The sequence below is a fragment of the Alnus glutinosa genome, chromosome 2, assembly GCF_958979055.1.
Source record: "Alnus glutinosa chromosome 2, dhAlnGlut1.1, whole genome shotgun sequence".
In the NCBI taxonomy this organism is placed as follows: Eukaryota; Viridiplantae; Streptophyta; class Magnoliopsida; order Fagales; family Betulaceae; genus Alnus; species Alnus glutinosa.
The window spans coordinates 30,828,451-30,897,354 of NC_084887.1; the positions used below are offsets into that span (position 1 = coordinate 30,828,451).

The following is a 68,904-nucleotide window of genomic DNA, read 5'->3' on the forward strand; positions in this document are numbered from 1 at the left end:
GAAATGTATGTGCGTGTGTATATACATGGAGTCACATGATATATGGAAAAATGCAAAGGAAAATATAAGAGGATTCTTATTGTATTTATAAATACCCCTAAGTGCCTATTCTATCTGCTATGATTTTACACGATAAATTTAGATTCCTCAAGAGCTAAATTAATGAGTTGAATTTGTATTATTTAATAATTAAACGTAATTTTGTGTTCACGAATAACACATTAAATAAATGAACCGAACGAGAGCAGAGCCTAAGCAATTTTTTTTTTCTATTTAGAATACTAGTAGTAGTTTCCTTAAAAAGTATTAAAATCCCTAAATGTATGGAAAACTTTGAAAAATCCCCTTAAACAGAATTTTTTATTGTTACCTAAAGTAAAGGAACACCAATAAAGTAAAAGTGGTTATCTTAACATTATTTTAATATAAAAAAAATTTATATTTACTCTATTATTTATTTGAAATAATATTTAAATAGTTTATATTTGTTCTAACATTTAGTTTAAATAGTATAAGAAAAAAATAAGAAAAGCTTTTGTTACGTTGATTTGAATAAAGAAGCAATATTTAGGGGGGGAAAAAAAAATCGTTTGGTTCCGTACTCCTATCCATAAGCATACCATTTATTTTTAGTTTTTTAAGTTTTTTTTTTTCTTTTGTTTTTGGTATAAACTATAAAGCATATCCAACGCATGGGGCTGATTTCACACGTGACAACAATCGAACACGGTCACGCTAACTCAGGCCACACATCCGTATGCCCCGAAACGAAAAGCCCCTCAAGTAAGGAAAGGAAAAGCGCGTTTTCCCACAGCACCTCCTTTTTCCAGGAACCCAAGACACGTCGATAAAGCTCTCACATCTCCGAAAGAAACCCTAAAACCCCACAAAAGAATATCACACCTCTCTCTCCTGACATCATTTACATGGATCTTTCTTCTTCGCCCCCTTCGTAAAAATCTCCTCCGAATCTCACAAGGCGTTCCCCCCATCACCTCAACTCTCTCTCGCTCAGAAACCCTAATTGCTCCACCTGCTCTTTGCGATAATCTCAAGGTAGTTTGTTCACTCTCTCCTCGCGTTTACTTGTTACTGTGAAGTTTTGAGGGCTCTGGATTTGTGTGTTGATGTTGATCTGTTAGGCAGAGAGATTTCGTGTGTTATTGACCTCTGGATTTAAGTTTGAGAGCAGGAATTCAATGTCAAAGTCTCCCTTTTTCTTTCTTTGCTTTTGGAAGAATTTTTTTGTCCAATTTTAACTTTATATATCAAGGGTTTTTTTTTTTCTCGCTTGTAAATTAAACGCGAGGCGGTGTTTTGATGTTTACATGCTCGATCTGATTGTCTCTCTATCATGTAATATATACGTGTATACATACATACATTGTACGTACATACATACGTAGATATGCACTTGGATACATATATGTGTTTGTGGTCTTTAGTTTTTTATTACTGCATAACCGTACAATTGTAAATACCAGTTTAGATCTCTTAATTGTTTTTTTAAACGTTTGCCTTATTGTTGGGTACCGATAAATGAGTGGAAAGACAAGATGTAAATGATTTCGATCATATAGGCTTTGTGTCATTTTAATTCCCAAAACTTGGAAACAAATTGGGGTCAACTGAGCCAAAGTTGTATTGGACCAGTTTTGGGCTATGATTTTGCTTTGCTCTTATAATTATTTCTAAAATCTGTTCGGGGGTAATAGTTCATGACTTCGTTTGGTTTGTGTAGAATGGCTGCAAGAATTGAATGCTATTATATGGAATCCTGTTTGAGTTCTCAGTTGAGTTAGTTGACCTGGAATTAGGCCTGGAATCACTAAGAAGCTGGAATACTTTTCCTTAAAAGGATGGAATCTCATTTCCAGACTAGGAGGCGAATGGGATTTCTGTCTGGATTTCATTCCATGTAAATCAAACAACCAACAGAGTAAAGATTAGGAAGTACTTACCTTCTTAATGCTGATCATGGGATGGATCCAAGGGACAGGCTCATTGACCAATCCATCTATACCGTCTAACTTCCTTGCTGTCATTTTCTTTTTGGTTGGGAAGTTAATCACGCAACCAAGGGGACTTGAACCCATGACCTCACCCTCCATCTTGCTACAAAGGAAGTACCATTTGAGCTAAAGCTCATTGGTAACTTCTTCGCTGTCATTAACTGCATTTTGTTTCAGATATCATTGTATTTATCTGTTTACTTGCATTTTCTATTTACTTATAAAATAAATCATCATATTTACACAAGCGCACACACTTGTAATACTAAGTGGATCATAAAGTTTAACAATGCATAGTTAGTTTTTAAGAGGCACATGAATTAATCAGGCAATTGGTCTGTCCCATTCATGCTGATCTGGTGCTTTGATGATACCCATTGTGCCTTCAATGTTCATGCTGTGCAATTGATTTTGTCCTGTCAGCGTATACACACAAAAATAACCATAGATATATCAAAGTTCTATCTTCAGCAAGCATGTGCCTAATTTTTTATGGTAGTCATTATTAATTGATATTCTCAATTTTTTACTTGGGTTCAGCCCTTTTGCGATTTAATGAAATTTGATTACTTATCAATTTTTTTTCTTAGTTAATTGCAGGTACTTCCAGTGCAGATATTATGGCTACTGCTTTGGATATGTCACTTGATGATCTTATAAAGAACAGAGGCTCCCGTGAGAGAGGTAGAGGACGAGGTAGGGCCCGCCGTGGCCGTGGACCAGGCAGGGCATCTGGTGGTGGAAGATTGCCCAGGGCAGTTCATAGAGGTCCTCTTGCAGTAAATACTCGGCCATCATCTTATACCATTGCCAAGGCAAGCTCAAAACTGTGGATGCCTATACATATGCTTGAGAATCTGATATGCTTAAACAACCCAAATACAAGAGGTTCTCTAATTCAGAATTAGAGACTTGAACACGAGGATCTATAATGTTATATTTATTTATGGAGAAGCTCATTATGACTCAGCCACTAAAGTCCTCATGCTGCGGTTGCGTTTGTACCATTATCGCTGGAATTTAGATGTACTTGTGGGTTGTTGTGATTATGCTTTGGGGGCTTTGCTACAGAGCACATTGATTATGTATGGAAGCTCTCTGGTGGTGTCAATAAGTTATAATGCTACTTCCTAGCTTTGCATGCAAAGAAGCTTCATTAGGTGAATTTTTGAAATGGAGCTCTCACCGGTAGCATTAAATTACTTAAGAATTTTTGGGGTTGAGTTCTCTAGACTCATATTTGACTCGTATAATATAGTTCCAATCACTTTAGTGTTTGATGACTGCTTCTTTTGACCGGGAGTTTGTGATGGATCCTCCTGCTATATGGGGAATTTCTTCAGTGCAAGATTTCAGTCCATATCCTAGTTCATGGTGTGTTTGCAAAGGAGCTTCCTTCACTTAGCTTCAGAACTGGAGCTCTCAATCTTATCATAGCACCGGTTTATGTGCAGTGGGTCAAATCCTTACTCCCATCTACAATCCATTAGCTTAATTTACCGATTTCTGACTATTGGGTTGTTTGAGTATGTTAATTAAAACTCCATTCTACTCTGTTATCAGTTTCTTTACTGTTTATGGGAATTTTGCTGATCTCCTATTGATCTTGAAGAATGGTGAATTGCATATTATCTGGTCATAAGCTCATGTGTCCTTTTTCCCATCTGGATTCTTTTTCTGTGTGCTTTCATCAGTCTATCCGCAGAACCAGGAGTTTCCCATGGCAGAATGATTTGTTTGAAGAGAGCCTTAGAGCTGCAGGGATATCAGGGATAGAAATTGGCACAAGGTTATATGTTTCCAATTTGGATTATGGAGTGACTAATGAAGATATAAGGGTACAACTCAAGCCATACGTTTTCATCTTAAGTGCTTTTTGTAGAGGATTTTTCTTGAAGTTCACTTGAAACTTGATATGCAACTCAGGAACTTTTCTCGGAGATTGGTGAACTGAAACGATATGCAGTTCATTATGACAAAAATGGTCGCCCAACTGTAAGAATTTATGTTTAGTACCTGTAATTTCTACTACGGTAGTTATAGTCCACTTGTTAAAATGTAATTTTTATACTTGGTTATAGGGCTCGGCTGAAGTTGTGTATACCAGAAGAAGTGATGCATTTGCAGCTCTTAAGCGGTATAATAATGTTCTCTTGGATGGAAAGCCCATGAGGATTGAAATTGTAGGTGCGAATCCAGGAATGCCTGTGTCAGCTCGTGTGAATGTCTCTGGATTAAACGGAACAAGGAAGAGGACAGTTGTTATGACGTACGCTATTTTTTTTATCCCTCTCTCACACTCTTCGTCTCTTTCTCTCTCAGAATACTTGAATATAAATGACAAAAGTTTGATGAGTTCATATTGTTGTTGCAGCAAAAGGAAAATGATTGAAATTACATATGATGTTTATCAGTTTTGAATTTGTTGGCATGTTCTTGTTGAAGGATTTCTGGGGTTTATCCAATGATGTTTTGTTTCAACCACGTTTCTTTAATGCCTGGACTTAAGTTATTTGATCTCAAATTTAGATATTCTTTTTAATCTTTCTTATAGTAGTTGTAATTTGGCAGAATTATCAAAGATTTGTTGATTTCTTAAATATGTTATCATTCAAGATATTGTAGTGCTTGCTGTCTGAAGATCATTTTGTCTCTAAAACTTTGATATTGTGTTGCAATTTTATCTTCCACTCATGGATGCTTTGTATGAGGTGCTATTCTTGTTAAGTCAGCCATGATGGATAAATTTTTCAAAGGCTTTATAAATAAAAGCTCTACAAATTTATGCTCTCCATTTAAATAAAATTTCTACAAAATAAAAGATCATTTTTGTGTCTCTAAAACTTTGATATTTTGTTGCAATTTTATCTCCCACTCATGGATGCTTTGTATGAGGTGCTATTCTTGTTAAGTCAGACATGATGGATAAATTTTTCCAAGGCTTTATAAATAAAAGCTCTACAAATTTATGATTCTCCATTTATTTATTGATTTCTAACTCTGTTGCTAGTACTCTACTGATGCTTGAAGTTATGCAGGCCTGGAGCAGGTCCAAGTGGAGGAGGCTTTGCTACTGGTCAGCAAGGCTCCAGGTAAATCTTTCGCATGCGAATATTATTGTGGTCTTATTATATACATGCTGGCTGTTAATATAATTGCATTATGATATCAAGATCACTTATGAATAATTTGCTGTTCTTTCATATTTTTTGATCCTCTAGTGTACCTTTTATTTAATAAGGCCGCTTTGTGTGCCTTGTGCAAATTGGATGAAGTATCATGGGCTATGTTCCTTGTTGGTTGAGACTTCCTTTATCTGAGACACTTGTCTGGGAATAAAATGAGCCTATCTAAGCTTGGGTATTGTGGTGTTTTAGGCTTGGCTTGCTGGTTGAAGCTGGATCAATTGTGACTAAACTTGAGTTTGAGTCTAACTTGGTTTGCCCAGTCTAGCTGGCCTTATGCATGTTCGAAGGATATATCATAGGCTGTTTGTCTGTGTGTTTGAGAACTTATCAACCAAGATGTGTGGAGAAGATGAGCTTAGCTGAACTTGAGTGTGTGGCCTCTAAGCTTTGCTTGGTTGAAGTTGGATTAAGCTTGACCTGGGCTTGAGCTTGACTCAAACCAAGTCAGCAATTTTTTTTCACATATGCTTGACTGAGCTTAACTGGTTCTTGAACCTGATTTAATCTTCCTATTGTTGAAACGGTTCATGTAATTTAGGATGAGACCTTACTCAGCAATTAGGTGGGTCCTAGTCTCCATTGGTGCATGGCAGATGTTCACTGGAACAGTTTTTATTATGTGCTTTTGTGGGTATATGTAATCAAAATGCCTGTCAAAAGGAGAATCTTAAAGCTGTTCAACTGGAATTTTGAATGTCATTTTCTAGTTGGACTTGGTCTTCCTGCTGGTATTTGAGGGCTTGATTATTCTAAGATTCTATTTTTGTGACATAAATGGAAGTTCTGTCAAGCGTAACTGCTGCATGATAGGTATAATGCAAATGTTGTAACTGCGATTAAGCATCTGGCATAGATATTTGCCAACTAATTTATATGTTGCTGGATCTTCTTGTAGTCGGGGCCGTCGTGGTGGTATGAGTGGCCGTGCCCGAGGTCGAGGCCGAGGCCGAGGCGGGGGCGGAGGCAGAGGTGGAGGCGTAGGCGTAGGCCGTGGTGGTGGCCGCGGCCGCGGCCGCGGCCGTGAAAAGAATCAAGCTGTTGAGATGTCCGTTGATGATCTTAATCTGGACCTGGATAACTATCATGCTGAAGCCAAGCACCCTTGATTTTCAAGCTGTGGAACTGCTCTGGCTCTGGAATTAAACCTGTTAGTAGTCAACATTAGCCATGTCAGCTGTACAAATTGGTTATTTCTTTGGTGGCTTGTATCTGTTTTCTTGTTTAATGCTTAGATTGCAAGCTTGCATCAGCGCTAATGAAGCTTTTGGATGATTCTCTAAACGTAGTTTTCGTTGCAAATTTTTATTTTTTATGCTTCCATCTATGTTATTAATTACTTGTGCATCGCCTATTTGTTGCAAGTACAGGAATTTTGGCATTTTATTTGCCAATGGTCTTTAGACCAATTGACATTGCCTCCCTTGCTATAGCTTGGAGGTGAAGTCATGAATTCGTTCCCATGGGAGTCGCATGTGATGTGGTAATAGAGTTGTGTAATTAGAAATGAGAAAAGAAAGAGAAGAAAAGCATCCCCATCTGTTGGATCTAAGCAAATGGCAAGGATCTTTGCTTTGATGGGTGTTTTTAAATAGACTCCCTCACTTGAGGATCTTTCTCCAAGATTGGTTGCAATCATTTTGTTTGGACCACAAAATGATATGTATGCCGGCAGACGAGGCGCCCAGTCACTCGAACCCACAAAGTACTTACACATAGCAGAAATGTTTGAATTTCTTACCTGTTTGACGTCCAACCCATAAAAAGTTTGCTATTGGTTCCCCTTCCCTGTTAACCTCTCCAAGAAGGAAAATTGCTGTCCCACTTTTTACATAATAGTTGTAGGGAGAAATAGTTCCAATATGAGTTATGGCTGTTCCAATATAAACAATGGTGCATTGATGCTGTTTTTTTTTTTTTTTTTTTTTTTTTTTTTTTTTTTTTTTTTTTTTAACACAAGAACCTTCGTTACTGGAAATGAGCCCTAGAGGAGATTTTACTTAACCAAAGGCCAACACAAATACAAGAGCACAGATGGCTAGTACAATGTCCGAAGGTGAAATCATTGCCCGTAGGCCAACATAATGACTAGAGATGAAGAATTTTCACCCACTAAGCCAGGAAAAATTCCGACTTAAAGTAGCTACCAACGATAGACTGTGACAAAGGTCAAGAATATACAAAAATACAGGAAAAACCAAATAGGGTTGCCATCCATAGGAAAACTGTCACCCGTGACGCTACACGCGCCGCCTCTGGAAGAATCCTTGCAGCTAACGATCTCTAGTAACCCCCGGGCACCACTGCAAACGGTGAAAAAGACGGAGTGTGGTCATCATGCGCAGCCCAATGTGTGAAAACACCCTGGCGCGTGATGGCCATGCACTGGTCACAGAGCTTCAAAACAGTCATATCAGGTGGCTGCAAAACTAGAAGGCAACGGTGACCACAGCTGGAAGGCATGTGTCGGGCAGAAGACGACGGACACTTCAGCTCGAGCCTCGAGTATACTACGTGGTGTTCATGTTTGTGTGAGCTCAAGTGAAGCTCCATATATATATATATATATATATATATATATATATATATATATATATATATATATATATATATATATATATATATATATATATATATATATATATATATTCTTGTCGCTGCCCTATTAACATGGCGTTACGTACTCCACTAGCAAAGCTCTGCCGTGGTCGCAAATGACAGCATGGCGTCGTGGGTTTCCTCATTTTCTGGTTGGTACGTGAGGCTGCAGGTGAGTGGGCCTGATTATTTCTTGGACCGTGAGTATTCACCCATATATTTAATGGCATCGGAGCCACTATTTGTGAACAATATTTCTAGGCCCAAATGTGCTCCCATGCCATTGCTTATGAACTCCCATGCAATCATCTTATTCCAATCTTGTTGATGCTGGATTGTTGAGGTAAACTACATAGGACTCTTGATTCAGGGTCGAGATCATTTAAAATTAAAAATAGGAAAAATAGTATATATATGAGTTGAGCTGATTGAGTACTTGATAAGGGCTTGAATGGGTACCCTAGCCGAGTTTAAGCTCAAGCTCAACCTTGGTTAGGGATTTTGTGAGCCAAGTTTGAACATGTGTGTTCTCATCCGAGTCGAGTCAAAAAATTCATTACTCAGCTCAACTCGACTCGATTATAGCCTGGAGTGCAGCCCATTTGGAGAGTCAGGTTGGTTGGCTGCTTGTTCGGGACAACTCCATGAAATGTGGTCCAGAGTCCCACAATAGTAAGACATAAATTTAGTAACCTGTCGAGAATACTTGAGTTAAACTACAGTCTAGATTGCCCCTTCTATTGATCTTAAACTTAAGAGGGAGGGGTTGGTTGGAATCAAATTTTGCTAGGATTTAAGGGGATGATAGCTAGTCCTCTCGGTAGGTGAAATCTCTACAGAGTAGCACTTTATTTAGAATTCTATATATTACAAATGCACCATGGAGCATCACTTTTTCCTAGATGAATTCTAAATAAAGTGCCGTAGTATCACTTGCGAAGGAAAGGGATAAAGAGGAGAGAAAAAAGGAGGGGAAGAAAGGAGACACCACTAGGGTTGTGGGAGCATCTGGAGACTGACTTGGTTGTTGATTGATTTGACAACTTTTAGCTTCTCATTTAATTGCTGAATCCTCTGAAAAATAATTTCCCTATGCATCGCGAAGTTTTGGCTGTGTCAAGATTCATGAACAGCTCCCCCCTCAGAAAACTTGGTTGAAATAAGAGAGACTTTCCATAAGTTCCCATTTTTACCAAGAGTACTCTAGTAATGTGGTGAGGACTTGCCCGCTAGTGGAAAACTTTCTGCAGAACCAAATAAATCTAAAAATAATGACAAAAGAAAAAAATTGAAATAAAGCTTGATGTTTAATATTGCTTCTGGAAAAATAAGGTATCAATCCAATACTTTATACACCTTTAAACCAATAGATCCAATCAAGGCAAGAGGCCCACAAAAAGATTTGAGGACTTTTACAATAGATAAGGGTACCCCTTTTCTTGCCCTTTTTTTTTTTCCTTCCTATATTGGTATTTCCCCTAATGGCAGGTGGAAGGTAATCATGATAATTCTTTGTACAAAAGAGATGTACAATGGGCAAAAAACCCAAGAATAAAAAAGGACACCTAACCTCAAACTTGCGACAAAGGAAAAGAAAAATGCGGAGAAAGAGTAATTGCTGTTATTGTGGAGCATTTGCATCGCTTTTTAGATGTAGTTCTCCAGACTCATCCTTCTTGAAAAGCTTTTTAACCACTTCATTCCAGTTTGTCCTTCCACTAGTGGACTTCGACTTAGTTTCCGAGGCATCTTCGCCCCCACTCTCTGAAGGCTCTGCACTGTGGGCCTGAGAGGATACCTCCTCTGGGGTGGTCACTGCATGAGGGACATTCAAACTGACAGCTCTTTCCAATGCATCTTTGTGTTCTTTTTCAATAGTCTGCAACCTCGTGAGTTTTTGTACTTTAGGAGCGGTTGTTACAGTCTTGGAACTGCTTTCCTTTATTCTCTAAGGGAAGAATGCTATATGGTATTAGTAACTTAGTAACTTATTCAACAGACATTTAAAACACTACAAGTCCACTCCCAAAAAAAAAAAGGACAAGAAACACTAGAAGTCCAATAGTTAGCAGGACAGTCTTATATAAGAAAACAATAGTAGCAATAGTTTATCATCTGGGAGATATTCAACACGTCCTGCAGAAGTTGCTTACATACAGTTTGACATGCATATATATGGTGGACATGTATCAGAGAATCTCTAAGATTTAACTGCATTTTCTACACAATCAATTAGAAAGTTATTCCACATTTTTAATAATATCTTAAATTTGCTGATAATTTCTATTGGATGCACAAGACAGACATTTGATTGACAGTTTGATCAACTGATGATATTTGCTGCAATGTACTTAGTTACTCCCGAGGCCAAAGTTGATGCAATGCATATGGAGAACCCCATCAACCCAAATCTTGAGTACTTCTAATCATACACAGTTGATCAGCTTGTTAATCTGTCATATGGGCAGAGTACAGTTGAATGAATAATTCAAGACATATTTTTTTTTTTATTGTTCAGAAAAAATAGACGGATATTTTGGTGCCAGACATGGTATGTAAATAAGTATGAGATATGTCTTAGACATGCCTATCTATTGATTTTTATAAACAAAATAATTTTTTTTGGATTGGTAAGAGATAACATACGCTAAAACGGGAGAGAATTAGGTTGGGTTTGGGTGGGGGAGGGGGGGCGATTCGAGCTAGAGTAATGTGTACAGTTTCCCCTAGAGCTCAAGTTCAAAACCCATCTTCAAGCTAACCTACTAACATCTAATCATTAAGTAGGAAAAAGAACCATCCGAAACACATGAACAAAATAACTTGTTTGGATTGGTAACATAATGTGTACCCATGAACAATAGCCGTATGAACTTTTTTAGGGAGACCCCACAAGAGCACATCTAACCCCAAGATGTAAAAGAACCTCTCTCCCTCCCCCCCCCCCCCAAAAAAAAAAAAAAACCCTAGCCTTGAGATACTTGATACCACACCTGTACCCTTGCACTATCAAACATTAAATCCCTTCTAATATGAACTTCTGAACATATTGGCTCCTTGTTTTATGTATTGTCAGTTAATCTATGGATTATGCTAGGATTAACAGGAAGAATAAGAGGATATTCCATATCATTTCATTCCAAAGAGAATGTCAGAAAACTTTCATTGACCTAGATATATAGGGAGAATATGTTTTGACCAACTGTAAAACTGCTTACCAGAGCATATTATCATAGATTTTACTGTTTTTTTTTTTTTTTTCCTGGCACTGATAGAAATTTCATTATCATAGAAAGAAATGGAACATGAAGCCATGAAATTTAACCTCTTGGCAAGAAGGATGAAGAAAAAGATAAGCAAAGTGTTAAAGAATCTCAATGGCTACTTCCTACTTACTTCTAGCGCCTTTTCTGCTTCTCTCTCTATCCAAATAATTCCATGATCGGATGTCGCATTACAAGACAAAACAATATGTTCAAATCTCCCATCAACAGGAATGGCCGTTCTGACCTCTGGAGGAAACCTCCCGCATCTGCAATATACCAAGTGGTTAGGAACTCAGTCCTAGGACAAGAGCAACAGCATTTCCAGAAATAACTTCTACAGTCCTCTATGAAGAGAAGATTTTACAATAGTTTAATATGATGCTTTCGAGATATGAATTTGGTGCTAATTTACTAAACTCTATACATAAATAGGAAGGTTTTTCTTGACACAAAAGTTAAGGTTTAGAAACTAGTTGGGTAAGCTCAATGTTAGAATTGGATTTACATTGGAACCACAATAAATATAAATAGCTTGAACAGTTTATCTCATTCATCAGACCCTAACTACAAACAGCAGAAACATGACTGGCATCATGAATAGAGTGCTTTTGAAGTGGGGTTTTTGAGGGTTGGGGGTGGGGGGGATAGAGATATATAGCTTTATAGCACAAGAACAATCGCATTGATACCCATTCAATCATCGAGAAGAGTCAAAGATTCAATGCTGCCAACCACCCTCCCCCATCTCTTGTAGGGGGGGAAAACCCCACCTTAAGAAAAAGAAAAAAAGTTTATTAACGAGACATAATAAAATGATCTATGAGAACACAGAAGAAATAAATTATTCAGAATGGTTTCCAACTTTCCATTATGATATGATACACGAGCTGATTATGTGCTATATTTACAATTCTTGATGATAATGAGGGAGGATGAGGTTTTCATTTTCAAATTAGTTTTGGAAGACTTTTGAAATTTTGACATGTGCTTTATATAGGGCATGATAGAGCACAAAACATATTTGTGCTTAACATATAATTCAGCAATAGTTTGAATTCACTGGTACCTGCAAAATTTTCTCTCTACAATATGATACATTCGTCCAGGCGCATAAAGTCTCCTCGGATCTCTAAGCTTTCTACCTTCTGGTATGAAGGTATCCCTCAAGCACACCATAAATAATAAGCAGGGCAAGCTGTCAAAAGCATCAAGGCCTGGATTAAGAGATGAACACTCCACTAAATCTAAAAAGTGGATAATTTGCATGGTAAAAAGATTCGAGGACTGATGTGGCCATCAAAATATCGAGAGACGAATACTAACCAGAAGATTGACCTGAATATATCTTCCAAGGGGGTGGGTGTTCTTGGCAAGAAATCATCCTGGACAACAATAATTTAAGGTGGCACTCTCAGTGCAATTGAATGGAGCGATTTAAGCTAAATCAAGTTGAAGAGAAACATGCAGCTTCAGGTAAAATAACCAAAAAGAATATCAAAATTCTCGAACCAACGGTAACCAGAAATTTTCAAACCAAAACTAGTAGGAATCATTTACCCAAACTTTGCATATGGAAGAAGAGAAACATTTTCTACTAATGATTCCACAAATGACGAAAGCCTTGTATAGAAAATAAAAGGCAAATAACCCAATATCAACCATATAAGCTTAGCAACAAATACTCAAGCCACAAAATTTCACCAACAACATCCAGAACCAACCAGAGCTTCACAATCAACCAGACCAACACAACAGCAAGAAAATAGCATTCCTCAGTTGCGACACAGCAATATGTAATCCCCGACATCTACACTATCATAAGCTACGAACAACTTCATTCAGTCAATTTACAAAGCACCCAATAGGCATCCGCATAGAAAGTCTCATACCTGCAAAACGATCGAATATATCACATCCGCATACTTAACCGCCAGATTGAGCGACATACACCTGGCGGGCGCAACCGCGAAGCACCGGATCTTCTCCCTGGGGATTCCGCCCAGGAGGTCCCGGTGGTTCACCGCCACCACCGTCAGCAGCGCGGCGACTCCGGCCCCGAGCGAGTGCCCCGCGAACACCATCTCGTAGCACGACCCGTTCTCCACCCAGAGGCGGCTCAGCGTCTCCGACTCCTGTTCCAGCAGCCAGACCGCCGACTTCAACAGCCCGTGGTGCACGTACCCGCCGTCGAACATCTGCATGCCCAAACGGTTGTCAAGCAAGAGCTTGTAGTCGCTCTCTTTGATCAGATTCAGTCCGCGGATGGCCAGCACGATCTGACGGTGGTCGCGGTCGCAGTAGATGAGGTAGGGCGGCGCCTGCCCCAGCGTCTGCTCGTACGTCACGCGCTTGACGACCCAGTCCGGGTTGAGTCCGTACCCGCCGGACGGCGCGAACTCCGGGTTCCGTAGATCGCTCTCGTAGACGGCCAGGATTATCCGGCAGACACGTGGGACCGCCTCGAACTCGTCGGGCGTGGCCAATGGCCACGCTGCGCTGTCGTCGGAGCCGATGTAGGTGCACCGCTTCCACGCCCAGCGCATGCACCCCAGCACCACCACGCACTCCATCCCGCAGGAGACGGACATTTGGGACTCAGATTCACACAGACACAGAGATTAGAGAATGCGAATTAGTTTGATACGACGTAGTTCAGTTCAGGGTGTGCGAATTGCATTTGCGCTCGCTTTGCATTACTGTGGGGGAGTAATAGCAGATTAGCAGGTGTTTATTTGGACATGTTGATCGATCGACCCGTCATCTCATCTGTTTGTTCGTTTACAACCTTTGACAGCTGTATATTGGCATAAATATTTTCCTTCAGGTCAAAAGATTTTTATGATAAAGACTATTGAGTATTGAGAGAGAGGCCAATGCTTTTTTTTATTCCCATTTTATTTTGCTTGGGGAAGTTGGCTGTTAAAGGCGTGTAAAGGGAACCAGACAAAACAGGGCGTTATATTCCAGAACATAACATACGGCCATGTGTCGAGGGTAGGATTTGTCAAAACCATCGCTTCCATCTTTGACGGACAAGTTTTTTAGCACGCGGTTGAGGTTGAGGGTAGGAAGAAAAGGAAAAGGCTTACTCGTATTCTACGTTCTAGATATATACATCGATCACACGTCAACGGCCTTTTTCTTTTTTTCAAAGTTTGATAAAGAGTCCTATTAAAGAAATCAATCCAACGCATGGCCGTATTGCTTCTCCTCTAAGGAAACAATATGAAAGAGACGATCAATTTTTTTTTTTTTTTTGTTGAATTATATATAATTAACAAAGCAACCTCAACCACTACATATCTACATCGTTTTCAAAATTTAAATAAACAAGTTGGTTTTAAACCAAAATAACGGTAAATCAAATATGTGTTAAATCTTTCTATGCTGCATCCCGGGGTCTACTGACTGTGAACGATGTTATATTAAGAAGTTATTGAAGTGCGAAATTCCCAACAGTAAAAAATGCATTGTTAATACTATATATCCGAATACTGAGGGGGCTGTTTGAGAGAAGATGGAAGGGAAGGCTCAGCGAGAGAACTTTACAGCACTTGCTTTGGCAGTTGGATGTAATTTAATGGAGCATTGTTAATAATACAACCACTCAGACTAAGCGTTTTGTGAACGGTTGTTGTTATATAAGAGATAACTTTAAGTGCTAAATGCAACTTCACATTTCATTGATAACAAGATGGCGGCAGGTAGATATTTCAAACTAACAATCTGGTTAATTTTAATTTTGAGTGTTGAATTCAAATACGTCGGCAGATATAAAAGAAGCCTGATAATTTCCTTTCTGTCAAGAAAGCTAGATATTTTACCATACACCTTTTTTCTCTTCAATGTATAGATGATTTTATTTGGCAAATCAGTGACGGAAAGCACTGATTCCTTACTTTTGAAAGTCTAAAGATTCTAGTCCTTTTGTAAAGTACTTGACAGTTAACATTGTAGAATCTATTAGTTGGCTAAAAGATTGATTTTCACGTTTCTTGGGATCAAGACCTATCTGTCTCTGATCTTATTCTCCTGCAAGCAATGCTGCATGAGTGTAGGGGAAAGAAGTTCTAATCTCTCTCTTCAAGCTTTTGCAGGCAAATAATAATGCTGCCAATGCTGTCACAGCATAAATCTATAATGGTACCAATGGGGTAGAGAATGATACTGGGTTTTACTCTTTTTACCAACCTAAAAGGAGAGAAAATAGAAAAAGAAAAGGTGGGATATAAAACTCGATCAGAATTGTTGTATCAAGGGAACAGCCAATGTTGGGACATCAACAAATCCAAATCGAAATTTTCAATCCTGTTCACTTTCTAGACAATCAAGTCCTATTGACATCATTCATTTTTCTTTCCCTCACCACCTGTTTTTATGCCTCATGAAAGATGCATCTGCTAGAACTCTTATCAGCAATTTTTACATTCATCTAAGAAGTCATATGCATGCTTCCACTACTTTCCATGAGTAGACAATTAGGAAATACATTCTCAATATATTAGATACAAAGAACTGATGACAAAAAGAAACCCCACAGGGAATATATAATGTCTAAAAATCTTAAGATTACTGTAGTAAAGGATACAACATTTTAGCAAATCTCAGGGGTGCATATTTGTTCCTTTTATACAAGTATAATGCAAGCAAACATCATAGCCTTGATGTGACAACTATTTGGCCGACGGCCCAACGGGTAGAGAAGCTTCATGGATTGTTTCCGTTATAACTAATCTCATTAGCATCACCTTGAGATAATCTGTTTTTAGAGAAACAGATACGCCACATGACTCCATGAACCTGCTTAACATTCAAGTTTCTACAATGAATACTTGAAAAGAAAACTTCAAACAGCTTCTTCAGTTCCTTTTTCTTTCCTCTCTTTTTTTTTTTTAGTTAATATTTCCACGTTTGTTCAATTAAAGAAAAACCATGTCCGATCACATTTTTAGCACATTCTTGAAAATGAGAGATCACAAAAAATACTTTCTGCATTATTTATTTTCAGAGACAATGTCGCTAATTATGTGTGTGTATATATATTTTGATAAGTAATTGCAACTCAATTCATTGAAAGTGCAGAGGGGCGCAACCTTTATACACGGGAAGTATACAAGAGAGCTCTTAAAAGGGACAAGAAGAGAATAGATTTAAAAATTCTACATAAGAAAAACCATTCAAGTAATGATGGGATGCTATCCAAAGATATAACATATTAAGCAAGTGCTTCCGTAGTTCCACCATTGATGTCTCTACATCTTCAAAGAGTTGTGCATTCCGCTCCTGCCAAATACACCACAATAAACACAATGGAGCTAACCGCCAAGCTTCTTTAGCACAACCATACCCAACCAACGCGCCCCAACTAATCAACAACTCCAACACCGTTCATGGCATAACCCACTCTATCCCAAATAAACTAAAAATGTAACTCCAAAGATCACGGGCGACTTCACAGTGAAGCAATAGATGATCCATAGACTCCTATTCTTCTTACACATACAACACCACTCAATCACTACGACATTCCTCTTACGCAAGTTATCATGCATCAAAATTTTACCCAATATATATATATATATATACTATTTCAAAGAGTGGTATATGAAGAATCATTATCCAGATATACATTTTCAAAGATGAATGATCTTTCATCTTGCCAAATGGGGTGAACCTCCCTCTGCTGAAAGGAAGAATTCTTTTCCTTTCAACAGGGACCAGGATTTTACATGTATTTTCAACAAGATGAAAAATAAAATATAAACATCTGAGTTGAAAATGACAATAACAGTCAGTATAATGATGTCATTAAATTTTTCCAAACTTTGTAATTCAGGGTATTTTATTCAAGGCAAGACAAGCAGTAAATCCTCTAAACTTCTTAGAGATAGAGCTCAAACAAGTGCCCTTCAAAATCAAATAGCAAACGGTGTTCTACTTCCTAGTGATAGAACTCAGACAAGTGCCCTAAGCAAGCAAATTAGTTTTTCAAACTTGAAAATCAAACAGCAAACAATGTTCTATTTCTTAATGCGAGCAAAGAAAGATGGCTAAATGGCTAAACCTGCTTCACATATCAGTGTCTGAACAATTTGGACCTAAATCTCAGGAGGTTGAATCCAAATTCTTTCAGTCCCGCGTTTAGTATCCCATGGATAAAATGTACATCGATCACTCTGCTTAGTCTCCATTGAGTAGTAGTGACTGTAAAGTTCACAATGATAATAAATCCTCTCTGCAAAACCTAAAGTATCTCCTTCTGCTGAAACTGAGAATGAGGTACAGCCAAGAAATAATGCTTGACATCCCAATGTATTTATCTTCAGCCAAGTCTTTGCTAAGCAATCAAATTTGAAAACTTCGAAGAACTTGGATGGACAAACCAACAAAAGCTGCCCCTTAGACTCAACCATATGAGCCCTCGAATGAAACAAGTCCCTGGAAATCAGTTCCCTATTCGTTAGCAAGCTCCAATGACGGTCTGCAACACAAAAGGCCCCCAGCGCTCCTCCAGAAAAGACACAATAAAAAGTTCCATTACTGTAAACCACATCAACAACTGCCCTTCTAAAACCATCTAACTTGAGTGTACTCCATTGGCAGTCACCGGGACGACACATACTTAAGTAAATCTTATCATTGCTTTTGGAACTTTGTATGACACAGCAAAAACAATCAGGAGAGGTTGGAACTGAGGAGAATGTAGTTCGATTGAAGCTGAGGTCAAGATCAGGTAGTTTGATTATACTTTTGGTATAAGGATTGTAGAAGAATGACAAGCTAGATTTCTGTAAAAGCAACCAACCATATTTTGAAGCACATATGGCTGCACCACGTAAAACCTTAAACTCTTCTCTCTCGAATATGTTGTAGTAAGTGATGTAACTCTGGTTGGCAGAAGGGCGGTAGAAGCTACATACACTGTAGACATTTTCATCGAATGCCCAACTGAGTCCCATTAGCCATGGAAGTTTCTTATTAGGTCGAACAATCTGAATTTGTCGCCAATTCTTACAAACAGCCCGAAAGTATATTTGGTCAACAACATCAAGTTGTTCAGCAATTATGTTTAAAACATCAAGGGGAATATCAGACCATTGTCTACCTTCTGTTCCACTTCCCTCCAAACCAATCATGTTTTGCCTCCGTCGATTGACCATTATTGCCGTATCTCTCGAACTATCCTTCAAAAAGTTCACTCAATCCAACTCGTCTGACTAATCACCACTCCAAAATTCACTTCCTCCACTCAATCAAATTCCAAGTACCTGCATGGGAATGAGAAGTGCAGTGTTGTCTTAAGTCTTGGACAAAGAAGAAAATCCAACTGTTGACTGTGATCAGAATATATTCATGGAGTATTTCACGGTCAAATTAAATTAGAAAATAATTACAGCAGCTAGGGCACAAATTAAAAATTCACACTCAAAACCATAACTATTGACTTGAAGCACATCCAAATTCAAAAACCATAGCAAACCCTAAGGAAAGCAATAACAAAACCTTGCCCCTAAACCAAGAGAATTCTCATACAAATTTAGAATGCTAAACTTAATTAAGAGAACCTTTTGCATAGAGATTATCAAAAGCATCAATTTTTTTTTTTTTTTGGAAAAAATCAAAAGCATCAATTATATAGACAGAAGAAGAAGAGAAACGAAATCTAAATTCACAATTACATAATTGAAATTAAACCTGTCCTCCAGAGATCGCTAAACTTAGCATCGAAGTTTGGGGAGAGCGAGCTCGTCGAGTGTGAAATGGCACAATTGATATCTGTTTATTCTTGATTGCTTGTGCCGTAAGGCTTGATTTGAACGGTGCAAATTTAACGAATGACGCGCTTTTATAGTACTCTTCATGGTTTGTGAGACGGGCCCTGTGAGATTAGCGTGATCCTGTCCTCGTTTTAGCCCTTGCTTATTTTCTATCACGTGCTACGCACGCATAGGTAGTACTTTCTGAGGAAAGCGTTTGCAACCGGTTCTCACGCTTTTAAAATTTAAGTGGGATAAAAAACACATTGCTCATGGCGATGGAGTAATGTTTTGTTTTATTTTATTGTATATTTTTGTTCATTTTTAATGTGCAAATTTATTATTAAATTTGTGAGATGATGTTTAGTTTTATTTTATTGTGTATTTTTAATGTACACATTTATTATTAAATTTGTGAAACTTATATTTCATGTATAAAATATATGCTAACAAACACAATTCTCGTGACTAAATGCTCCGCGAAGAAAACAAAAAAGAGTTACACAAAAAAAAAAAAAACCCGAAAGGGTGGTTCTTCCCTCTCTACCACCCGGATGAGATCCATCCTTTATGGCACGGAAAATGATAGTTGGGGGACAAACAATCATCCCCATTACCCTCTTTTAGTTTTTTTAAATAAAAAAAATATATAAATTTGTTCTTTGATGGTCACAAATTTATATTTTTTTTTATTTAAAAATTAAAAAGGGGGTGATGGAGACGAAAAATCGTTCTCCATGTATCACTGCTCTTATGAAACTCTTAGTTGCTTTTTTAAAGCTTTTTCTCTTTTCTAAATGTAGGAAAATTTTATAAAAATTTCCAAAAAGTCAAATGTAGCATGTAATCTGCATTTTCTAAACATTTGCATTGTAGCTTCTTTATCTATTATTTTAATGTAAGAATTTTTTTGAGAGTATTCGGACGTGGCAGAATGCAAAGACGAATGTGAGCGGGGCCTAATTTTCTTTTAATTTTGCCCCTTTTCATTGGACTTTTTGGCTCTGTCCCTACACGGATTGGGGGGGGGGGGGGGGGGGGGGGGGTAGCATTGATTTTTACGCGCTTAAATGTTACATGTTTTTTATCAAGCTTACGCAAAAAAGTTGACATTTGACGCTTTTGTGGTTAAGTTGGGCCGAAAATATGATGGAAAGAATCTATGACAAAGGGCCAAAATATTGTAAAAATTAATGGGCTTGTTTGGAAACGCTCTGCCGTGTGCAGAGTAGTGGGAGAGAGAGATTTTAATTTTTTTTATTTAATTTTTACATTTTTTAATAATATCGTCAAAATATTTTAACTTTTTTAACTTTTTATATCATATTAATAATTTTTTAATTACTATTCAAATAAAAAATTCACTACAATACAAATTTTTTTTACTTTTTTATACAAACACTTTTTACTTTATATTAAATTTATCATTTTTTATAATTTTAAAATTAACAACCTACTAATAACCCATTACTATGTACATGTCTGTCATTTATCAAACAAGGCCAATAATTGAAGTCCTGAGTCGTCGCAACACAAAACCTTTAGAGTAGTTTCCCAACAAAACCCCATGCCCCCACTGCCCATTGCCCCACTCTCACGGATTGACCTGTGTGTCAATGTGCCAACAAACGTTCATGGTAGTATAGTTCATGAATTGACTCATTATGTGATAATTTTGAATGGAATATTATTACGAAGAAGTTGAGATAATTGCGTATATGATGTATTGGATAAAGTTGAAAGAATAATTGGGCAAAACTTATAATGCGGTTATAATTTTATGCTCTGTTTGTTTTGATGTAAAATACTTTATAAAAAATGTTTTTGGCATTTTTTAGTATTTAATTGGAGCAAAAATAATGGTCAAAGGAAATCATTTTCAGTTTGACTGTAAAAACTTTTATAATTTTTAAAAAATGATTTACGGTTTTGAGGGATTTAAACTCTTCATTATTGCACGAACGTTTGTAGAAATCCGCTACCACCTGGCTGGAATCTGGAAATTTCTGTCAAAATCCAGTTAGTTTGGCCGAAATCTGAAAATTTCTGCCAGAATCTGACGACTTTGCAGGATTCTGGCGACGGTTGCCAAATTCCATTTTACACCGTTCGTGATTTTTTCATGCGAGCCAAATACCGAAAAATATTTTCAGAAAAATCATTTTTTCTAAAAACTAATTTCGTCGAAAATATTTTACGACGAAACAAACGGAATATTATTTACTTTTGCTCATACTGTAAGAATTCTCAATTTTAGACATGATACTCTAGCATTTTGTGGATTCTGGTATTATTTTATTAGTCTGGCACCCTAATACGAAAATCCTGAGTACTCACATTTTCGTCTTCTCATGTTCTCTTAATTAAATCCCAAGCTTTGTTAAAAAAATTTCTTTTTTTCCTTTTTCACGTTTTATTTTTTAAAATTATTTCTAGACCTTTTCTAATAACTCCCATGGTAGATCTTGATTAGTCCATATGTCATGTGTCGAAAACGAGATGCGTTTTGGTTAACTGTAATTGGAGGAACGGAGTGTGATCAAATCAATTGCAGAACATAGCGCTAGGGTGACAACCAAAAATTCCAGAAGCTTTTCACAAGCAGTTGGAATTACTTGTCAGCTAATCTAGCAAGTAGCAAAGCATGGCGCAAGTGAATCAAGAAAAAAACAAAGCAGAGGAACTGAATAAAGGAAAACATGCAAGTTCTTCATTAAAAGGACAGTTTTGCCTTTGGAGAGCAGCAGCCATTAGTTGCCATTCTCCCTTTTGCAACTAATCTCTTATCTTACGAAATGAAGAATAATCTTTCATCTTACCGAATGGGGTGCACCTCCCTTTGCTGATATAAAGATGAAAACAATTTTGAATTCTTTTCCTTTCAACAGGGACCAGGATTTTGCATGTATTTACAGTATTTTCAAAAAGATGAAAGAAATAATAATAAACATTGAAGGCGTTGAAAATAACAATTAACAAAGTCACAGTATAATATGCCATTAAAATTAGCAAACAATGTAATTCAGGGGCTTGGTATTCAAGGCAAGACGAGCAGTAAATCCTCTAAACTTCACAGCGATAGAGCTCAAACAAGTGCTAGTTTTTCAAACTTCAAATTCTAAAAGCAAACAACGTTCTACTTCATAGTGATAGAATTCAAACAAGTTCCCTAAGTAGTACTTAGTAAGTTTTTCAAACTTCAAAATCAAAGAGCAAATTATGTTCTATTTCACAATGCCATCAAAGAAAGATGGCTATGTGGCTACACGGCTAAAGTCAAACCTGTTTCATAGATTGGGGTCTAAACAATTTGGACCTAAATCTCAGGAGGTTGGATCCAAACTCTTTCAGTCCCGCCATTAGCATCCCGCGGATATAATGTACATCGACAACGCTGCTTAGTCTCCATCGAATAGCAGTAACTGTAAATGCCATAACGGTAATAAATCCTCTCCGCAAAACCTGAAGTTTCTCCTTCAGCTGAAACTGACAGCGAGGTACAGCCGAGAAATAATGCTTGACTTCCCAATGTATTTGCCTGCACCCAGGTCATGACTGACCAATCAAATCTGAATACTTCGAAGCCCTTAGAAGGACAAACCAACCAGAGCTCCCCATTAGAGGCAACCATATGAGCCCTCGACTGGAACAAGGCCCTGGCAATCGGTTTCCTATTCGTCAGCAAACTCCAATGTTGGTCTGCAACACGAAAGGCCCCCAACGCTCCTCTGGTAAAGACACAATAAAAAGTTCCATTACTGTAAACCACATCCTCAACTGCCCTTCTAAAACCATCTAATATGAGTGTGCTCCATTCACGGTCACCAGGATGACATATGCTTAGGTAAATCCTGTGGTCGTTTTTGGAACTTTGTATGGCAAAACAGAAACAATCTGGAGAAGTTGGAACCGAGGAGAATGTAGTTCGATTGAAGCTGAGGTTGAGATCAGGTAGTTTGATTATACTCTTGGTGTAGGGATTGTAGAAAAACGACAAGCTAGATTTCTGTAAAAGCAACCAACCAAATTTCGAAGCACAGATGGCTGCGCCATGTAAAACCTTGAACTCTTCTCTCTCGATTTTGCTGTAAGGGACGTGACTAGGGTTGGCAGATGGGCGATGGAAGCTACATACACTATAGACATTCTCATCAAAACCCCAACAGTGTTCCAATAGCCATGGAAGTGTCTTATTAACTGGAAAGCGCCGAGTTTGTCCCCAATTCTTACAAACAGCACGAAAGTATATTTGGTCAAGAGCATCAAGTCTTGCAGCAATTACATCTAAAACATTGACGGGAAGATCAGACCATTCTCTACATTCTGTTCCATTTCCCTCGAAACCACTTATGTTGTGCCTCTGTCGATTGATCATTATCGCCGTATCTCTTGAGCTACCCTTCAACTCTTCAAGCACCTAATCCAATTCATTTGACTAATCACTACCCCAAAATTCACTTAATCCACAAATCAAATTCCAAGTGCCTGTATGGGTATGAGAAGTGCAGCCAGTGCAGTGTTCACTTAAGTATATATGGCAATCAAAATTCATGGTCAAATTGAAGTAACAAATACTTGTAGCAGCTATTAATTGGAACCATACCCAAATTCAAAAACCTAAAAACTAATATGTCTGTTCTAAATGGCAAACCCTATGGAAAGTAACAACAAAAGAGAATTCTCATACAAAATTAGAATGCTAAACTAAATTAAAAGAAGCTTTTTTGCATATAGATCATGATCAAAAGCATCAACTACCGCACAGATCATCATGTGAATTTTCTGGACAGAAGAGGAGAAATGAAATATAAATTCATAATCACAAAATTCAAAGTCAACCTGTCCTCTAAAACATCACTGAACTTACCATCGGAGTCTGTGGAAAGCGAGCTCGTCGACCGTAAATGCGACAATTGGTATTCGCTTCGTCGTTGATCACTTATGTCGTCAGCTGTTCTCTCTCTCTCTCTCTCGAATTATTATTCTTGATTACTTAGGCTTGAATGATGCTATTTTGACAGGCTTCGTAGGTACGCTTATTCGTTCATGGGTTGTGAGATGGGACCTGTGAGAATAGTGTTGTTCTGTTCTATATGCTCCTTTGGTTTTTGTCATCACGTGCTATGTACGGATAGGTACTCTGGAAACAAATAAGCCGTAAAATTAATGTTATTCTTTTAATTAAATTAGCCGGATTATAATTTTTTTATAAAAAAAATGTTAAAATTCTTTCTAGCATTTTTTTGATATTCTTCTGAATGACGTAAATTTATTTTTTTTACTTAAAAAATTGCATTTCATAGATGATCTTTTGAGGTTTTTTTTATTAAATTTATATTATCCAGAATGACGCTAGAAGGAGCTATAACATTTCTCTTATTTATATAGTCTTATAGTATGCTTTGACATAATCTAAATCTGACACGTGACGTTTATGGTTGATAATTTTTGGATTAAACACTTTTTTGATACTTGTAGTTTAAAGTTTTTATCTTTTGCCCCTTGTATTTTAATTCGTATTACATATGGTATTTGAGTTTTGGAAAAAGACTGAATTAGTACATCCGTTAGTTTTTTCGTCCAAAAACTAACGGTGGTCCATGTGTCAACTCTTAGGAGTTGACACATGTCATAATGTAAAAAAATTAAAAAAAAAAACATAAAACAAAAAGCTTTAAAAATTAATACAAAATTGAAAACTTAAAAAAAAAAACAAAAACAAAAAAAAACAAACAAACAAAAAATTAAGAAGGTTTGGCCCTTGGGCGTAGGCCAAACCAACGTCGTGGCCCATGGGAGTGGGAGTGGTTCAGTCACCCCCAAGGCCAAAGAGCATATATATATATATATATATATATGAAGGTGTTTTTGGCTCTTGGGGTGGTTCGGCCACCCCCAAACCGGCCATTGGAGTGATTTAGCCACCCCTCTTCTTTTTTTCTTTTTTTTTTTATCAAAATTTTAAAGTTTTTAATACTTTAATTTTTTAAAAAGTTCTATTATTTTTATTATTTTTTATTAATTTTTAAAGCTTTTTATTTTCTGTTTTTTAATCTTTTTTTTATTATGACACATATTATTCTCAAGAGTTGACACGTGAATAACAGTTAGTTTTTTAACGAAAAAACTAATAGAAATATCAATTTGGTTTATTCCCTTTAAACCACAAGTATCAATACCCTATTTAACCCTATTTTTTTACACAACTCGCGAATTCAACACAAACCAAATGAAATTAATGAGTTAAGGTTGAAGAATGTGACCCGCTTTATTAAATGGATCAAATTAGAGTTGACATATATAATCTTATACCAATTTCTTGACACGACCTGAACCTGATATGTGAATACAAATTGTCACTCATAAAATTAAATAGCTTTTTCTACTTCAATAACATTTATTAAACAATGCAGTTATTTAAAGGCAATATACAAAACATTTTTATTAAAAAAATATAAAATACGACCGCTTCTGACAAAAGAGAGAGTGGGCACGCAAGTCATCTTTGTTGGACGGAAGTGGGTGTGCCACTACTCTAACTAAATAAGGGAGCTAGGTTGCACAATCACTTTGGTTCTTATTATAGGTGGTTGCGCAACCACTACAATAAAAGAGTTATGTAGTCACTCTAATCGGCCAAGAATAATTGTACGACCAGTCTTTATTCGATTGGAGTGGTGAACACGGCTACCCTTCTTCTCGGTTGAGAACAGCCACATAGCTACTTTCTTTTTTTCCTTAATAATTAAGAGTTAACTCAAAAAAAAAAAAAAAAATTGTGTGTGTTTTTTGAAGAAAAAAATGTGTATTACATGTTTATTTATTTGAAAATATAAAATACTTTCTATTGGGAAATATTTTTCCCCACAATTAATTAATGAGCCTATTGAGTTACATAGGCTCATGAAGACGCAAGGCCAATAAGACTTGATAGTTAAAGCTGAACTTATAAAGACCCAATTCTACAGACGTTGCTAGTGCGGTGCTCACTGAGGATATCTTGGAGGAGATACTGAGAAAGATACTCATGTCATGTTATTTTATTATTATTATTTTTTGATATGTCCACACAAGAGGGGGGAAGGGGGATTCGAACTAGTGACCTCCACTTCATGAGGCGTGGTCTCCAACCGATTGAGCTACCCCTTGGGGACTCGTGCCATGTTATTCGAGAGGCAAGTATGCCCTGAAAGATCATATCCGATAGGGGTTACAAACGGAGCGGTTATAACCGCTAACCGCTAACCGTTTAAAACCGTTAACCGCTTTTAAAAGCGGTTATAGGGTTTAGGAAAAGCAGTTAGTAACCGCTAACCGCTTATATATATATATATAACAAATTAAAAACCTAGGAGGCTGAGAGAGGGGCGTCGTTTTGGGCATTGCTGAATGCCCAAAACGACACCGTTTTTTAGAACATATATAAGCATCTTTTAGGTTTAGGGTTTCATTTACTCATTTAGATTCATTTCCTCCAAAAATCAGTCTAGTCTGCCGCTCGCCCAAGACGCCCAGCCTCTGCCTTTTGTCTCCCCTCCACTCTCCAGCGCCGTTCAGACCTCTCCGCCCATCTCGTCTCTGCCGCTGCTACATTGTAAGCTTCTCCACTCTTTCTCAGTTTCTCTCGCTTTTGTCTTGGCTTTTTTAGGGTGTACTGTGTGCAGTTTTGCTTTATCTAAGGCTTTTGTCTAGGCTTTTTTAGTGTGTGTCACTGTGTGTGATTTTCGTTTGTTTTAGGATTTCGGTTTTTCATTTTGGGTTGATTTTAAACTTTGTGTATATACTATATAATGTTCTGTTTGTTCTTTGTTTAGTGTTTACTAGATGTTGGAAGATATTATTTCTTCATTCTAGGGTTTCAGTTTTTCATTTTGGGTTGTTGTTTGCTGGAGAATGACCTGATTAAGACTTTGAGGCAAAACTACAAACTACAAACCAAGTAACTAATTGTATAAGGAGTATTCCAATTGGCATTCGAGAGCTTGAGGAATTTGTGGAAAGCTTTGATGAAGAAGGTAAATGATTGTAAATTAGTTGAAACTTTTCATTTGTGCAATTATTATTTTTGAAACTTACTTTTCAATTAACTAAACCTTATTCTTTTGTAGATGGCGCTCAATCAATGACCAAATCATCCTTGGACTTCTAGAGACTTTATATCTAGAAGAATATATGCAATGAAGGGTTATTGTAATGTTTTGGTTTTAGTTATTTGGATATTTGTATTTTGATTTGTGATGTTTTGGTTTTGGATTTGGAAGTATTTGGTTATTTGGATTTGTAATGTTTTGGAGTATTTGGTTATTTGGATTTGTTTGGTTTTGGAGTTTTTTTTTTTTTTTTTTGAATAATGGTTTTGGAGTATTTGGATTTGTATTTTGTAATGTTTTGGAGTATGTGGTTATTTACTTATTTGGATTTGTATTTGGATTTGTAATGATTTGGATTTGGTTATGTGGTTATTTGTTTGTATTTTGGATTTGTATTTTTTTTAATAAATATTTTGGATTTGTATTTTGATTTGTTAATTTTGTACCAAAAGGCAAAATGTCAAAAAATTATGCACAAAACCGACCCAAAATTGATCCAAAACATAAATTGAAAAGTGGTTTTAAAACCGCCGATTATTAAAACAATAACAGCTAACCGACGGTTATAAAAATAACCGCCTCCGCCTAGGCGTTTAGCGGTTTTAGCTAATAATCTCCGGTTATAACTGTTTGTACACCCCTAATTATCCAATGAGTTTTTCACAGGATACGCCAAATCTGGTATCGATTGGCCAAGAGAGAGTTTTGGGAAGAGTCAATCCTAAAACTCTCGGAATATTGTTCACAGGCTTAAATCCCGAAATCAGCCCTCGTCTTGGATCTTTTGGGATGGGCCTCCACCAGATCAGCCAATCAGGGACTCGAGCTGGAAAGTTGACGGGACTCCCCGCCTATAAATGAGCTTATACCATCAGGTATGAAATTATTTGATTTTTATACTCCATACAAATCAGGGTTGACAGTTTTTTGCACGACTTGTAAATTCGACACGAACACAACACGAAGTTATAGGGTTTGAGTTTAGGCTAAATGAGTTCGGGTCAAACAAGTCAACCCATTTATGACACATTTATTTATTTTATTATTATTATTTTTAAAGAAAAAAACCGAAATAGAAGAAGGAAAGTTAGACTTATAAAACCCTAGCCGCAATTTATGTTTTTCACCTTTTTTTTTTTTTTTTATTCATTAACAGATTCACTCCATGCACTGTCGTCGCCCATCGACTCCACTCGTCCATAGAGACAAGGAGACCAAAAGCCCTTTCTTCTTCGTGTATGGAGACCAAAAGCCCTTCTTTACAAATAGAGTTATATAAAAACGTTGCCGTGGCCGATCGGCTGTAACCAGTGAAACCATCTTCCATATTTTCAAACAACAAAACCACCATTACAACCTTCTTCTTCTCAAAACCTTTGAAAGAGAGAAAAAGAACTTTCATGCTTTTTGAGAAAGACAAGGAACTCCTTTTGGATTTGGTTTGAATCGGAGACCAATTCGACTCGTTCGTTCTCGACTTGGTCTCTCTAGGGTCTTCTTCTCCCAAATCAGGTATGTTCCTCATTTTTTTCATCGTTTTTTATCTGGTTTTGTAGTTGTTTTTTATTTAGTTGCTGAGAAAATCGAGGAAAAGAAAAGGAAATGTGGGATCTTGCAACTTCTGCTGGAGTTTGTTTGAATTGCGTGGTGTTAGGCTTTACTTAAGGTTTAGAGAAATGCTACAGGTACTTACACTTTCTCAAAGAGAGGCTTACAAATTGGCGTGACATCTTATATAAAGATGATAATGCCCTTCACCAGCCCCAACAAAAATCTACAGCTCTAAGAAAAATGTCTCCAGATCCAGACCTCGACCACCGGCGAGCTCCCGACACTGTTGAAAACCGACGAGATCTCTCGGATCTCTCTTTGTTCGGAAACCCACGCACACTGGCGTGGGTTTAGTGGAAGTCGAAAAACTCCCACCCCGACCATGGGCTACCTGCACGCCCTAGAGCCCCAACGATGTTGGAAACTCCTGTGGTTGAGGTCTAGAGTTTCCGGCTTGCTCTAGTCGCGTTGTGCATCCTTTGAGAGATCCAGCTGGAAACCCATGCACACCGGCGTGGGTTTGGTGGGTCGGGGTGCGTGGGTATGGTGGGTTGAGGTGTTCGGGTTTTTGGCAGTGTCGGGATCGTGCTCGGCCGGCGTGCTGGGTTCAACCGGAGATGAGAATGACATTTTTGTCTCTATGTACTGAGATTCGTTTTGACTTATTTTGTATCTATGTGGCATGCGAGGGTCGTGGCCAGTAGTTACTGTGTAGCATTTGCTAAAGTTAAACGCCTAGGACAGTAGTTTCACCACCCAGCCAATTCCGCCCGAATCCGATATTTTCGGTAATAAAAAGGATTAGGACGGGTTGAGACATTTGTAAGAAACGTAATAGTTTTGTGGTTGTTTACCTACCGCCATAATAAACGAAGGTGTTATGATGGCTAGAAATTAATCATCCTAATTTGCTAATATTATTGTTTTTTTTTTTTTTGTTGTTTTTTTGGTTGGGAATAATCTCACTACAGACAGGCCGATCTGAAAAATTATGGGTATTACATGTGACTGATTATATGTTTCCTAACAAGGTTTGTTTTCCATTGATGTGATAACATGATTCCTTCATCGCAGTGATCTCTCTTTCATTCTTCTGTGTGATTGATTGACCGGAGATTAGAGATTGATATGCAGTGATATTTCCTTATAGGTTTTGGTCATGTCTTTCAATTCCCATTCATATTGTGATGTCGTCCATCTGGCAGGATCTCCTCTTTATGACTATAACATGATTCGTGGGAATTTGTCTCCATTTGAGTATGGAAGTGATCGATGTCAATGGTGAAAATTGTAAATGTAGAAGATAGAATTGAAATGGTGAATGAGTTAACGAAGTAGATTGAATATGAAAATGTTGGGAATTTGAGAATGACCCAACAAGCCCAATTACAGTAACTAAACTCGCCAAGTTTGTTAGGCCAGCCCACTTGCACCTCCAGCTAAGTCCAATTAGTTATCCTTCTTCCATACGTGCTAAATAATAATCTCAGCCTGCTCTGATCTTAGCCGTTACTTATTTGACACGTAGCCCTTAAGATACACAATCTCGAGCCTTCTCTCCTGCTTCATGCCTCCCACTTTCCCAGGACACGTGATTTGTGCCCACTTTCATGACTTTTCTGGTGAAAAAATGATAAATTTACAACACCATCATAACAAGTGCACAACATTCTCTTATATTGGGTGGGGCCCAGTGTGTGAGGCCCACCTCATATGAAGGGGTGTTATGCGCTTGTTGTGATGGTGGTGTTATGCGCTTGTTGTGATAGTGGTGTTATACGCTTATTGTGATGGTGGTGTGTAAGAATCAAATTCTTTTCTTAGGACTCTCTCTATGTGGTTCTCGTGACCACAGCAAGATAAATACGGTTAACAATCTCTGCGCAAGCCACAAGCCATCTAAACAAAATCCATCTCATCCTACATTTCTACTCCGAAAAGGCAAAATCATCCAACCCAGAGAATAGGCGGTTTTGGAATGTAGCCACGGTGGTAAGTTTTTTTCAAAATAGCTTAATAAAAATTTTTTTTTTTTTTTTTTTTTTTTTTTTTTTTTTTTTTTTTTTTTTTAAAGTAGAATCTTCAGATCATTTTATCACACCCTATTGGCATGCCAAACATAGCGAACACGAAGGCTTCTGCTCAACTGAAGTTGCGAGAAAACTCGAAGCTCTGACAGAGAGAGGCGAATTGCGATTGCAGAAGAGAAGCAGCGATGACGGGATTTGGAAGATTGATAGGGCGAGCCCTTTGGTATTCATCTCAACAACAAAGACTTCTAAGGCCTTGCGTTGAACAAAGCTTACGCCTCCTACATGCTTCTTCTTCTTCTTCCTCAGCCGTGACGGCGTCGTATCGGGACTGCCAAATCGCTTCATTTTCCTCAAATCTTGCATCTCTGAGATTTTCCCCATTCGGAGGTTCCTCTCTTTTGTTTAAGTAATTCTTTCCCTTTTGATTAATTGTTTTTTTTTTTTTTTTTTTTCATTTATAGTATACAATTATTGTTGATAATATTCTTGCGCAGGGCAGAGGAGGACCATGTTTATACAAACGCAGTCCACGCCCAACCCTTCCTCTCTGATGTTCCATCCGGGGAAGCCGGTTATGGAAGTTGGGAGCGCTGACTTTCCGAATGCGCGTGCGGCCATGAATTCTCCGCTGGCAAAAGCGCTTTTCGGAATCGATGGTCAGCTTCTTTCTGCTTTTATTTTTATGCGTTATGCCCTTTTACATTGTGTTTATTTGGTACGCTTCCTTTTAACGCAGGTATTACTCGAGTTTTCTTTGGATCAGATTTCGTTACGGTGACAAAGTCAGACGATGCTTCTTGGGATTTTTTGAAGCCTGAAATCTTTGCAGCTATCATGGATTTCTATTCTTCTGGTGAGCCACTGTTTCTGGATTCCAAAACTGCGGCAGCCATGGACACTGCTATCGGTGAGGTATAACTTTTAACTTCGAGCTTAGATTCACGAACTTTATACTATTTCCTCTGATCTTAAATTAAGATTTGCTTGCATTCTAACTGTATTAGCATTTGGTGTTATGAAGTAAATATTGCAATGTTTAAATGCCCCCTGGACAGTAAGCTTTTCAATGTACAAAGGTCCTAAAGTATGCCAGAGATACTAGGATTATATATTTTGAAGTTTCGGGCAAACATAGTTTAAAAAGATCTTGATTGGCCTCGTGGTACAAATCCCTTAGGACCTATGCCCTAGAGTTTGAAGAACCGATGTCATTAGGCCTTACGTTTTAAGACTTGATTTTTGTCATACTCAGCAAGAAAATGGAGCACTGACCTAATGTCCTTCTTTCATTGTTATTTCATTTGCTTGGAAACTTTTGGGCATTGCTTTAGGAACAATGAGCCTGCTTGAAGTTGAGGCCAATGAGCCTGCACTGACCTAATGTCCTCCTTTATGAGTAAAATCTGTATTCTAAGAAATTATAGGTTTTACTCTATTGGTGAGGTTGAGGCCAATTGGTTGGAGAGAGCATTCGAGGAAGGGGGAGATTTTGGGGGTAGTGAAAGCTATAAATAGTGATAAGGCCCCGGGCACTGACGATTACTCTACGGCATACATCCAAGCTTGCTGATATGTTTTAAAAGAAGACATAATGAAGATCTTTCATGGCTTCCATGCTAGAGGCAAGTTTGAAATGAGCCTAAATACGATTTTCATTGCTCTCATTCCAAATATTTCAGGGCCGTTGATCTTAAGGATTTTCTTCCGATTAGTCTAGTGAGTGGCATTTACAAAATTATTACCAAAGTTCTAGCTAACAGGCTGAAAATGGTATTGGAGAAGATTATTTCCTCGTCTCACAATGCATTCATCCATGGAAGGCAGATTCTAGATCCCGTTCTCAATGCTAATGATGTCATGATAGCAAAATCAGATATGGGGAGCTGGGTGTGCTCTGCAAATTGGATTTAGGAAAAGTTTATGATCACGTTAATTGAGATATTCTGTTGTACATGCTGAGGAGGAGCGGTTTAAAGAGGAAATGGTGTACTTTGATAGCTCATTGCATCTCTACTGTGTGTTTTTTTGTATTGATAAACGACACTCCCATCAGTTTCTTTAATAGCTCTTATGGCTTGAGACAGGGAGACCTCGTCTCTGTTGCTATTTGTCATGGTGATGGAGGCTTTGGGTAAGATGATCCATGTTGCAGTGAATAAGGGTTTCTTGTGTAGCTAGTGTTACCAATCGAATTAAGAAGTTACACTGGGATTTCTTGTGGGGAGATATGGGTGAAGAGGTCAAATTTCACCTTATAGGCTGATCCAAGGAGTGTTCTGTGACCTTTGGGGGACTTTTAAGGGTTCAAAATTTTCTCATGTTCAATCGACCTCTTATGGGAAAGTGGTATTGGCGTTATGCTTATGAGAGAGAGGTTCTGTGGAGATTGGTAGTGGACGTTAAATATGGTAGTCAGTGGGGTGTGTGGTGCTCTAATGGAGTTAATGGGTCTTATGGGGTGGGTCTCTGGAAATTCATTAGGAGGGATTGGGAGGAGTTTTCTAGATGTACTAGATTTGAGGTGGGTGATGGCTTCAAGATTAATTTTTGGCATGGTGTGTGGTGTGGGGGGTAACCCCTTAAGGTAGCATTTACAATGTTGTTTAACATTGCCTATGTTAGGGATGTATCTGTAGCATATCATATTCAATTCTCTAATGGCTTTCCTTAGTAGAACATTAATTTTATTAGAGTGGCGCATGATTAGGAGTCGAAATTATTTTCCTCGTTTTTCAATCAGTTGTATTCCATCAGATTGAAACAAGATGGTGCAGACAAGCTTTATTGGAACCCCTTCAAGAGTGGGTTGTTTGATGTAAGAATGTTCTATAATGTTTTAATCTCTCATGACAGCACTTCTTTCCCTTGGATGTGTATTTGGCAGAGGAAGACCCCTTGGAGAGTGGCTTTCTTTGCTTGGTCAACCACTTTAGATATTCAATTCTCTAATGGCTTTCCTTAGTAGAACATTTACAATGTTGTTTAACATTGCCTATGTTAGGGATGTATCTGTAGCATATCATATTCAATTCTCTAATGGCTTTCCTTAGTAGAACATTAATTTTATTAGAGTGGCGCATGATTAGGAGTCGAAATTATTTTCCTCGTTTTTCAATCAGTTGTATTCCATCAGATTGAAACAAGATGGTGCAGACAAGCTTTATTGGAACCCCTTCAAGAGTGGGTTGTTTGATGTAAGAATGTTCTATAATGTTTTAATCTCTCATGACAACACTTCTTTCCCTTGGATGTGTATTTGGCAGAGGAAGACCCCTTGGAGAGTGGCTTTCTTTGCTTGGTCAACCACTTTAGATAACTTAAGAAATAGGCGTATCATTGTGGTAGATTGGTGTTGCTCGTGTAAAAAGTGTGGGAAAACCATTGACCATCTTTTACTCCATTGTGAGACAACTAGGTCTCGTTTGGTTTGCGGAATGAGTATTCCATTGGGAAAAAGAATAGTTATTCCCAAGAATAAAAGACAGTGAAATTGAATGATTATTCATAATCTTTAGTTAGGCAACAACACATACACTTTAATTGGAATCCAATCAAAATTACTAAAAAAAACCCCACATAATATATATATTAAAAAAAAAAACTTAAATTATCTAAAAAAAAAATTGAAAAATGGTGGGTGGCCGACCACCCGTGGCCACCCCTGATGAGAATCGGGGGTGGTGCGACCACCCCCGGAACGCCTTGGGGTAGGGGGTTGGGTTTTGTTTTTTTCCCAGGAAATTATAGTCCATTCCCATTGGAATAACTAATCCTCTCATTGTTGATAGGAATCGGTATTCTTCTTCGTAAGGGAATAGTTATTCCAATGGGAATAACTATTCCAAGGAATAGACCCTTACCAAACAAAAGAATAACTATTTCATAGGAATAATCATTCCATTCTAAGGGTCTATTTCGCTAACCAAATGAGACCCTAGTGTCTTATAGAGCTCTATATTTGGTTTAGCGTGAGTCATGCCTCGCCGAGTGAGAGATCTCTTTGCTTGTTGGAGAGAGCAGTTTGGCAGTACTCAAAGTGAAGCTATTTAGAAGATTTTGCTTTGCTTGATATGATGTATTTGGAGAGAAAGAAATGAAATGACATGACTGAAGCTTTGAAAACAATGAGAGGACGGTGGGAGAGTTAAAGGCTTTCTTTTTCAGTACCTTTTTCCAGTGGATAGCTGTCTATGAGTGTTTTCAAAATTTATTTTATTTACTTTTTTGATATATTTTCTTTTTCTAGTTAGGTGTTTCTCTTGTATACTTCATGTGTACTTGAGAGAGCCATTTGGTTTTTAATGAATTTTGATTACTTAACAAAAAATTCTTATCTTTTTCAACTAACAATTGATGTCTGAGTTGCTAATTTCAATTAAACCTAATCCATACAAGGGGCAGCTTAGTTGAGCATTCCAAATTCTATTTTACTTAACCCAACAAATACTCCACCAGCATCAGTGTACGTTACATGCTCGTGTCTTGTAACTATTGGCATTGCCACTCTACTGCCTCTGTTATTGCAACAGAACAATCGTGAACTTCTATTTGCCACCCCTACCTCCATATCACTGTACCTCCTGGCCTAGGAATGGCAAGGGGTTGGGTGTTGGATGGAAGAAGCCTTCCCAAACACGTACTTGTTGTAAAAATATACCTCAACCCCATCCGACACCATCTAAATACTATAGCTGCTACATACTATCATAATTGATAATATAATCTCTATCTAGAGATACTAAAGACTTTAAAATTACATTTAATTATTCTGTGTCACATAGGTTTTTACTATATTTAAATGAGAAAGATAGAGAGAAGTGGTGCTTAAGGGCTATAGAACTTGTGATTGTTTATTACTAAGTAAATTTTAGCAATTAATTTATGTAATTACATTGGGGTCAATTACCAACGCTGAAAACTAGAACCCCCTCGAACCCTGATGGGATTTAATTTTGAACCCAAAATCATCCAAAACCCTGATGGGATATAATTGGTGACAGGTTAACATTTGGTCTTCCAATTCTCTCTCTCTCTCTCTCTCTCTCTCTCTCTCTCTCTCTCTCTCTATATATATATATATATATATATATGTATGTATATGTATATGAAGGATCAATATAAATTTTGTGTGGCTTTACTGGCTAGAAGCTTGAGAAGTTTGTGGTTTACAGTTTCTTTGTCAAACTAAGAAGGCTTGGAAAAAGAAAAAGCTGAGGAAACACATTGAATCTGTCCATTAGATTAGTGTGAGGTGAACACTCAATTTATCCATCTTCAGCACATAGGAGGTATAATACATATATGGTCGCTTTACTTGTTTTGTTATCCCACTCGCTGGGACGCCAAAAATGGGGTGATGCCATGGGTTCCAAGAGGGGTGATTGTGATATCCCACATCGCCGAGTATGAGAATGGAGATGTGCTTATATGTATATTCGCACCCTTCTTGACACGTGTTTTCAACCCGTGATGATAATGAACTTATCAAAACTCCGCAGTTAAGTGTATTTACGCGAGAGTGATACCAGGATGGGTGACCTCATTAGAAGTCTAGTTTGAAGGAGTCAAAAGCGGACAATATTGTGTCGTTGGACGTGGGTCGTTACAAATGGTATCAGAGTCATTGTCTAGCTTGAGATGGGGGGAGCGTGTATAAGCCCATTAGGGTCATCAGTGAACACTTGCTGGGACGCCAAGAATAGGGTGATCCCATGAGGGTCGCCAGTGAGGACGCTGGGTCTCAAGAGGAAGTGATTGTGACGTCCCACATTGCCTGGGTATGGGAATGAGAATGTGCTTATATGTATATTCGCATTATTCTTGACACTACGCATTTTAAAGCCGTGATGGTGATGAACCTATCAAAACTCCGCAGTTAAGCGTGCTTATGCGAGAGTAGTACCGGGATTGGTGACCTCCTGGAAAGTTTGTCGGGAGAGCAAAAAATAGACAATATTGTGTCATTGAGGATGGGTCGTTACATCCCACACCCGAAGGAAGCAGGTCAAAGAGGGTTTCGAAATAGGAGAGAGTGGGCTTTCCTTTTATGGCAATCACATTTACTCCCCAAGTGGCACAAGACTTTATTTCTATGTGGTGTTCCTGGTGATCTGTTATTTATGGTCTCCTTGTTCTTTGAGATAACATTGAAATATCGATTTTTAGAAATAAAAACAAATTTCACCGTTCCTAGCTACTTATTAATTATTAATAAAAAAAAGGTTATTGTTGCCTAACTCGTCAGAAATTTGTGGAAACATTATCACTTTGCATGGTCATTTCTTGGGTATCTTTTTGTTCATTTTTTTTTATTAATGTTTTAATATATCACCAGAGGCCTTTACAAACACTTTTTCAGGTCTTCTTGAAAACTCAGATTCTACTATTTTCTAGTGCATTATCTTGAATATTCGAATTGCTTGTAATGAAGTAGCACGTCAACCTGAGTTCTATATTGACTATGAGTAGCTTGTCACCAGGAAAATAGAAAAAAAAAAGTGAAATATACTTTGGCCCCCTCAACTAACAACCATTTTTTATAAAGCCCCATGAACTGACAGGTGTAAAACTTAGATCCATCAAACTACCAATTTGTTGCAATTAAGCCACTTTTATGTCATACCCAAACAAAACCCCTATTTTCTTTAAAAAAGTAAATAAATTTATATATAAAAAAATACATACACATAGTAAGGTTCGATAAGATTCGATTAGTATGGTAAGAATTTGCATGAAATTTTGTTTTTAATTTTTTTTAAGAAAATAGGGGTATTTTTTGAACAGTGGCAGAAAAGTGGCTTAATTGCAACAAAATGGTAGTTTGATAGATCTAAGTATCACACCTGTCAGTTCGTAAGGCTTTATAAAAAATGGCTGTTAGTTGAGATGGCTAAAGTATATTTAACCAAAAAAAAAAAATTAACCATTTTTTGTGGGAATATATTAGAGAGATGGATAAATTGAGGTGTCATTTGTTTGATTTGCAGCCTACAAATTTTCTGTGATTTTGAACAGAAATATCATTGGCATTTTGTGAGATGACCTAGACCCATTTCAATGGACAAGTGCAGAGCGCTAGGGACAACCAGAAACTTTACTATTGGAACATAAATTCTGGAGGATTTTTGTTTTTAAATGTTATGGTCAATTAGTTTTATTGTGAATAAATCTTTTAGATGGGAGCCTTTTCGTTTGTTGATACAGGATGACTCTGAAACTGTAGCAATGATCAAAGAACTGTTGGAAACCCGTATAAGACCAGCAGTGCAAGATGATGGTGGGGATATTGAGTATCGTGGATTTGATCCGTAGGTTTTCCTTCATTTTGCTGAAAATATCTTATGAATGTTTTAGAATTGATATTTCATGAATTTAACTTGTTCACATTTTTTTATGTGTTTTTGTCACGTAACACTTATAAGTTTATGGGTATGATTTCTTCAGAGAAAGTGGAATAGTGAAACTGAGAATGCAAGGAGCGTGTAGTGGCTGCCCTAGCTCAGCTGTCACACTAAAATCTGGCATTGAAAACATGCTGATGCATTATGTTCCAGAGGTTAGTGATAAGTATTGATTGGAGTTACGTTTATATACACATTTGTCATTGTTGTCTGACACCTTCCATTCTCCCTAGCCACTGATAAGAACTGGTATATATTTTTTCTCAGAAGATAGAAAGAGTAGCATAGTCCTTAATCATTGTGTGTGCATCCCGAATACTATTCCATGCCATAGGTACATTTTCTTGTTGGGAAGTTGAACCCATACCCCCGGCGTTTCCAAAACTAAAAAAGGGAGTAGGCACAAGAGTAGTTCATTAGTGGTAAAGAAAAACATTTATGTTATTTATATGCATGATGATTATGATCTGCTTATAGAAAACAATTTACATGATGTAATTTGAGGATTACTCTTCTTGGGAGAAAAATTGTTAAGCCCTTAATATTTCATTGGTTTAAACCAAAGAAACTGTGGGTGCACTAAGAGGAACCCTTCGAAAGAAAAAATTAAAAAAAACATTGGTCACAATGCATGATATGTTCTAGCTTGGATCAGCACCGATTGAGACTCCTGAGAAGAAAATATTGTTAGTTTGAAGGTGTTAAAAAGGTGAGAAATACTAAACCCTAAGGGATGGGATTGCTCTGTGTGCGTGTGTGATCGCGCGCATGTGAGCATAAACTAGCTGGTTTTTCTACTTAGCTCACATGGAAAATTATTTGGTTTTAAATATCTTTTTAGCCCGTGCTTCTGCCTTACGCTATTGCTAGTTTATGTTTTTACTGTGACAATTTATTTTCATATATAAAGTTATGGCCACAGGCTGGACATATTTTCTGTTGTACTAGCAAGTGGGACCAATCTCTATTTTCCTTTCCAGTTTGTTTCCTCATGCAAATCTCCTGCATTTACAGGTCAAAAGTGTGGAGCAAGAACTAGATGCTGAGGAAGAGGAAGCAACATTAACCGGCCAGATGGAGTAGGTGATTATATTGGTTAGATCTTGGAAGCCACACATTGTAAATAGTGAGCTCAAAGAGAACTTCAGGGACATGTTCTTGTACGGATCAAATAGAACTGCATTTGTTTAACTTAATTTTCCTGGTAGATAGAATATGAAATGGGACAAAATTATGACTATTTTGAAATTTTCAATTTCAAATATGGAATCACATGTGATATGAAAAATATTTGCATGTGATAATGAAAGGCTAAAAGGAAAAGTATTTTAATCCATTAATATGTATAAAATGTGCAAAATATTGAGCTAACCTTAATCCATACAATTTCTAAATGTGATGGGATGCACATATGGGTTAAATTATTAAGGAAAGATTGCATAGGATCTTAATGTGATTTGAAATAAATTTGTCGATGCATATTGATGGTGGAAAATCTTGTAAGAATTAATAAAGAACAAATGATTTTTCTCTTAAATCCTTCAATAAAATTCTCCATAATCTCATTTTATTCATTAATTCTATAAAATTTTGTTTCATTTGAATAAAGGTGTAATGTGGACTAAGTTCATGACAAGAGAATTAAAGTTAATTGATGCAATTTACTAACTTGCCTTAAAAATAATATTTTAAAATTCAAACTTGAAGTCTTTAAGATGCATGGACGGCTAGGGTTTTTAGAACTAGGGTTTTTATAAGAAATCTCATTGTAAGGAAATAGGTCATATTTGTGCAAAAATATAAAATTTGTTTTGTGAAGATTCGGTCTAATGCCCTCTCAATGCTTTATTTGCTAATTAACCATTAAATTAACCATGTCTTCGATATTGGACTTTAAAATAGAAATATATATGTTATGCTTTTAAATATGCATCGATCCATTTAACTAAGATAAACCAACCAATCACACTAATAAGCATACACATCTCTAAGCCCATCCACCTAGCCAAACTTACAATTTTACTCCAATTTAGAATTGAAGTTGTTACAATCTTCCCCCCTTAAGAAAATTCCATCAAACATTATAAGCGTAAATGGTATACTTACACTAACATGACAGGTAGATACTCCTCATCACTAGAGAACTCAGTGGAGGTGCACGAGTATTGCCCGGACTCTATAGCTTAGTCCATCGAAGAAAATATATGAAATCTGGTAGTTCGTGTAGTCGGCGATGTTGTCTCTGCTGTGCAATAGCTTCCATTGGCTCTTCCTTGGAGTCCTCTGCATGAACCCTCATCCCGAAACAGGCCACTTCCTTCCTCAGTGCAACCTTCATAAATACATTTCCTCCTACCATAAACTTCGAGTCTTTATGTCTATTATCTATGTAATCTGTCAGTTCTTAGTGAGTCGCAGTCAAATCAATGCTAGAGATGTGTTATTATATAAAAAATTAAATATGCGCTTGGGTGGCGATTTATATTAACTTTATATTATAAATATTTTTTACATATGATATTGCATGAATATTTAATACTAGAGATGTGTTATTTGTATTTACACTCATACTTGGTGTGTGATTCATGCATATGAGATGGATCACACACTAAATGTGAGTATGTGTACAAAAAAGAGCGTATTTACCAAAAAAAAAAAAAAAAAAAAAAAAAAACTTGGGAGACATAATCGATCTATATGAATTAATTGTAATTTTTCTATACATGAAAATAATGTCGTAGAGGGAATGTGAAAGTTGGAGCTTTCCCTTTCTCGTTTGATTTGTGAACGTACGTGGCTGCCTTTGTTGTTCATATTTCTTTCCTATTTATATATATACAATACAACTTTTGTGAGTTGCAAAATATTTAATATATGAATTTTTTGTAAAATATTTAATAAATCAATATCTTTGTGAGAAGAGAAATTGATTTTAAAACAATTGTCTAAATGAAATTAGACCAGTAAATAAAAATAAAAACCGATTTGCCAAACTAGCTCTACAAATTTCATTTCAATCTTGATGGACGTACGTGTATGTTTCAAATTCGAAGCCCTTCTTTCTTGCAATTTCTAGTCTTAATCAAAGTTGTACATTTAAAACTTCAAAGTTTGAGTTTAAACTACCTAAAAGCTTCAAAATACTCCCAGCAGTGGCTATTGAGCAAAAGTTTAATCGGTTCTATAGAATGGTCACAATTCTGGTGCCGTAAAAGCAAAAGTTACTTGGACTGATTTATGTTATTCTAAAAAAGAAGGGGGCTTAGGCAGAAGGATTTGGAGGTTTGGAATCGTGCCTTCATGTTGTGGCATGTTTGGAATCTGTTTGCTAGATCAGGTTCCATATGGGTTGCTTGGATTAAATAGAACATATTGAAAAATGAGAGTTTTTGAAATATTAGTATCCCTCAAAACAGCTCTTGACGTTGGAGGAAGTTGTTGAAATTATGTGACTTAGCCAAACACTTCCTCAAATTTGATGTGGGGGATGCAGAAAACATTTGCTTATGGCTGGACCATTGGCACCCTTGTGGAATATTGTTCGATATTTATTGTTTCCGAGTTGCCTATGATGCTCAGAGTAGACTGGAAGCTAAACTTTCTTCTATAATAAAAAGTTGAGTTTGGTGTAGAAAGCTGTTCGTTCTAATACTCTTGTAGATATCCAAAATAAGCTCCCTGAGATCAAGATAGGTGCTTGTGACACTACTATTTGGTCTATCTCTAAGAAGGGTTTCTATGTATGCTCTGATACTTGGGAATATCTTCAGAAGAAAAATTGGGTGGTTGATTGGTGGCAGCTTTGTCTGGTTTTCATATGCTATCCTCAAACATGCCTTTGTCTTATGGTTAGCTATGCGAAATAGGTTGTCTACTGGGAACCATTTGGCTAGTTGGGGTTTCAATGGGAATGTACAATGTTTATTTTGAAGGAATGGCATGGAGAGCCGTGAGTATCTATTCTGAGTGTGGTTTCAGTCATCGCATTTGGAAAGCTGGAATGTACCATTGCACTGTGGATAATCCTCCTTCTCGTTGGTAAGAGGTAATGAGTTTGGGTAGTAGGATTTGGGAGGGCAATTCCTTGCATGCTACCCTGTGTAAGCTGGTGTTGAGCTACTCGGTGTATAATCTATGGAGTTCTAGGAATGAGATCAAGCATTATGGTCATCCCAAATTAGAGGAGCAGCACTTGAAGGTGATTTTTTGGGAAGTAAGATCCAGAATTCTAGAAAAGGGGAAGTTTCCAAAGTCTAGGGCCAACGTTGTCCTCTGTTAGGCTTAGAACATTCTTACAGATTTATTGATCTAATAGTCTTGTAGTTTTGGCCATTTTCTGGTTTTTAGTTGGGGCTTGGTTTGTTGTGTTAGGCTTCCTGCCTGATGCTTGTGTGTAGGAGTTTTTGTTTGCTCCTTGTTTTGTTTTCAGTTGTTTTACTGATTGTTTGTTTTCTCGTTTGTTGAATGAAAGTTCTGCTAATAAAAAAGAAAAAGAAAAAGAAAGTAGTACTCTCTAAAAAATCATACTGACTCCACCACAAGCAGTTGGATTTAACTAACTCGAGCAAGTGAATCAAGAAAACAAAACAGAGGAAAACATTGGCGTGCCTAGATGAAAGCTAATTGTGCGTTTGGAGCAGCTTGGAGTGGTTAGTTGAGTGGAAAGATGATTGCCATTTTCACGCCAAGGGGGGCAAAACCTAACAAAACTTACGTACGATATGATGTGAGTTGGCCAACGCCTTGAAAGTGATCGAGAAAGAAATTGCAGTGAACCAGCTGATCGATGAAAGGATCTTATAGGCTCACAGTACCACAAAGTATCTTCTATGGTTTGGAAAATAATCACCTAATATCTCCAAACTTGGAGAATTGGGTATGACTTAATATGATATTAATTACAGTACTATTTCTCAACATTCTATAAATATTTGTCACTCCTTTTACAACCCACAAGTGGGAGAAAAAGTGAAAAAAAATGGCCGTCTCAGGGCTGGCTTTTGCTGCATTGATCATGGCAGCTACAACATCCATGGCAGCAGCACTGACAGTCACATTTGTCTTTGGTGACTCCTTAACAGAGGTTGGAAACAACAATTATATGCAATATTCTCTTGCAAAATCCAATTACCCTTGGTATGGCATCGATTACGTTGGTGGGCAGGCCACTGGAAGGTTCACAAATGGGAGGACAATTGGTGACATAATATGTAATCTAATTAAATTAATTTCCATCCACCCTTTGTTTTTGAATTGTTTTGATAGTTAATTAGAATTATAATTCTAATCTTTTTGTTTTGAATTTGCAGCTGAAAAGCTTGGGATTTCGTCGCCACCACCTTACCTTTCTTTGTCACAAAATGATGATGCAGTCCTCAAAGGGGTTAATTATGCATCCGGTGGGGCGGGAATTCTCAACGACACTGGACTTTATTTTGTAAGGATTTATTATGCTTTTAATTTTAATTAAGTTGATTAAACCCACAAGTATTTTTCATTACATTTCTGATCATTTTTCTGGGTTTAATAATTCGTGCATTGTAGATTCAAAGATTATCCTTCGATGACCAAATAAATTACTTTGCAAAGACCAAGGAAACAATCAAGACTAAAATAGGAGAAGTGGCTGCCAACAAGCTTTGCAATGAAGCCATGTTCTTCATTGGAATTGGTACTTAATTGTATCATTAATCTCGCACTTCCTTAATTATGCTTCTATTCCATCCATTTTCAAGGTGTTTTTGTCAGAAAGCAACAAAATTATGTGTTATTTTTCAGGAAGTAACGATTATGTCAACAATTTCTTGCAACCCTTTTTAGCAGACAGTCAACAGTACACACCTGAAGAATTTATGGAACTCTTAATCTCCACCTTAGACCATCAACTATCGGTACAAAATTTAACTCCCTATTTGATATTTTCTTCTTTTCTTTTCTGTATTTTTAGAAAGAAATGAAATTAAAATGAGCTGAACATGGGATATCGACGTTATAAATTTTTAAACAAATACAAAACCACTTATGTAAGTGAAGTTCCCCTGTATACTTTTTTCCCCCAAAGTGTGTTTAATTATAATTAGTGAGAACCCGGACTTGTTATGTTAGAGGCTCTACCAACTTGGTGCACGAAAGATGGTGTTTCATGGTCTTGGCCCTCTCGGCTGCATTCCTTCTCAGAGGGTGAAATCAAAGACAGGCCAATGCTTAAAGCGAGTGAATCAATGGGTTCTGGAATTCAACTCCAAAGTTCAAAACCTTGTAGCCTCTCTAAACGGGCGCCTCCCAAATGCAAAACTGATATTTGCAGATACATATCCAGGAGTTTTGGACTTGATCGACAATCCTACTGCTTATGGTAATTAAACCCAAAAGTCTCTTTTAATTTGGCCACGAAAGACGCCATGAATTTGATAGAGGTATAAACGTTGTCTTAAATCTAAGTACTCCTTTTCTTCTGCAGGTTTTAAGATTTCCAACACATCGTGTTGCAATGTGGACACATCCATTGGAGGGCTGTGTTTGCCCAACTCCAAGTTATGCAGCAATCGCAGTGAGTATGTTTTCTGGGATGCATTCCATCCCTCCGACGCGGCAAACGCAGTGCTTGCTCAAAAACTTTTCTCCACCCTATTTTCTGCCGTCGCCGCACCTTCCATTGCACCGACTCCCTCGCGTTGATTCAAGAATCTCTAGTAATAAAAAGATTTTAGTCTAAATTATAGAGTTTTATACCCTTAATGCAGAGGATTCATGTATTCATACTTTTGTTAAAGGAAGCCAGGGTTATTCAATCTTACATGTTACACTTCAGAAAGTCACAAAGTCCTACTCAAACTAACCTCTAGGACACTAGGGGTTGGTTCAAGTTTTAACTGTTAAGAGCTTTGGTTTTGGGCTAACCCCGTCGGCACAAACTAGAGTCTTACCTGATCTGTGTGGAGGAGACGCTTTACACAGGTCCAGAGCTTACTCGACATGACTGGATATACAAAGTGACCCTGCTTGGTCCCTTGTCATTAAAAAAATAAAATAAACCTACACAAACCAACAATTGCAGCTGGTAGATATAATCTAAAAATCAATGACTTGGTGATCGATTACTTGGGCAGATGTAACAAAAATAATCTTAAAATTCATTCCAACAAGCACCTGTTCTATTCATAATGCAAGAGCTTCATTATAGGAAAAGCAGAATAAAATAAAGTAGTGCTAAAGCTTGTCATATGAATCAGCCGTGCAGCATTTAGATTTTAGAGCAGATAAAGTCCTTGACTTGCCCAATCAACTGCGACGACTCCGGCAATTCGGGAAACAGATAAAATGCGTGGATCATGTTCGGATACTCCATCAGCAGCGCCTCTTTACCGGATTTCTTCAACCAATTGTAGTACCTCCTCTGCCAGTCCTGTAACGGGTCGAATCCCCCGACAAACACGATCGTATCGGGAAACTCCAAACCCGATATATCAACTGCATTCGGCCCGCTCACGTTGGCCGCCTCGTGGTCCCGGTTAGCCCCTTCCGGCAAGAACGCCTTCCAAAGCCAATCCGTCCGGGCCATCGAAACCAACGGAGCCCTCGCTAAGCGGATCTCCGACTCGGTCCGCTCCTCTCCCCCGAAATAAGGCTGGATCGATATCAACCCGACAACGTTTACAACCCGAAATCTCTCCCGACACGCCCGAACCGCCAGGTGGTGGGCCAAGTTCCCGCCCGCGCTATCACCAGCAAAGAAACACTTGGACACGTCAGCGATCTCAGGCAGTACCTGTACGTCGCGGTTGCGGTCGCGGTCGCGGTCGAGGAATTTAAGAACGTCTAAACCGTCGTCGTATGGAGAAGGGAAGCGATGCTCGGGGGCGAGACGGTAGTTCACGGAGATTACAACAGCAGGGAGTCTACGTGCGAAACGACGGCAAACGGCGTCGTATGTTTTGGAGGAGGGTGAGAGGAATGCGAAGCCGCCACCGTGGAAGAAGATGAGGACCGGGAGGGAAGTGGTGTTGCTGGTGGGAGTGAAGAGGCGGAACCAGAGGTCGCGGTTGGGGTCGACGGTAAAGTCGGAGGACTTGACGCCGTTGATGGGATTGAGAGTGGGAGGTGATCTGAAATCGAGGAGAGTGAAGATACGGCGGTTGAGGGTGCCGTCGGAACGGCGAACGGCGTCGGCGGCGGCTGATGCGGCGGCGATGGAGAGGCGAGTCTTCCATGGGAGGGCCGGTACTGGATCTGATGAGTTCCTGCGCGGCATGTTTGTAGGAGACGCGTATGGATGGTAAAGGTGAAGAGGCTAAGTGGCGATGGAGTCCACTGTCAAGCCGTTGTTTACCTACTTGTTGAAATGACCAATAAAATAGAGGAGAGAGCCGTGTTTTTTGGGATTTTTCTACGTTGACATAACATCTTATATTGTTTTTAATTAAAAAAAAAAAAAAATTAAGCTTGATTTTTCTTTTATGTTTTTATTAAAAAAAAAAGATGCTACGTTTATCGAAAAAAGAGGCCCATCAATTGTCGTTGTGTTTGTGGGTGTCCTCTTTATGGCCTGGGCCCGGGATGGCGCCATGCTAAGTTAGTTCAAGTGATTTGAGATAGGTTTGGTTTAGTACTTTAGTAATCCTTTACCGTTTTGGGATATGCTTGGTTACTTTTGTACTCTCTCACTAGTCCAATTAGAAAAAGCTATCCTCCGGAAAAACTCTCTTTCTCTCTCCTAAAATACAACAGTAACCGATTACAAGGAAAAATAAAAAACACAAATACAACAGGGTATGGGCAACCCAAATATTAAACTAAGAACGTAAGTACGCGGGGGCAATGCTTCCGAAGATGCGGGCCCTTTGACTCGAGGCACGGATGCCACAAAGTCGGGGTCACCATTAAAGGTGATTTCACAAGTGTATTGAGTCACAAGGACCCAAACACTAAAACAGGGGTAAACAGGGGGAGAGGGGTACAACAAGTAAGCCTAAAAAAACAGTAAAACAAAAACAATAAAATAAACAGCAGTCCAGAGGAAGGAGGGGTGGGAGCTGTCCATGACGGCGCGTGGGGAACACGCGCCGCCAAGGAGAGGCCTCTCATCAGCCGGATTCGCCGGCGTGGCCCAGAACCACCAGACACGGTCGAGGGGGGAAGTGAGGAGCGCAAACGTGGCATACACGCGCGGAGGAGAGCAAAGAGCTCGCTGGAGCGTGTGTGCCACGCGCGGGGGAGCAGAAGCCGGCTGTGGAAAAAACGACCGTCGGTGGAAACCGGAGATGCCGGGGAACTCGGTGGTGAGGCGCGTGTCTTGTAATTGTTTTCGGAAGAGTATAGATCTAGATCTGAAAAATTGAAACAAAACCCCTTGCCAAAAATTACAAAAAACTCGGTGGAAGGCGGAGGAAAATAGCCTGAACAGACATTGTAGAGACACAAAAACCAGTAAAAAGCATGTAAGATAGGTGGGTAGATGAAGCTTATGCTTTAACTCCAAAGGCTTGAAAAACTGGAAAGAAGGTAGAAGGTTAAAGAGATAGATGATGGAACGTGAGAAGTAAGGGTAGTCGGATGTTGGGGTGGAAGAAGAAGAGAGGAAAACGGAGATGGGTGGTGGGGAGGGAAGCACAGAGCTTCCCTCCCATGACGGCTTGCACAGGAAAAAAATCAGGGAGAAAAGAATGGAGGAGAGAGAACGGAGAATCACACAATTGTCAACTAACAATTCAGCCTATCCCCCTTCTCTTTAATCTCCCGCTGAAAGGGGAGGAGGGAGTTATTACAACTCCTGTAACTCTCCCCTCTTCCCCCTTCCTCTTTCTCCCACCATTTTTCTACATCTTTTGAGGCGTTACACGCCTCTTCGAAAGTCCTATTCGTCTCTTTGAAGGTATTATTTCTCCCCTTTGGCGATATATCTTTGATTCTACAGTTCTGCTGGTTTCTCCAGCATCCTCCTGCCATTCTCATCATCGGATCGGATCCACCCATTTCTTGAAGTTTTTGAATGTGATTTTTTTTCTATATCAGATCTCTATCAATTTCATGAAGTTCCACTACCACACGCGCTATTCCTGCGTTCCTCCACTTCAATCCGCATTTAGATGCGTCTCTGTCCAGCAAACATGCGCTGTGGCGTGTTCTCCACATGCCCACGAGCACTGTGTCACAAGATTCCAGATTGCTTTAACCATCGTAAAGAGGTTTGGATTCGGACAATACAATGTTTGCTTTCTCGGCTGTGATTGGTTTCAGATAGCACATACAAAATGAGGATTCTTTTGACATGGCATTGAAGTCATCATTGATGGCCAACAAATCTGTACTCATGGGTCTTTTTCTATGTCTAATTCAACCGGCTTAGATCATGTATGGTTGCATTACCATGGTTCACACAATTCTCAGTTAAAGACAGATAATCTTTGAGTTAAATTTAAATGCGAGGATAATTATCTTCAAAAACCATCAAATTCGGTTATTTTTAAAATGTTGCGGATTCTGTCTACCAAGCACTGCCAAAAAAATCCATAAAAAGCATTAAAATGAATAAAAACATAAGACCCTTAATTTATGTTTAATCCATATAAATTAAGAAAGCCAAGAAGTTGTTTTAAAATTTATTTGATGAAGACGTACATGTAAGAAAATAGATCTAAAAGTTAATTTGAAAGAAAAAAAAAGTTGTATAAAAATTATAAACATACAATATCTAGTAATAAAATGTCCTATCATTTCTAGAAAATTTGAAATGTCCTATCATGGAGGCATGGGATTTCAGGAGTTAACTTTAATTATATTTTATTTCACTTTAAAAATATAATTACATTTTAAAATTTATTTACTTAATTAATAGGCTGTCAAACCAACCCTCTTAGTGAAAGATAGTAGTTTTGCTATTCGAAACTGGTAAGGTGATAGCTGAATCACCCCACTACCCTGTAGGCGGTTCAGTGAGGGCTCAAGTAAAAGGATTAGCCAAACCACCCCACCCATTTCAAGGTGACCAAATCACCTCCCAAATTTGTGGAGGTGGTTTGGCAATGTTGCGGTGGTTCGGCCACCTATTTAACTATTTTGAAGTGGCCGAACAACCTTTATAGGTACACCTTAAAGCGATGTTAACACAGGTACACCTTGTCATTACACGGTACTTGAAAAGAAACAAATGTCAAATTTTGGTGATCTAAGGATTCTAAGCGTCGAAAGAAGGTCAATTATAGGGGATAATTCTATTTTAATCTTTCTTTTCTTTCTTATAACCATTCCAAAAAAGAAAAAAAAATCAAAAGGAGGAAAACTCTTTAGATTATCACTCAAGATTTATCAAAGAAAAATGACAAGATTGGTTGCTCTCAGTTAAAGGGCCATTGTTTTCCACATGAGAGAACTTGAAGGGGGGGTGACCCTCTCAAGTCTAAGCCAAACCCACTTGAAATGCTGGACAGAGCCTTCATCTTCTCTCTATCAGAAGAGGCATTAACCTCCTACTGATAGAGAAAAGAGTCATCAAGCACCCATCTAGCACCAAAAGTGCTTCCATTGGCTTAAACCAAAGAAAATCAAAACCCAATCTCGCTCTCTCTTCGGTGTGGTTAAAGCGAAATCTATCATCATCGAGCTCCCAAACTTAGACACAAAAATAAAATAAAACAATATGTGATTTCAGAGATTAATAAATGTTCGGAAGAAGAGGTTGTGGAACCTACGAGAAAGGGCTAGAATCCACTGAGAATTCGGAATCCACCAGTCCAGAGGTACCCAAGAATCTGATTTCGCATCTCTTCGTATCCCCTACTGCTATCGAATGAGCACGGAGAATCATAGTATTGAATGACTATTGATGCCTTCAGAGAAGAAGTATTAGAAATCACAAAAAAAAAAAATTCAAGGAAATAAGAATATTGGAAAGAACTAAGAAGGGGCTGTGGGGGGTGACGGATGGTAGTTGATTCAATGATTCTTATAGAGGGGAGTATTAGGGTTCGTGAAATGCGCTGATTAATTGACCCCAATGTTCTACAAAATTACATTTTGGTGGGCTAGGCCTAGTAATCTTTCGCGGGTCCGGGCAGAAAATTTTGGAGCCTGATAGCAAATGGGTCGGACTCGAGCTCACCTCGTGCCGTTGGATTTATAAACGAATTGGGTTTAGTGTTACGTACAGCTGTCAATTTTTTTTTAACCCGTAACTTACAATTTCGACATAAACACAACACAAAATTAACAAATAAAAATTGAGGAGTATAATTCATTTAACTAAATAGATCAAATTATAATTAACATATAACTTTATACTTATGCCTTGATATGAACCGAACACGACACATGATATTTACAGCTTGCAATTTTTAATACGATCCGTAAACCCGATACGAACCCAACACAAAATTAGCAAATTAAAATTAAAAGGTCTTATCCGTTTAATTAAATAGGTCGAATTAAAGTTGACATCTATAGTATTATTATATTTCAACACAATTCAAACTCGACATGCGAACACAAATTACCACCATTAAAGCCTAAGGTGTATCATCCGGCTGGCGGGCCAGTAGTGGACAAGATGCAGTTGAAGCAATGTTTTAAGAGGAACATGTATGCAGGCCATAAAAGAAGAATAACAGGTCATAATTCAATTGAAAAGAAAAACAATATAGATGAAGCCCCTTCAGCTTGTTTTGCTTGTTTTGTACAAAATTGATTGGACCACCTTCTCTAAACTACCTGTTCACTAACTGAACAATCTCCAAAGGGGAAAAAAGCTCCTCCAAGAACCATCTATCTCAAAACTTTTGAATGAGGGCTGCAATAGATGCCATCTACAAGAAAACTAGACTCCATATCAGAACTCTGATAACCATGAAGATGCTTGTTAAACCACTGATGTGAATATTGTGGCCTGAAGAGTCCGAACTTGTGGAATTCATGGATGGAGCTGTGATATTTGCCAGAGAGCCATTCTTGCCAACACTACAAGAAAATCAACATTTTAATCACTCATCTAGGATAGTACTGTACACAGTGCTCTATGGTTCCTCAATCAAAATCATAGGGGAAACTTGAAAAAATGTTAAAAAGGTTGTTCATAAAGAAATTTGAAGTTTACCTTCCTGGAAATATACAAGAACCATGACCTGCGTCATTGAAACAACAAAACTGTTAGAACTTGATAATGCATTTTGAAGTCACATGACCTGAGAAAAATAAAAATCAACGAAAGAAAGAAATGAAGAAGAGGCAGTTTGCCTTCTTTACAAGTATATACGATCTTACTTGGATCTGTGGTGGTGATAGCAGCCACCCCATTGAAATCACACGAATCAGAAGTCTTCCTCATCTGATTATAGTAAGTGTCAAAAGCATAAGTCGCATGAGCAAACACATTGTCTGGTTCATAGCATGGTTCTCCCTGCAACAAAGGTGTGCAATCCACCTTGCCAGGTCCACAAGCCCAATCTAATGCAGCCTGCAGCATCTTTGGATCAGCACCATCCCTTGCAGTACAGTAAGTTTGGTTCGTAGTGTCATTTGCTAATACCATTCCTGATCCTGTCAAGTGTAAAATGTAAATGGGCAACCCGTTTGCATCAAACAATCCCCAGTTCTTCTCCGACAGCGGCCCAGGCTTCATATCCTCATTATAGAGCTCATAAATGAAGGTACTAACAGCAATTCCAGGGTGCTTGGGAGTTCCAGTTTTGTTCAGCACATGCCTTATCAAATTGCTGTTATAGGAGTTGGCATTTTCTATTGTTGCATCAGGTTCATTAGAATCACCTTTTGAGGGCCATCCTGATTCTGTCACTATCACAGGAATGTTAGTGAAATTTAGAAAACCCATGGCAAAGTATGTTGCATCAACCATTGCATCAAAGACATTGGAGTAATGGAGAAGCGTATTAGCATCAACAGCTTCTTTATTTGGAGGGAGAGGCTTGAAGAGTGCATAATCTAAGGGAATTACGCCATTTGATTGCATATAGTCATAGTAAGGGTAAATGTTGAGCATGAAATATGAGCCTGTGGACTGCAAGAAATTCAACACGGGGACCAAAACTGGATTCCATGAGCGATTAAAGAAGGCTTGGGAGGGAGGAAATGAATCAAGGATAATAGAGGAAGAAAGAGGTGTTGAAACTTTAATTTGACGGTCAAGATTGGATGCCACAAGGGCTGAATGAAGGAACTTGAGGGCATTGACAAGGACTGTTGCTGCATTTGGAATAGTGGTTAGCACCTCAGAACCAACAGATATGGCCGTGATATTGGTGGCTGGGTAATGTGCCACGACATTGTGGGAGACCCAGTTAGCTGCAGTGGAGTTTGATTGGCCAATTCCAAGGAGCTGTTCATTTGGGACAGAGACCATGACTTGGATGCCTGTGTTTGCAAGAGCAAGGAGCATGGCACGGTCAGCATTGTATAGGCGGATGTGTCGGATTTGCTGGGCTTTAAGGAGGGCTACTACTTGAGTCGGGTGCGGCATGTCTGAGAGGTCTGTTCCTATGTTCACACCAATAAATGCATCTGCAAAAATGAAACAACAACCATTGTGATTTGCATTTATTTGAAACATAAATTTTTGTAGTTTGTAAAAGAAACATGAGTAGACGCAAATTGCAAACAACATCTATGAGGACAATATGAATTTGGTTTTTCTAACGAGGATATATTAACTAGTATTATCTAACTCATACTAGGCTTAAGCTACAAGATCCCAAATTTGAGACCTAACAATCTTTGGTTCAGAACATGAACGAAAGTGGACTAGTCCGTGCCACCATATACCTAAGCTATGAAATTGAATCACGATCAGCTGGCAGTATGTGTAGGATCAATTGAAACCTACGTGTCCCACTGAACAAGTGAGAGCATATTATCTGGTTATTAGAACCAATTGCTAACAATAGCACAAAACAAACTATTAAACAATGTTTGCCTTATTCTAGATGATGAGAGAAACAAGACCTTCAAATGCTGAAGCATCAGCATTAGTAAAAAAACAAAATACTTATCAAATGTTGCAGCAAAGCACCCGCAAGTGTTGCAAGAATCAGATTCTTAACCATAGAACCCAACAGAACTTGCAACTTCTGTGGCAATAGGCAAAAGATCTTAGAGCAGAAGATCATAGCAGTAGATATAAAGATTTACAACTCCAACCATTAATAGAATATAATATTCCAAGGAAACAAAACCCATTTTGGAGGATCAAACACTAAAGAATAAAAAATACTCAAGCCTTTACAATTTTTTAGCACATATGGGGATGTAAAGCTACCTAGAGGAAGTGCATAACATTCAGTCCAACAGCCTGGCCTGGACCAAATTAAACTTGATTTTGTAGCCAATTTTTGAGAAACTATCCAGTATACAGTCCAAGGAAACCATCAAAAGATAATCTGGCCATGATATCAATTTCCTATATAGATTCTAACGACAAACAAGAACCATGTAATGCTTTCACTTTAAGGGGAAACAAAAAAAAAAAACTGCATTTTGACCAATTTCATTTATTGATCGTACTCTAATTGTATGGAAGGGCATTTTTATTTTCTAATTGTCAAAATTATGCAACACTGTAAACATTATGCATCATCTTAATCGAGAAAAAGAGTGGAAACAAAATACAAGGTTGATAATGTGGGCTAGAAGATGCTGATAAGCCTAGGAAAATTGGAAAATGTTCACACTAGAAAGAACGTTTCTTATCAGCGGTTCCGTTGACATTAAAAGTAGGTGATTTGTTGTATTTCTCAAAATTCTTATACGTAAAACACAACCCAAAAAAAAAAAAAAATTAAATTAAAAGCTACATGAGGGGCGTCTAACATTTTTCAAAATAAAATAAAATTACAAGTTACATGAGGGGCGTCTAACACGAAAAATGTTACACATGGCAATATGCCCATATGGAAGACTCTAAAAACGTTTTCCAGAAAAACTCAAAAAATAAAAACTAAAATCTTTGAAGTTCTTCATAAACTGAAAGAGAATAAGAGGTCATCCTAATTTCATCAATCTATGTGCACAAACTTTAGTTTTGAAAATCAACTAACAATATAGGACTTCCATATTAGCTTTTGAGAGATTTTCCTAATTAAAGTATTTGCTATAGAGATGTGTCATTGAAATCAAATCCTACCTTTCTTGTTTCACTCCACCTACCCCATTTCCCCTATAAATAGGGTCATTTGTATTGCAAATATATCTTTAAGTCAATAACACAACATGTAGCTCAAATGGGTTCTTTCTAGTGGTGGACATAGGCCTCTAAGGTCGCCGAACCACCCAAAATTTGTGTCTGCTCCTTCTCTCTCTACTTGCACTGTTTTCTTCCATTTTATATGATATGATAGAAAGGGATATCAAGGTTTGTGAATTATTAAACAATGTTTACCATATTGGGAAAGCAATGAGGTCCTATATTCGTGCCTTAAGAAGGAAATGGAGTGATAATAATGCCATAAATATAGGAAGCCTCCGTAGAATAGAACAAAATTTACTAATGGGTGAATTTTTCAGTTTGTGGGGTTAAATATCAGATGGTGCTATTGTTTTTATTTGAATTTACAGACTAATAAATTACAGTAGATACTTCATCAAAAAAAAATATATAGAAAACATTTCAATGCACGCATGAACTGCAAGTGGTCACACAATGCAGCACCCATACCTTCAACAAGTTCCAAGCCCTAAGCAAAAGTGCCTAAATTCTCCAACCCTTGACCATTTACACTACCAAGGTAAAGGCCACTAACAAAAGTAAGATAAATAGGGGTTGGAATCCGAAGAAATGCCCCATAAGCTGGAAGACATTTAGACAAATATCAATGCTAGTCTTTATTTTATTATTCTTATCATCTTTTAATGCATAAAAAGAAGGAAAGGGACACTAAGGAGATAATCTAAAAAGTCAGGGACTAGGGCATTGATTTTCACAGAAACTTGTGTTATTTTCATTAATACTCTTTTGTATTTAAGGCACATCTTCAGTAAATACTCAACAAAATTATTCAAGAATTTAAGGCGCTTCCACTTAAGTGCATACTCCTAACTCGTAACGTGCTTGGGAAAATCACTATTAGATTCAAAATTTAATAGTAAACAATTCAAAATTTAATAGTAATTTTTACTGTCACGTGGCCGCCAAGTATACGCTTAAGAGGAGTAAACACCTTAAACTACATGTAGCATTTCCCGTACTTAAGACCCCAACTCCCCTTCTGTCCTCATTTATTACACTTTTAATATTTGACCTACTAAACGTCATAGGCAAGAAGACAAACAGACTTTGGGACCAAAAAAAAGGAGAGAAGATAATGAAGAAGAAGAAGCTACACACACAAACTCACCCAGTGGCCAGTACACACAAATAAGAGAAGCCAATTTGTTTTTTTTTGGGCACATGCCCATCAAAAGTTGGTCTATCCCTCCCAAACTTTAATGAATTAATTTGCCCTTAGAATGTAATCCTCCAAAGGGGCTTAAAGCAAGGAGGGGCGACTACAGACAAAGACCTCAAAGAGAACACATGCAGACAACGTCAGCGCATAATAAACTCTAAGAAACAACTGATCAGACATTGCAATCTTAAGTGAAACCTACAATCAATTGAAAAGGTGAAAATACCAAAATCAAGCACTGTTAACAGAGTAAAATAGTTCGAAAAAACAAATACCAAGCATCGGAGAAAAGTAAATCACCTTCATCAGCTGCAACTGCGGAAGCTGCTAACAGAACAAGAAGAATAAGCACAGCCATTATTCTTCAGTGGGAACCCCCCAAATGACAAGCGTTCAGAGAACCTAAAGAAAATCCAACAATGAAGCGAGAGAGAGAGAGAGAGTTGTGTAAGAGTGTGAGAGTGGAGAAACAACTAAATGAAGAGAGGAAAGTGGGGTAAAGGTGTGGGAAATACAAGACGGAGAGGGTAGGAGTGGTACCCACAAATCACGTGGAAAGTTTTTGTCTGGATGATCTGACGGCTAAGGAATCATCTGCGGAGTTTGATAGGGATCAAGAGCAGTACCGAGCAGTGGTGAAGAGAATAGAGATGCCAAAGGGCCAAGGCCCAAGGTCATTTGTTGTTGCTAAATAGCCGTTGCAAGCTTTTTCAGTTTTGTTAGTATCATTCAAGTGTTGTCTTTGTGTTTAATATGTGCGTTTTTTACGAGGTAAAACTGAAAAAGTTGGATAAACAGACAAAGAAGAGCTTCAGTAGGGACGCCGAGAACGCGCAGAGATGGCCTCTCAACGGTCATAAAATGCCGTACATTTATTATTATCTTTGTTGTCATTCTTATCAAATCTTCATTAAATATATTAGTATGGAATAATTTCAGACATATATGACTCATTTAAGAGAGTATTTTTCAAAAAATAATCACATTTATTTTGTTACATTAAATTGTGTACTATTTTGTGAACTTTTTATCTATTGTAGGATGGATGAATGGTACTATGAAGGGAGCCATTTTTAAGACTTTACTTTTTAATATTTTACTTCTGTTCTATACTTGATGATATGCTTTCTAATTTAGATTGGCCAAGTAAATGAAAGTAGGTCTCTTAAATTTGAATTCACCATTTCTCAAACTAGAATTCACTTTTGTTTTTATTCATTTAAGGATATACAGTTCTCCTCCAAACGGAGTTGGAGAAAAAAATTTGTTCTTGGTATGAAGGCATTTGAAAAGAAAGCTTATTTCATTTGAAAAGAACTTTTATGTGCATCCCCAATAGCTTAGCAATTTTATCTTTTTAGTTAAAATAGTTAATTATTATTCCTCCAAAAACCCTCTCTGTTATGCAAAATGCCATTGGGGTTGATATCATTTTCCAATGCATAAATTTTTTATTAGTTTATGTCTCTCCCTTTCTCTTTCTTTAAGATTTTTCCCCTTCCTCTTTTCATTTCTCACTTTCTCTCCACGTATGACCATTAGAAAAACGACTGTTTGAAAATATTACCATTAGAAAAATGATTGTTTGAACAAAAAAATAAAGATCATTGAAAATATGACCGTTTGAAAAAAAAAAAAAAATACGATACTTTGAAAAGAAACAAAGAAATAATAAAAAAAGAGTAAAGAAAGAAAATAAATGCTAGAGGTACCAAGATAATATAGAGCTTATTCATTGATATTCGTAGCATTTCTTTTTATTAATTATTTTGATCATCTTCAATGAAAAAGTTCCGCATCATCTTGGTACCAATCTCTTTATAAAAAGTTTGGTACCCTAGCATTTTTCATTCCTAATAGATTGACCTCAAAATAGCATATTCAAATTATATGAAATCTTATGATTCTTATGGACGAGAAATGTTACACTTACCATTTTTTTTTTCTTCCAAAAGTTGATGCACAAATGATGTGTCAATCACGAATGAGATCTATTATTTTGAAAAATGTGTCATCATCTCATAGGATAATGACACATCATTTGAGGATCATTTTTTTAAAAAAAAAATAAATTAGAAGTATAGCATTTTTTATTCTCAAAACATGTGCCCCATGCTACACCTTGGGCGGCAAATCTATGGTTTTTAAGCCATAGGTCTACTACTCTACATCCATCCACCACCGTCATCTACTTGCAACTACTTCACCCTTGTCGGCCTGATCTCCGTACCCAAAATCCCTTCTACACCACACTTGTGTCCTATGCACCCATCCACATATGGATCTTACTTGCCAGTTCATCTATGTGTCGCCTCATCGGAGCAGCAGATCTAAAGCTAACTTCTTCATTCTTCTCTTCCTCCCATTTCTTCCAAACTTTTCGATATGGACCAAATATAAAATTAATAGGTTATGGTCGATAGATTTGACTTGTTTAATTAAATAGATCAAGTTAAAATGACTTATATAGTCTTATACTCATGTCTCGACATGATTCGAACCCAACACTCAAACACAAATTGTCACTCTATTAGTAGCAAGTTAGAATTAAAAGATCTTACCCATTTAACGGTTTAAGCGCAATATATAACTAGTTCTTTCAATTTTGTTAAGCAAGCTCGTACGCATTTCACTTATTACATGGAGCTAGCTAGATGCTTTAGATTTTAGGATCAGCAAATGCATGCCGACATGATTACATGCAACTACAATGCAAGGACTTATTTGATCAGTTTTTACAAAGGTAAGCATCCAACCCTTTTGACATCTTTACTGCAAAGTCCACATAGTGTTCGGGATCAGGGGCATTTTCATTTGCCTTCTCGAATTCCACAGTCCACTCCGCAGAGCTTACACCCTTATGGACTTTGATAACCTCAAGTTTCACCTTAAAACTCTAGTAAAATCTCAAAACATCCCCTTGAATGACATGGAAAGTGATCGACATATCTTCATCATCAATATCTTCGATTTTCACCTTTGCTGTCATGGGACTCCCTAACACAGATTCACCAAAACGCAGAATTAATAGCATAAATAACTAAAAGAGCAAAGCATGGTGTATAGATCGAAAGCCACTAATTTGTCTCACCGAGGTCGTATTTCCAATGTGTCAGGCAGCCAGCCCTGATCTCATCTCCTTCTAGCAACTGAAAGCTTTTAACGTTATTGGGGAACATTTGAACCAAATGGTGCATTTTGTTCCTAAAGAAGCCATATAACTTCTCTGCTGTTGAATTTATCTCCACCTGAACGTGCCTCGAGCCTGGCAATCTCAGTCATTGCAATATATGATGTTGCCAGCTGTGGGTAATGAAATAATGTCTCTAATAGCTTTTATAGTGAGCAGGGCGTGTCTCCAGGTTTACAGAATATTCTCAAGTGGGTGTTATGGTTTGTGACATGCATGGCTTACTTTGGGACCCTCAATTGTTGTGCTTGTCACTTTCTCTAGGATACATATCTAGGCTTGTCATTATATTACAAGTGGATGGGCAAAAGTTTAGGCATAGAGAAAGAATATACCAACATCTTTTACGCTCATGTCTGTGTCCTTATTTACTCCGGATCGGATAAGAATGTTTGCATAAATCTAAAAAAAAAATAAAAAATTAAAAAAATTGGAAGGATAATGTACGTGACGGCTGTTTCCAAACGCAACCCAAGGCAAGTTGCAGCCTGCAGAAGGTCTTTTGAGGGGTAATAGTGAAAGGATAAATTAGCTTCCAATTGCTTGGGACAAAGGTTTTAGAAGAACTACAGTGGAATGATCCGCTTCAGCTTCTATTTAGTACGCAGTTAATTTGATGTTAGTGCCTTCACATGCTTGGGACGAGGGTTTAGATAAATTGAAGAGGAATCTGATTCAGCTCCCATTATAAATTGGGTACTGCTACTGCGTCTTCAGTACAAGGTAAGACTTTTTAGCAGAGTGGACCTGGTTAACTAAAGGGTACAATATTCCACGTCGAGTGACATACTCAATATGCATGGCGGAGATATTCAACAATTTTATTGACAATTTAGACGGTAAATATAAAAAAAAGAAAAGAAAAATTTATAGAGTTTAACTGTTTGAACCAATTTCAAGCAGTCTGCTTTTTTGTTGGGCAATCCGCTCACTTGTTGGGGCAAGTGAGCTTTATAAATGCTATCTTACATTTGCTTGCCTGAGATTCGAATCCTTCAATCTCTCTAAATTTTTAGGAAAATTATCTTAAAAGTTTTTGAGTTTTGCTTATGTAATAGACAACGACTCTGATGATTTAATTTTGATGATTAAAGTTTTGAATTTTGTTGACAAATAGTTCTTTTTGTCAGATTTTTCATCTGGTCTTTGAATAAATTAAACTTGCCACTAATTTCACGTTGGATTCGTGTCGCATTCACAAATCATATAAAAAATTGTCAAACCTAAATATTGCGTGTTAGTTTTAGGTCATGTCGAATAATTGGTATAATATTACATAGGTCAACTACCAGAATTCTATCAATTTAATTAAATGAGTCAAATCCTTCAACCATAATCCACTAATATTGTATTGGGTTTCATATTAAATTCGTAAATCGTCTAAAAAATTATTAACCCTATTTCCACCCTTATAGATGACGAAGGTGGCCGGAGAGATCCACCCCTACACGCCTTTGTGGGGGTGGGCAAGGGTGAAGCCACCCCATCGCCCCCTGGCTCCCTGTATAGTGGTAGATTTCCACCCCACAAAGGGGGGTGGGGTGAAGCCATCCCCTCCATGTGGTGGTTCTCCACGTTCACAAAGACGGGCAGGGATGGAGCCATCCCAATCATTCCCTTTTTATGAGGATGGATCTAATGTGCGAGGATACAGCTCTTCACTTGTTTCTGTATAAGGTGAACTTTACTTTTATCGTCCTTTTATGGGTGCAGAGCTAATACCCTTCACTGTTTCTCTCTTTTAAGTGGCTAGTGTGGCGATGGAGTGGACCTCAATTTTATTTTTTTTTAACATAAATTGCTTACGTGACAAGTTGACGTGTATTTTGATACATGTTTTACATTTTCATTGCATGGCATGTAGCAAGTTTCCATTAAAGATTAAATAGAAAATTTAAAGAACAACCTTATTTGTCACTTAAGAAAAACTAAAAGCTTTAATTGCCAAAATTAAAATTTCGGGTTCTTATATGTCCAATGACAAAACTCAATACTCAAGGAACAATTTCTTTAAAAAAATTTACCGTCATTGATAATATGACAAAAAAGCCGTATGACTCTTCAAAAAAAAAAAAAAAAGCCGTATGAATATCACGTGGTTGTAATTATCATACACAATATATAGGTATGTGAAAAAAAAAAAAAGAAAAAAAAAAAAGGCCTACCTCCTGTCGACCGAGTGTTGACTGACATTACTTAATCGGCAGCCAATAGGCGATAAACTTTTTCCATGGGACAATAGGCGGAATAACTTTTGAAAAGTTGATATTTTCGACCGACACCGACCCAACATTACTGCATGATATTAAACGGCGTCGTTTTGAATTATTATTTATTTATTATCTAAAACGGAATTGTTTTGAGATGACTATAAGCATTTCACTGAAATTAACGACTGTCACCTTAACCGATATGCTAGTGACAAAAATAAATATTGGCAAAAAAAGTCGGTGAAATTCCAACTTTACCAACCATGGCGATGCGAAATGCAAAAATGCCTATTTCATAATCGAGTTATCCGACTCTTAGCCCGATCAATATTTATATATTTTTAATAAATAAATAAACAAATTGATGGTCACAAATACAACGTTCAATGAGTAATTTGTTCAAATAGAAAACAAGAGGAGACTAACTTAACACTTATCCAACTAAGTTGATGGTAGTGCTCTTCAACCCTTAATTATTTATTTTTATTAACAAGGGTTGAGTCAAGCGCTAATGCTTATCAATCTCGTGGAATAGTTATGCTATTATGGAATAAAATTGTGATATATATCTACACCTCTATTTTATTCTTATCCCACAATATTGATGTGGTCGGCAACCAACTTTTAGAGATTTTTTTTTTTTTAAATGATGATTAATTAAAAAGTTGATTGATATTGCCACATCAACATTGTAAGATAGTCGTACGCTAAAAAAATACTTTATAGCATGCGAATAACTTCTATAAGGTCTTGGCATAAACCAAGTCTTTTGTGCCTTCCAATAAGAGGATGCCACATCAGCCTGGAACAACAAATTAAAGGAAAATAAAAAAAGTTAGATTTACAACATCAATACAACAACCCCTCGCATGAGAGTGGACTCCACACATTGGTAGGGGTGGGCGTCGGTTCGGTAGGCGGTTAAGTCGGTTAATTTGGTCGGTTAACCGACTTTTGTCGGAATGTAGTCGGTGAATTTATTTCGGTTAAGCGGTTAATAGGCGGTCGGTTAAGTCGGTTAAATCGGTTAACATTTAGTTCAAATGGGTAATGAAACGACGTCGTTTTGATTTTTTTAAAGGAAAAAAAAATGATCATACGTTTCATTCTTACTAAAACGACGTCGTTTCGTTTTATGTCGGTTCGGTTAATCGGTCGGAATAGCATTCGGTTCGGTTCGGTTACCGCTTAAAATGCGGTTCGGTTCGGTTCGGTTCGGCTGCCGATCCGACTTTCGGAATAAAATTTTATACCGACTACCGAACCGAAATTAGTCGGTTAAAGTCGGTAGGCGGTCGATGGTGGTTCGGTTCGGTTCGGTAAGCGGTCGGTAGGCGGTAGGTGGATAATTTGCCCACCCTTACACATTGGGGCCCACCCTCATGTGAGGGATTATTGTACAGTTGTTGTGATGATGTAGTGCAAAAATCAAATCCTGAAACAAAAACACCAGATCTTATTCTCTATCACTCATCTAGTCATCTTCATCCACAAACTTCTCATTTACCTATTTCTAGCATTATTCTTATTGGGTTGGATTAGTCGGTCCCTTTTGAATTGGGCTAGGTTGGAATTTATGTCGGGCTTGGGATGATTGAACAGTCCCTCCTTCTACCAATTTATGTAGGGCTTAGGTTGGGTTAGTCGCCCCTCCCTCTGTTCGTTTAAAATAATTCTGCATTTACCTAAAATAATAATAATAATAAAAATTCTGCAATTTTTTATTTTATTTTTTTAAAAAAAAAACCTTAAATTCAGAAACTTCTTTTATTTTTTTTCGCAGGGTTTATTTGGTTATTTATTTATTTTTATTTGTGGGGTAGTTATGGCCGTTGATTCTCGAAACTGAGAGCTCCGAAATGGCCAAACTTTTTGGTTCGGATGTCAAATCAACCAGTTCCGAGAGTGGAATCGAGCTTGAGCATCTTCCCTTGACGCTTCGGCGGAAATTGTTACAGGTGGATAAACGGAGTTCCGGTTCGGGTGATCCGAAACCCGGCGTTGTTGAGAATGGAAGTGAAAGAAAGTCTATGTAAGCTCTGGCATTTAAATTTCTTTATTTTTAAAATTTAATATTATTTGCAATCGTTTAATTTTTGGATTTATTGGTAGAAGCTTCACTTTTAACCGACATGCAGGTCAATTGTCGATGTCGTCGTAAAAGAAGAGGATGGACACTGTATTTCATCGCAGGTAATTTAGCATCGAGGAACGAATCCTATTTTCTAGTTATTTTTTCCCTGTTAGTTTTTGATTCTAAAGTGCTTGATTATCGGTAAAGATCATTTATGATATTTTGTATCTCGCTATATGCTTTTGAGACCTTTAATTTTGTTCGCATTGTGATGGAAATAGTTTACATTCTTCCAGTAATGGTTAAATTTGTGGGGTTAGGTACTTTGGTTTGGGAAATTTGAAGGGTAGAACATGATTGAGGCATCTGGAAAACTTGAAAAAGATATCATATTCAATGTTATAGAAATTGGCAAAGATTAGCAAAGATTATGCAAAGTGCGAGATGGATAGGAAGAATTTTATATTGATGTATTTATATTCGATAAATTGGCTACTCAGAGTTTAAGAAGTAAACTAAGAAATTTCCAATCAGAGATGGTTTACTCCATTGATGAAAATGAAACTTTTAGGTTCTTTTCTCTACTTCCTTTTCCTTCCCCCCCACCCCCACATTGGTTTTTTTTTATAAGTAAGAGAAATATCATTAAAAAGCGCAAAGCGCAATCAAGTACACAGGAAGTATACAAGAAAGGCATCTAGGATACATTGGTAATGGATGATTCAGTTAGGTTCATAAAAGTAGAGCTTAGTTATTTGTGAAAGTCCTACTTTTTTCTGGAGGAAGGATGAAAATCAAGTTAGATTATTGAAACAAGAATTTATTAAGGAGTTAATATTTGCAAATACATTTAAAAAAAAAAAAAAAAAATCTTATGCTAGTACAAATATTAATTTTTTGCTAAGTAATCGAGATGCCATTAAAAGCATAAGACGCTCCCAGATATACAAAAAGTATACAAGAGAAAATGCTTAACTAGTAGGAGCAACTAGTATAAATAATAGATTGGCAAATATTTAAGAGTTAAGAGGAGGATTTATCATTAATTTTCTTTAGATAATTTACAATGTCAGAGGCAATGGAGAGACATAGTCCACAGAAAGAGTGGATACCAGGTTGCTTGTGTAATCAGATTAATTAAACCGCAGCGAAAATTGTATATCTATAAGTCTCTGTAAATCATTCGAAAAGGCAGTTAGGAATTAAGCAGCTGATGAATTGAGAAATGAAGACAGATTTACGGATGATTCACTATGAGAAGTTTGGGTTCTGTACCCGTTGTCTCCTACATGTGGTTCCTGTATTTTTTTCTTTCCTCTTTTGTTGATAGAATATACTTGTTCTGCAGGGTGTTCTCTCTTTCCTTTCAGCTTGCTCTGCCAGACACGGAGATCAACGCTTGTCGAAGGGACAAAATGATGATTGTAAAGATCCCAAGGGAGTTACTTCTGAAGATCCATGCTGTAGAATTCCAGTAGGCTCTCCAATTGATCAGTGTTTACAAAGTGCCACTTGCCAAAAATGTAAGGATATGCCTGGAGATTGTAACTGCCAAGGCACTCAAGTAAAAGGACTTGTTTGTTCTGAGCAGATAATATGTAGTGGAGTTAACACTGATGTTGCTGGACAAGAGAAACTCGATGTGAATGTTTGCACTTTGCACGAAGGTCAGACACTGCCAGTGGTTCCTGCCAAAGTTAAGGTTGAGTATTTTGACAACTTGATGAATTCATCGAGTAATGGTATAAATGGCTTTGCTGGTGCTGGTGTGTCAGCAGTTACAGTGAAAAATGAGATCCCCAGTGACTTTGCTGATGATGATCTTGATCACATTGTACTGAAACAGCGGCGAAAGATGCTGCTATCAAGGTGCCCTTTTGTTTTCAGTTTTTGACCCTTTTTCTTTGCATAGGTTATGGTGGGTCCTTTTCATCATTATGTCTGCTTTTCTTAGCACTCTGTTTTCAATATCATGTCAAACAAACAACACAGGCATAAATTACATATACATACATACATACATATATATTTGTGTCTATATGTCTGTGGTTGCATATATATGTATGTGAGGTATAACTTATTGAATATGGTCTTCTTATGTTATTTTGTAGGAAACTGTTGGAGTTGGCAAAACCGGTTGAAAAGGTAATCTATTTTCTTGTTATTTGATTGGCAGAAGATATTATAGTAATTCTTGATAGGTACAAGGGTATTCTTGCAGTTTAGTCTCTATAATACAATTTAATGGTGAAACCATGTTGATTTGCCATTTGCAAATGTGAGGAGGAAACTGTCAATCACTGTTAATATGCTGTGAATAACTTGCAAGTTTGGTGTCTTCTTTTTGGACTGTTTGGAATGTCTTGGGTTCTACTGGAGTCTGTATATGAGGTGCCATCTAGCTAGAGTGATCATTTTCGAAATAGGAGAACTTGGTCTGTTTGGAAAGTTGCTCCTATATGCTTATCTTGGTGTTTTTGGACTGACAGGAATTGTCTTAATTCTTTGGTGTAGAGTATTTCTCTAAGGATATCAATTTTTTTCCTATACACATTTTATGCCTGGATGATGAACTGACATCCCTTTCATTAGGATATGTTTTGGACTTCTTTCATTCCTTGTTTTGTTTGTATGTTAATCTTCTTTCTATCTTTTATTTCATTTTCTTCTTTTTCCTTTTGTCAGTTCCCTCTTGTATAATTCTGGTACGGTAGTAGTCTCCCTTGGTATTCTTTTACTGAATTTATTTATTAGAAGAAAACTACTAAATTATGGGGCGCCTTACACTTTTAATAAGACTGATTATTACTTATAAAAAATAAAAAAAAAAAAAAAAAAAAAAAAAAAAACTACTAAATTATGCACTTTTGTCACAAAACCTGTTTTAAAATGATCAGTTTGCCTTTTAATTCTGCAAGTTCTTGCACAAACCAAAGTATCTTAACATATACGATTCTATGCTGTAGCTTGTAGTGCATAACATTTATTCATATCTACATCTCATAAATGCACTAAATTGTAGATGAATTTGTATATAATTGTTTTTCCTAAAGCATTTTTGTGTTCCTGCTTTGTGCTTGGGAAACATTTTGTTCCCAGAAGAGGAAATATAACAAAGGGTGTTTGAGGTATTTCATATAACAAAGGGTCATTATGGAATTCATCTTTGGCCCCAGTCAGTCTATACTTTTTCTGCTGCAGTTGAGAAAGAGTTCTCTCTCAGCGTGAACTTGGCTCAGAGGTTAGAGAAGAGGAGTATATCTCTATGTTGCTGGTTAAAATCAGTATGGTTGAGTGGTATGACTTGGTTCAAAAGAATTTGGATGTCCAAAAAAGGGAAAAAGAAAAGAAAAAGAGAATAAGGATTATATTATATAACGTCTGTTTTGACTTCTTGTAATGGAGTTGATGCGTATGTTATTTATATATGTATGCTTGCATTTACTCTTTACTTGTTGGTTTATTTTTTCTTTCTGTTTTCCATGTGATGCACACTGGGAAAAATGAGGTTTATGAATATAGTATTACACTTTAATCTCTTGCTGTTGTTGCTAACTTTATATTACACAGGGTAGTTCTGGAGGGTTGTCAGAAATTCTTATGCAACAGTGTGCTGAGAAAGGAAATGAAGCGGCACATCTTGTTGATGGAGAATCGGTGTCTGGAAATCAGCTTTGTGTTGATCCTGAAAGAATTGCTTCTGTTTTCTGCAGAACTTCAGTAGCTGCTTCATCAGAAGATATTATTGCAGAATCTTCCGTAACTAATCAATGTTCACATGAATTAACTCAATCAGGTGATGGTATCAAAATTCATGCAAGCAACAGAAACCATGTATCTGAGAGAATGGCTGTGGAGCCAAATTCATGCGAGGGACAGGATTATGTTCCTGCAAACACAAGTAGTGTGCATACTTCAACTTTATCAACATTGTTCAAGGTCAAGGTTGAACCTAAGGACGACAATAATTTCCACAACCTTGACAGGAATGCCATCCGTAGCTTTTCCTTTAGCAAACTGCAATTGAAGAGTGAATTCGAAGTCTCTGATCCACTAGATGGAGATGAGTTAGACCATATGCGACTGCGAGATCGGATGAAGATGCCTACAATGTTAGAGGATTCTGAACTAAAGATAGCTAGGAACATTGGATGCTTGAAAAAAAGTGTGCCGTCTGAACTTGGGTGCAGCCCTATTGCTTTGGAGTCTGCTGAAACAATACGTGTCAACCGTCCACGGAAGAGGAGAAAGACAGCCACGTAGTTTCTATTTTTGATTTTTTTTATATAGATTATGTTTTTTTTTCTTTTTTCCAGCCTTATGCCACTTTTCTTAGTATTCTCTGCTTATTAAACTAATTGCAGAGATTCGGTTGAAACAGCCCTGGAGGAAGATGCTCCTGGACTCCTGAAGGTATAATGTCCATGTTATTGTTTCAGTTCCTGTGACATTTGGATCAAGTTTCATGGAAATGCCAATTGGCAGGTATTGATTGACAAAGGGGTGTCAGTTGATGAAATTAAGCTTTATGGGGAGATGGAGAGTGATGAAGCGCTCGATGAGTCTTTTAGTGAAGAAAGCTTTGCAGAGCTTGAAGATTTGATATCAAAGGTTGGCAACATTTCTGAGATTTAGATGTATTTCTCTTGCCTTTGCATTGCTATCACAATATTACAAGGCTTTCTTTTACTTTTGTGATTTCTGTGCTTTTCAACAGTATAAATAAGCCATTTTGAAAATGATTTGTTGAAATCGCTTAAGATTAGTATGTAAAGTTGAGAGGATGAAATAGCGAGCAGTTAGAAACAGAATTTGGTTGAAAGAAAAGAATTGACATGAATATGCAGATTTTTGAGAATTGAAGTTGAAAGAAAATTTGGGGTTGGCAGTCTCTAATTGTTGTTAGATCTTTTTATTTTGCCTCTACAAGATTAAAAATTTAATAATATGTTGGATAATGGGGCGGACTTCCTCCTTTGGTTATTATGTCAATCATCATACTGTCCACTGCTTTCTTCAAAATAGTGGGTGGAAAGAACAATTCTTAGCTTGCTAAACCTTATAGTGATAGCTCATACCAGCATTTTCAGTTATTGTATATACAACTAGCTATATTAATGGTTATGTTTGGAACTCATATAAGACATATTTGTCACTTTGTTAAGTTAGATGTTTGTCAGTCATTCTTCATATTGTTTTAATTTTATTAGCGATGCTTGTCTGCCTTGTTACTGTAAGTTCATTGTTTGCAAATTGGATACCCCATATCTTGCAAGAAAAGGCGGAGCTTCAACTATTTCATGTATCATTTGTTTTGGCCTTGGACTTCCCTTTGTTAACAACTGTTTATCTTGAACAAATCTAGCCCAATTTGTTTCCACACTCGTAGAACGATATTAAAGAATAACAAGCTTAACCTGATATTTGTGTGCTTAGTCTGGGGTGTTGCTTAATGTGAATATAAACTTCCTAGTTTTCTCCTAAAGATCCAAGACATACTCCCTGTTGGATGTGAAAATGTTTCCCTTGTATGTGAAGGAGAATGGGGGAAAAAAAAATTACTGCTTTCGTTGTTCATTTGGCTGAGACACAGATGTGGAGCATAGATGTTACATGCCATAGACACATTGATGCCAAAAGTTATGAGAAATAGATCATGGACACTGCCAGGGCATAATATCATTATAAAAAAAATAAAAAAACAAAAAAAAAAACATGATCTTTGCTTGTATAAAAGCACTAAATGAACAAAGATCATGGGCATGGATCCAATCTTTGAGAGTGGCCACATCATGTGGATATAAAAAGGTTAGGAGCATATGACCTTCCCTGCCAGGATTTGCTTTTAATGGGATCAATCTGCGAGATGGCCTTTCCTGTGAGACCGTAAAGTAAATTTGCAGCTGTATTTGATTCATATCAAGGGTTTGCCTTAAGTAAGTAATTTCAGCAAATTATTGGCGAAAAATAGGGATATATGTTGGATTTTCATTGAGGAATCAAGTTTCATTCTAGTTGTATCTATAGTATTCACATAATCCAGTACACTCCTATATTTTCCTTTGTTTTGTTAATTGTTACCTCTATTCTTTTTTTATCTCTCCCCCCTCAAACTTTTATTGGCATGAATTGATAGATTCGTGAGAGTGGACAT

General features: G+C 37.4%; 9 protein-coding genes and 1 pseudogene across 16 annotated transcripts in view; 4 read left to right on the plus strand and 6 right to left on the minus strand.

Moving 5' to 3' along the window:
* Nucleotides 1-771: 771 nt before the first annotated feature.
* LOC133859397 (THO complex subunit 4D-like) lies at nt 772-6,481 on the plus strand. 2 transcript variants are annotated; one of them, XM_062294792.1, is made up of 7 exons: nt 772-1,056; nt 2,613-2,827; nt 3,707-3,850; nt 3,939-4,007; nt 4,094-4,281; nt 5,051-5,104; nt 6,096-6,481. In XM_062294792.1, exons 2-7 carry the CDS (start codon nt 2,633-2,635, stop codon nt 6,304-6,306), a joined length of 861 nt encoding a protein of 286 aa, XP_062150776.1. In that variant the 5' UTR covers nt 772-1,056; nt 2,613-2,632; the 3' UTR covers nt 6,307-6,481. The 2 variants fall into 2 exon arrangements, with proteins under 2 accessions (XP_062150776.1, XP_062150775.1); XM_062294791.1 differs by having other exon boundaries at nt 773-1,056; nt 2,603-2,827.
* A 2,602-nt stretch (nt 6,482-9,083) lies between these two features.
* LOC133859398 (uncharacterized) lies at nt 9,084-14,030 on the minus strand. Of its 3 annotated transcripts, none has more exons than XM_062294795.1 (5): nt 12,951-13,967; nt 12,385-12,443; nt 12,128-12,256; nt 11,192-11,327; nt 9,084-9,734 (listed from the first exon to the last, which is right to left on the minus strand). In XM_062294795.1, the coding sequence occupies exons 1-5, from the start codon at nt 13,647-13,649 to the stop codon at nt 9,417-9,419; spliced, it is 1,341 nt and encodes a 446-aa protein (XP_062150779.1). In that variant the 5' UTR covers nt 13,650-13,967; the 3' UTR covers nt 9,084-9,416. The 3 variants fall into 3 exon arrangements, with proteins under 3 accessions (XP_062150779.1, XP_062150777.1, XP_062150780.1); XM_062294793.1 differs by having other exon boundaries at nt 9,084-9,743; nt 12,951-13,947; XM_062294796.1 differs by having other exon boundaries at nt 9,601-9,757; nt 12,951-14,030.
* Nucleotides 14,031-15,539: 1,509 nt separating this feature from the next.
* LOC133859400 (F-box/kelch-repeat protein At1g57790-like) lies at nt 15,540-18,921 on the minus strand. Of its 3 annotated transcripts, none has more exons than XM_062294800.1 (3): nt 18,757-18,921; nt 17,126-18,329; nt 15,540-15,861 (listed from the first exon to the last, which is right to left on the minus strand). In XM_062294800.1, exon 2 carries the CDS (start codon nt 18,219-18,221, stop codon nt 17,160-17,162), a length of 1,062 nt encoding a protein of 353 aa, XP_062150784.1. In that variant the 5' UTR covers nt 18,222-18,329; nt 18,757-18,921; the 3' UTR covers nt 15,540-15,861; nt 17,126-17,159. The 3 variants fall into 3 exon arrangements, with proteins under 3 accessions (XP_062150784.1, XP_062150785.1, XP_062150783.1); XM_062294801.1 differs by lacking the exon at nt 15,540-15,861 and adding an exon at nt 15,972-16,344; XM_062294799.1 differs by lacking the exon at nt 15,540-15,861 and having other exon boundaries at nt 16,609-18,329; nt 18,757-18,920.
* A 3,013-nt stretch (nt 18,922-21,934) lies between these two features.
* LOC133859401 (F-box protein At3g56470-like) lies at nt 21,935-23,882 on the minus strand. Of its 2 annotated transcripts, none has more exons than XM_062294802.1 (2): nt 23,686-23,882; nt 21,935-23,235 (listed from the first exon to the last, which is right to left on the minus strand). In XM_062294802.1, the coding sequence occupies exons 1-2, from the start codon at nt 23,686-23,688 to the stop codon at nt 22,135-22,137; spliced, it is 1,104 nt and encodes a 367-aa protein (XP_062150786.1). In that variant the 5' UTR covers nt 23,689-23,882; the 3' UTR covers nt 21,935-22,134. The 2 variants fall into 2 exon arrangements, with proteins under 2 accessions (XP_062150786.1, XP_062150787.1); XM_062294803.1 differs by having other exon boundaries at nt 21,935-23,303; nt 23,686-23,881.
* Nucleotides 23,883-30,313: 6,431 nt separating this feature from the next.
* On the plus strand, nt 30,314-39,132 carry LOC133859402 (nifU-like protein 4, mitochondrial). The gene is made up of 7 exons (XM_062294804.1): nt 30,314-30,451; nt 30,583-30,879; nt 30,987-31,148; nt 31,229-31,404; nt 37,696-37,799; nt 37,936-38,047; nt 38,907-39,132. Exons 2-7 carry the CDS (start codon nt 30,675-30,677, stop codon nt 38,973-38,975), a joined length of 828 nt encoding a protein of 275 aa, XP_062150788.1. The 5' UTR covers nt 30,314-30,451; nt 30,583-30,674; the 3' UTR covers nt 38,976-39,132.
* Nucleotides 39,133-42,838: 3,706 nt separating this feature from the next.
* Nucleotides 42,839-44,683, plus strand: LOC133859404 (GDSL esterase/lipase At5g37690). Its single transcript, XM_062294805.1, has 6 exons — nt 42,839-43,102; nt 43,202-43,329; nt 43,437-43,563; nt 43,671-43,783; nt 43,998-44,247; nt 44,353-44,683. Exons 1-6 carry the CDS (start codon nt 42,871-42,873, stop codon nt 44,568-44,570), a joined length of 1,068 nt encoding a protein of 355 aa, XP_062150789.1. The 5' UTR covers nt 42,839-42,870; the 3' UTR covers nt 44,571-44,683.
* A 321-nt stretch (nt 44,684-45,004) lies between these two features.
* Nucleotides 45,005-46,257, minus strand: LOC133859405 (probable carboxylesterase 18). The gene has a single exon (XM_062294806.1). The coding sequence runs from the start codon at nt 46,141-46,143 to the stop codon at nt 45,136-45,138; it is 1,008 nt and encodes a 335-aa protein (XP_062150790.1). The 5' UTR covers nt 46,144-46,257; the 3' UTR covers nt 45,005-45,135.
* Nucleotides 46,258-50,501: 4,244 nt separating this feature from the next.
* LOC133859406 (glucan endo-1,3-beta-glucosidase 2) lies at nt 50,502-55,758 on the minus strand. The gene is made up of 4 exons (XM_062294807.1): nt 55,577-55,758; nt 51,144-52,397; nt 50,977-51,004; nt 50,502-50,840 (listed from the first exon to the last, which is right to left on the minus strand). The coding sequence occupies exons 1-4, from the start codon at nt 55,632-55,634 to the stop codon at nt 50,690-50,692; spliced, it is 1,491 nt and encodes a 496-aa protein (XP_062150791.1). The 5' UTR covers nt 55,635-55,758; the 3' UTR covers nt 50,502-50,689.
* Nucleotides 55,759-57,848: 2,090 nt separating this feature from the next.
* Nucleotides 57,849-59,267, minus strand: LOC133860499 (MLP-like protein 31; annotated as a pseudogene).
* A 3,204-nt stretch (nt 59,268-62,471) lies between these two features.
* The window catches only part of LOC133859409 (uncharacterized), a 13,219-nt gene continuing 6,786 nt past the window's right edge, over nt 62,472-68,904 (plus strand). Inside the window, exons 1-7 of one of the 2 annotated variants that reach the window (XM_062294810.1) lie at nt 62,472-62,708; nt 62,815-62,869; nt 64,099-64,619; nt 64,862-64,895; nt 66,321-67,009; nt 67,115-67,163; nt 67,236-67,361. In XM_062294810.1, the coding sequence (XP_062150794.1) occupies nt 62,536-62,708; nt 62,815-62,869; nt 64,099-64,619; nt 64,862-64,895; nt 66,321-67,009; nt 67,115-67,163; nt 67,236-67,361 (1,647 nt within the window). In that variant the 5' untranslated portion in view covers nt 62,472-62,535. The remainder of the gene's footprint in view (nt 62,709-62,814; nt 62,870-64,098; nt 64,620-64,861; nt 64,896-66,320; nt 67,010-67,114; nt 67,164-67,235; nt 67,362-68,904) is intronic. The other variant, XM_062294811.1, reaches the window with a different exon arrangement.

Excerpts from the sequence above, each read along its gene's own strand:
- LOC133859404 (XM_062294805.1), top strand. The coding sequence starts at position 42,871 with ATGGCCGTCTCAGGGCTGGCTTTTGCTGCATTGATCATGGCAGCTACA. Across the intron at positions 43,103-43,201 it reads GACAATTGGTGACATAATAT|CTGAAAAGCTTGGGATTTCG; the intron begins GTAATCTAATTA and ends TTGAATTTGCAG. Across the intron at positions 43,564-43,670 it reads CATGTTCTTCATTGGAATTG|GAAGTAACGATTATGTCAAC; the intron begins GTACTTAATTGT and ends GTTATTTTTCAG.
- LOC133859402 (XM_062294804.1), top strand. The coding sequence starts at position 30,675 with ATGACGGGATTTGGAAGATTGATAGGGCGAGCCCTTTGGTATTCATCT. Across the intron at positions 31,405-37,695 it reads TGGACACTGCTATCGGTGAG|GATGACTCTGAAACTGTAGC; the intron begins GTATAACTTTTA and ends TTGTTGATACAG. Across the intron at positions 37,800-37,935 it reads GAGTATCGTGGATTTGATCC|AGAAAGTGGAATAGTGAAAC; the intron begins GTAGGTTTTCCT and ends TGATTTCTTCAG.
- LOC133859397 (XM_062294792.1), top strand. The coding sequence starts at position 2,633 with ATGGCTACTGCTTTGGATATGTCACTTGATGATCTTATAAAGAACAGA. Across the intron at positions 4,008-4,093 it reads ACAAAAATGGTCGCCCAACT|GGCTCGGCTGAAGTTGTGTA; the intron begins GTAAGAATTTAT and ends ACTTGGTTATAG. Across the intron at positions 4,282-5,050 it reads AAGAGGACAGTTGTTATGAC|GCCTGGAGCAGGTCCAAGTG; the intron begins GTACGCTATTTT and ends GAAGTTATGCAG.
- LOC133859398 (XM_062294793.1), bottom strand. The coding sequence starts at position 13,649 with ATGTCCGTCTCCTGCGGGATGGAGTGCGTGGTGGTGCTGGGGTGCATG. Across the intron at positions 12,444-12,950 it reads TATATTCGATCGTTTTGCAG|GATGATTTCTTGCCAAGAAC; the intron begins GTATGAGACTTT and ends ATTGTTGTCCAG. Across the intron at positions 11,328-12,127 it reads GTAGAGAGAAAATTTTGCAG|ATGCGGGAGGTTTCCTCCAG; the intron begins GTACCAGTGAAT and ends GGTATATTGCAG.
- LOC133859405 (XM_062294806.1), bottom strand. The coding sequence starts at position 46,143 with ATGCCGCGCAGGAACTCATCAGATCCAGTACCGGCCCTCCCATGGAAG.
- LOC133859400 (XM_062294800.1), bottom strand. The coding sequence starts at position 18,221 with ATGGTCAATCGACGGAGGCAAAACATGATTGGTTTGGAGGGAAGTGGA.
- LOC133859406 (XM_062294807.1), bottom strand. The coding sequence starts at position 55,634 with ATGGCTGTGCTTATTCTTCTTGTTCTGTTAGCAGCTTCCGCAGTTGCA. Across the intron at positions 51,005-51,143 it reads TATCACCACCACAGATCCAA|GTCATGGTTCTTGTATATTT; the intron begins GTAAGATCGTAT and ends TCAATGACGCAG. Across the intron at positions 50,841-50,976 it reads TCTTGTATATTTCCAGGAAG|TGTTGGCAAGAATGGCTCTC; the intron begins GTAAACTTCAAA and ends ATTTTCTTGTAG.